The following is a 72,089-nucleotide window of genomic DNA, read 5'->3' on the forward strand; positions in this document are numbered from 1 at the left end:
TGTACTTGTAAATTTTTTTTCAATAGTGCTACAATACCGTCTTACTTATATGACGGTACTATAGCAAGCTTCTATAAGTTTAAATTATATTTTATTCTCTCCCTCTCTCTCTCTCTCTCTCTCTTTCATTTCTCACTGTTTGCCTTCTCTTCTCTCTCTTATTTTTGTTCTGCAATTGCTCTCTCCTCTCCTTAAACCCAAAACCCCCTTTTTCTCAAACCCAAAACTCCATGTGGTGGTGGTAGCGGCAGAGGTAGGTGTGGGCATAGGTGTTTCAACGTGGGTCCTCCAATACGACATTGTTTATCTTGTGGCAGCAGTGTAGGTTATGTGGCAATGGTGGGGTTGATATGAGTTTTTGGTGTGGGTTTATCAATTGATTTGGGTTTGTAATGGTTTGTGGTGTGGGTTGATCTGGGTTGTGGGGTGATCTGTGATGTGGCACGGTGGTGGCAGTGGGTAGTGGGATTTTGATATGTGTAGGAGTGGGTTTTAGGTCAGTGGGTGGCAGTGGCATGGTGGGTTTGGGTCGGAGGAATGAATAGCGTATGGCCTCATGGCAGCATGGCAGGTTTGAACTTTGAAGCAATTCCTTGCACAAAGACTTATTTTTGGTGGTGGTGGTATGAGGTTTGGTTTTTGGGTTTTGTTTAGGTTTGAGTTTTAGATTTGTTGTGATTTGTTGGGTTGATTTAGGTATTTTGGTATGGATTTGTTGTGATTTTGCTGGGGTGGCAAGTGTTGCAATAGTGGTGTTGTTAATGGTGGTGATGGCAGGTTGTGTTGTTGATTCTAGTGGTGGCAGGCTGTGTTGTTGATGATTAGCAGATGGTGGGGTGGTTGGGTTTGGATGGTGGTTGTGTTGGGCTTTGGGTTTGTTCATGGTGGTGAGAGAGGGAGGGGGAGGAAGATAGATAGAAATTAGAGAGAGAGGAGAGATATTGTTTTGGGTTATATATTTTATTGTGTAGATCTATTATTTTAGAGAGATGCTATGTCTACAACATTTTTATAACAAATCACAGATGATTAGTTGTTATTGGTTCAAATTTGAAACTAATATTAAGATTATTTTTTTGCCATAATAATAACAACCAGTAACAACCTATCACTTAGGATTTGTTATAAAAATATTGTAGACATATTATTTTTCATTATTTTAATGTGTTGTATAGATATATAAAAGTTAGAATATTGAATGTGTTGTAAAATAGTATTGTATAATAAATAAAGTTATTTTTAAAATAATAAAATAAAATAATTTGAAAATACAAGATGCGAATGCTCTAAAATTTTTAAGACACTAATTAACATTGGGGCGTAAAACCCCCCAAGCTGCTATTTTACACCCCCACCTACCAAAAACATGCTCCATCCGAGGTGAAAACTTAGAATTTTTTACAAACCCACTACAAGTAGGAGAAACTTCTGTGTGTTCCCGTTGCATGCCTCTTCACCCTCACAGAGGGTGAAGAAGCATGGAAACACACAATACCATCTCCTACAGTGTAGGTTCTTATTTATAGAACCCACTGCAGCAGGTTGTAAGAATTTTTTTATTCTAATAAATTATCTCTCTCCCCTCTCCTCCTTCATTTCTCATCATCTTCTCCCTCTACTCTCTCACGTTTCATTGTCTCTCATTCATCTCACTCCCCTCTGTTGAGCTTTGTTCCTTCTATCTATTTTGCTTGTCTCCCTCCCAGATCGGCATGGAGGTGCTTTCATGGTAGAGGTCGTGGGTCTTGGGTCGTGGTGGAGGACGTCGGGGGTCTTGGGTTATGGGTCTTCGGTCATGGAGGTGCCTTCATGGTGGAGGTTGTGGGTCTTGGGTCTTCGGTCTTGGAAATCGTTTCGTAGACCGGTGGGTTTGGGTCATGGTGGTTGTGGTGGTGATGGGTGAATGACGGTGGGGGTGATTGAGGGTGGTGGTTGATTGGCAATGGTGGGTGATTAATGGTGGTGTGGGTGTGATGCAGCTGTGGATATGGTGGATTCCGGAGTGTTTTGTGGTGTGGGTTGTTGCTAGGTTGTGGGGGTGGTCTGGTGGTGGGTCTGCCTCTCTCTGGCTCTCTCAACTCTCACCGTCTCTCATTCTCTCTTTTGCTTTGATTTCTGGGGTTTTTTTTTTTTTTTTTTTTGAGATAAAAGATAGAGACTTTATGATAAAAGAAATACAAATATATAACAACCCGTGTAGTTTCTGCTAGTGTGTAGTACTGTAGTTGTTGTTTTAATTCTAAGTTTTGTTGTTCTGTCTTGTAGTTGTAGTTGTAGTATTAGTTTCGTGTTTTGTTCAATCCTGTGTGTCTGCTTTGTTTGTTTTAAAACTCTATTTATGTGTTTTGTGTTTCTTTTCAATAAATATCCCAGTTTTTATGCAAAAAAATTATAACTCTGCAAAAACCAAACTTAGGGGAAGCAAGAAACTGGATTGCAGACCAGCAATTCTGTAGGGAAAAAAAACTGGTTTGCAGAAAAGCAATTTTGCACCAAAAAAAAAAAAAAAAAAAAAAGGTTTGCCTTGCAAACTAGCAATTCTGCAAAGAAAAAAAAACACAAAATTCGTGGCCATACAATACAAGAAGGAACAAAAAAACATGAGCAAAGCATTTAGTTGCTTGATTGAGCAGCAACCAATCTTTGATGATAGACTTGAGGTGAGTTTAGGTGAAGGTGTTGTGTGGGTTTGCTGGAGAGAGACAAAAAGATAGAGAGGAAAGAGGGATGGAGGTGAAGAGAGAGAAACTGAATTTTTTATATTATTTAATGATATAATTTATATTATTTTAATAAATTGGATCTAAATATAGAAATTGAAATGTTGAGTAAGTTGTAAAATATGATAGTAAACGCGTGTGTAAAGAGGTTTTTCTATTTTTTGGATAAAGATTAATAATTTGCATTTATTATAATTTGAGATTTTTACTTTTTCTAATCCAAAAAAACTAAGGGTGTAATGAAATTAAAAAAAAAAATTGGAAAAAAAAGGTAGATAGAAGAAACAAATACATTGTGATGAAGTTAAAAAAAAAATATATATATATATATATATATATATGTGGAGTGCGTTTTGTAGATTAGAGGTGTTTTAAAACTAACAAAAAAGTAATCCTATTTTGTAGGAAGTTAGTGAGTAGAAGTAGGAATTTAAATCAATGTAGAAGTAGTAGTTTATTAGAAGGAGGAAGACATTTTAACGTAGAAGTAGGAATTTATTATTTTTGTCAATTTACTATTTTAACCTTATTTTTAAGTTTTAGGTAGGGGTATTTTTGACAGTAAAAAAAGCAATAACTAACTTTTTTTTTTTTCTAATTTACTATTTTAATCTAATTTTTAAGTTGTTGGTTAATTAATTTAGGGGTATTTTTGACAGGAAAAAAAGCAATAACTAATTTTCTGAATCCTCCTAATATATACAGATAAAGTAAATTTTAAGGGGCTAAAATAGAAAATTTTGACATCTTCAGATGCTAGTGCTCATAATAATGAGATGAAAAATGTTACTTAGATTCACACTATTCAAATTGAGATTTAGAAACAAAAATTCATCAAACATTGTTCTCTTTTATATTAAAATTCAGAAAATGTCAGGAACGGTTGAGATTGTTAACGAATGAAAGTCAGGTACTCGCCATTATTCTCTGTATTTTTTCGTGAAAGTCACGCGAATGAAATTATGAGATTGAATTGAACGGTTGAACACTTGAACCCCATTTTCATTTGAATTGACGAGGTTTTTGATCTGGGTGAGTTACGCTCATTGTATGGCATAATTTTTAGACAAAATAAAAGCACGAGATTCTTTCATGATATGTAAAATGCGAAATGGATAAAGCTATGCAATCTCAATGAATATAATAATTTACAATTAAAAAATTATAATAAGTGTTTATTTGGGAACAACTTATTTAGCTAAAAATGAGAGTTTTTTGTTAAAAGTACGATAGATAAAGTTAAAAAGTAACTGAAATAAGACAATAAGATTCATGAATAGTATCAAAAAGTGTAATGGAACTCATGAATAATAGCAAAAATAAATTAAATAGTAAAAAAAAACTATTTTTTAAGCCAATATCAAATTCACAGTAAGTTACAACAATTCTCATGAAATTTTAACTTGAATATCTTGATTTAAAAAAAAAAAAAAAAAAAAAAAACTGATGTGATGTGTATTTCTGAAACATGAAAGCTCCACAAAAATTTGTCGACTACAATGAGAGCATTGTATTTGAGGTTTGCTTATCTTAGTTACAAAGTTAGTTTATTTTCACCATTAATAGATGCACAATTATATAAAACCTCACACCTTTTTTTTTTTAAAATACAGTTATTACTTTGCCTTTAAGGATGCTAAATTATGTTTATTTTTTTTTTAAATTTATATAAAATAATGGTAGAAAGTTTGAGAACAGAATTTTGATGTAATAATTTGTAATTGTAGAAAAAATTAATGAATTCGTGCACATATAATTATCGGTCGGATCACTTTAACAAGTTGTGGCAAAAAATTATGTTAGAAGAGAAAAGTAATAATAATGGAGTCCCCGCTTGCTTGCAATGGTAAGGGCGACTTTCGGCGAGTGGCAATGGGGAGCAATGAGTGGAATTGAACAATGTTTGGTGGGTTCGGCTTACGCTTATGGAAATGGTGGGATTCATGGACATCAGGAAATGGAAATGGAAATTTCATATTTGGTAGTAAAATTCACGGCTGGAAAAGGAAATATACTGGGCCCGCTATTATTGATGGCTTAGATTCTACTGGATCACATAGGTTTGATCCCTTCACCTTGGCATATTTGCTTTTTTGATAAGGTACAATTCAGGGAACAAAGATAGAAACAGCCGCAAAATACAATAAAAAGACGAGTTAAACGATGCGAATAATTCTCTAGTAAGGACTAAGGATATACGTACAACTATACAAGGACAAACTACGATAAGAAAAAAGTCTATAAAAGTTGATAATTATGTAATTACACTTTTTTTTCGTTATTATAATTTAGGTCATTTATTTATTTATTTAGTAGATTATGTATATGGGATATGAAAAATTACATAACAAAAATGATATATTTAGTAAGAAAAATATTATTTAATAATCGGTGAAAATGCATTTTTCGTTCTTATGTTTTGCCCTAATTCTCATTTTGGTCTTTACATTTTATTTTTACCATATTTAGTTCTTATTTAAAAAAACACCATCCATTTTAGTCATTTTTGTCAGTGCTCTAACGGCAAAACCTAAGTCGCAGACGGAATTATTAAAATAATAATAATAAATTTTATTTTGGCATTAAAAAATGCCACATCAGCATCTAAATTAAAAAAAAAATTATTATTAATTTTAACTAAAAAAAAAACCAACTAATTAGCCGTACAACACCGAATTCTCTAGCAAATCAAACCCATAAACCAAGTAAACAAACCAATCTCCAACAAAAAAAAAAAACCCAAAAAATTTAGCTCAAATACAAATTCATAAATTCCAAAGCCCCCATTTTCTCAAACCCAACAAAATCATCAAAGACCCGTAACATGCCACACCTAAAATCTCCATTCCTTTTCTTGATCTTCTTCCCTAAGAAAACTTAAAAGACTTCATCAGATCATCTTGAGTTGTTTTGCAACTTTGTGTCATTTTCTCTGTCTTTTTATCTCTCATTCTTAACCCCAAATTTGAAATTGCAATCCCAAAACACACTAAATCGATAGATCCACATAAAATGAAATAAAAAGCACAAACCTTTTCAGCTTTTCTTCTTCTTCCTCATCTGCATTTACCTTCTTCTTCCTCCTTTCTTTTTTTCTGTTTTGCTCCTTTCTTCTTCTATCACCAGTCACTAGTACCCAAAAGCAAGGTTTTTTTTTTTTTTTTTTTTTTTTTCAATGAGTTGTCTATCACTATGGCATTGACAGGAGTTAGGCACTACCCTTTCCCCGTGTGAAAAGTTGGACATGTGGCTATCTCTCCACCTTTCATTGGGTTTGTAATTTTTTTTTAAAATTATTTGATTTGATTACTTTATTTATTGAAATGCAATTTGGTCTTTTCTGGAGAATTCAGTGCTGAATGGTTGTTTGTTGTGTTTTTATTTTTATTTTTTTATTTTATTTTATTTTAATTATGGGTTTGTGTTCTTGTTCAAGACACACTTAGATCTCAATTCATGTGATTTTTAGTTTTTAATTTTTTCATTTAGTTAAAATTAATAATTTTTTTTTTAAATTTAGATGCTGACGTGACATTTTTTAATGTCAAAATAAAATTTATTACTATTATTTTAATAGTTTCGTCTGCCTCTTAGGATTTTGCCGTTAGGGTACTGACGGAAATGACTAAAATGGATGATGTTTTTCTAAATAGGGACTAAATGTGGTAAATAAAAATGTAGGGACCAAAATGGGAATCAAGGCAAAACATAGGGACGAAAAGTGCATTTCCAACTTAATAATTTTTGTGAAATTTGAAATTTATTCAAATGATAAGATATTTTATCAGTTGAGATATCTAGAACTGACTATATCATGAGCTAGGCCTAAGAAGTAAAATGTTTGCATAATATTAGAGCATTCGCATTTAGGATGCTAAAAAATTTACTAGTATTTAGCTTCCTAAAAAATTACTTTATCTACTTTAACATCCTACTTAAGAATAAATTGTACATCACATCGTCTATTTTAGCATATAACACATTAAAATAATATACAAAACTTATTAAAATAATATAAACATCATAATAAAATACCACTTCAATACAGCTATCCACACCACCAACTCGTCTATAGCAATCACCACAACCATGCCACAATCAAACCCAACAATAACTACCACAAAAAAATTATCAACAACAAATAAATCAGCCACCACCACCACAATCAAACCCATAAATAATTACAAATTGCACAACAACGACCACCAAAATCCGTTAAACCAACAACTACCACCAAAACCAATTGTCGCAACCTAACTGCCACCATTGCAAACCCAACAACCCAGAATCAGATCAAAACAACCATCATGAGTGAGAGAAGCATGAGAGAGGAGAGAGAGACATTGGGTGAGACATAGAGCGAAGAGAGAGAAAGAGAGAATAGTAATTGAATAAAAAATTAGTTTGATATTTGGCACCGAGCTACAATAACTACTACTAGCAGCAGTTTACTCTAGCTGGGTGTCAAATTTTTTTAGATATAATGGGATGTGTGACCATGTGAGGTTTTTTGGTGTTTGATCTATTAAAATAGTATTTTGACTGTTTTAACACACCCAATGGTAATGCTTTTAGTTGAGGAACTTGGTCTAGACAAAACAAATAAAGATCCAAACATTGATCCCTCGCTTCACAGATATAAATCAACTACTTGAGAGTCTTGAAAAGTTGATCCAAGATTGGTCATCGAGTCAAACTCACATATATCCTAAAAAGAAAAGCTCGTTTGGACTATTGACTCATTAGGTCTTACATCACCATTAATTACACCCCACTGACTCGGGGCCATAAGTAGTGTTTTAACATAGAGTAATATTATGTTCATAATATTTTTATAACAAATTATAGACGGCATGTTATTATTGGTTATAATTTGGATACATCATTTATATCACTTTATTACTTATCAATAGCAACTTACTGCCTAAAATTTATTGTAAAATTATTATAAAAATGTTGTCCATGTAGCATATGTTACTCTTAACATATCCCCATCAAAAGAAGTTCAAGGGAGCATTGTTTGGGCAGTGATCCCCATCGGCCATCAGCAAGCCATTGAACCCTTTAAGACATCATTAAAAAAGAGTCGAATTTCTTGTATGGAACAAGAGAAAGAGAGAGGACAAAGATGGGAATGCAAATACTCCCGCTGAGTTGACCATTGAAATTTATTTGGATTGTTTCTTTTATCCAAGGCATTGATTGCAGCAGGAGTAAAGGCGTGAAGGATGATCGAAGCATTCCCAAATTCCATCCTTGAGTTTAGAAGATTTTCGGCCATCTAGAATTCACCTCTTATTACAATTAATAGACCTCACCTTGTTTATTTTATATTTTTGGGTTATGTTCATCTGTCATGCCTTAATATTTAGACCTTGGTTACTTATTTGGGCTTGCCCAAGATCCCATAAAATAATTATTACACACTGCACTTCATCACTTAAGAAATTAAAAAAAAAAAAAAAAATTAAGTCATTTATTTTATAGGCAGCTAAACATAAGGTGATGGTATTAGTCATAGGGATTAAAGCAGTTTGTGAATTTATTTTTTAGAAGAATTTGTGAGTAATTTAAATCTTATGGCAATAACGCATGAAGGATAAAGCAGTGAAACAAATTTGAAATTACTAAACGAAGAAAAAATAAAGGGTTCAAATGTGCACTTATTTTTGGGCTGAATAATAATCCCTATTCACATGAATTACTACTTGTGTGATGTTTGGATTTACTTTGGAATACCAGAGCATACTCATCATAAACTACTATTACTTTGGCTGTGTACCACGAAATCATTCTCTTGGTCCTTATGTGGGTTCTTTTTTTTTTGTAGAACAACACACAGGCCCAAGTTAAAGAACGAGGATCTTGGGCATGATGCTTTATGCTTTAAGGGACTGGGCTTGGTTCACCGCAGCTAAATTGGGCTGATTTCGAATCAAGTGGTGCACAAAGCGCGGATCCTACAACATATGCATGCTAACATACAACAAGTATATACGTATTGAACAGAAAGGAACAATAAAGAATGATATATGAGCAAGAAAAGTAAAATAAATAAAAAAACGTTAAGGATCCTTAGGATAATATGGAATGTCTCATTATTTTCTTAAGTTTTGTGATACATCATGCTCACTAAGACGTGTTACAAGGTTCAAATAAGTTCAAAAATCACATACTTAGATTGCTGTTTAGGCCACTAAGACTTGCGAAGTTTGAATCCCTTTGGATACGAGTGTGTTCTCTAGTGGTTGTTTGAGGATCTCGGACACTGTTTTCCCTCTTTTTTCTCCCATTTTGAATTTTGGCAGAGTTTTCTCAAGTATTTTTACTTTAATTGATTGTGGCTGAATGTCTTTCACTATTGGCTGCTTACCCTTTTATAATGCCATCCTAGGGTTTCTGGGGTACCATTGATTCCCCCCTCCCCTGGGTATCAGAACCAATGTTGTGTCAGCAACATTGGTGGTTGGCCCCTTCCTCATTTTTTATTATTTTCTTCTTTTGAGGTTCCTTCTTCAAAAGCCTCTAGCTGACTTTCTCGTTCTGGGGTGTTCTAGAAGGCTGACTTTTGTTTTTTCCTTCTCAAAAGCTTCTAGATTCCACTTTTTCAGACCCATCTTTTGGCTACTTTCCCTTGAGATACCAGGTTGAAAGATCCCTAGCCACATTCCTTCATGGTTCTTCTTCTTGGGTTCCTTGAGATACCAGAACCTTACTCATGAGTTGTTGGTTTCTAAGCCTTCTGATTTGTTTTTTGCATAATTGGGTGGCTGATAGGGACATATTTATTCTGGTTCCTTTTGTTTCTTGGCATGCCCCCTTGAATTGTTTTAATCCCAACCTGGCTTTACTACATGTTCTGAGGATCCCAGTCTTTTAGGAATCCCCAGGTATCCTATCCCAGTTCTTTTCTTGGGCTCCCCAGTGATTTTTCTAACCTTTGAGAGCTGGATTAGGCTTTTTCGTTCCTTTGTTTCATAATTTCCGAAACTTGCCCATTCATGAATTTCGGTCCCTCCTTATAGACCCTTAATAGGTTTGGACCTCTTTTCCTTTTTTCTTTATCGGAAGCCCAAATGTTTTGCTTTCCTAGACTTCAATCCTTTGCATTGTTTTGGGCCTTGGTTCAACATTGTGATTTTTTGGACCTCAACAGTCTTTTTTTGTGTTCTACAATACAACAAAATTTAAAACCCAATAGGACTTGTAATTTCTTCTATTTGTTTCACATGCGAATCATGATACTTGGGTAATTGCCAAAATTAGTATATCAACACCAGAATTTTGTTTTTGTCCCATAGTTTTCCATTGTAGTAATTAAATTCCTTTAATAATGAATTAGAATATCAAAAATAAAAAGTTTTATATTCGTTTGTTTTACAATTTCTTCACAAATGTTAAGATTACTATAGAGTCTAGTTGTTATTGATGTACTAAATAATAACTTACCACTTCAATATAAAATAATATTATAAATAATGTTTTATTTGCATAATTACTTTTATTTTTATTTACCTTAGTTGAGTCTATGACACCAAATTTTTGAGAGTTGGATGGTCGACCTAAAAAATTAGTGAGTTTTTCACATAGAACAGGAGTATAGGGTCTCGTCTGAGAGCGGATAAGGTACTATTATGGTTATGCCCAGGTAGGGAAGTCACATTGGCCATCGCCCTATGCTCAATTTTTTTTTTTTTTTTTTTTGAGACCTGGGTGTCAATTCAATTCATTTGAGCACTCCATAACATTGAAAAGAGAGATTGTGAAAATAATATCTTTAAAATTTTCTGTGCCTATATACTTACATTTTTGGTAGAATTCTTCTAAAAAAAACATTTTCGGTAGAATACTAGAATCAATAAGTACCTTAATAATGTTGTGCAAATCTGAATGCCCTAGCTCATTATACCATAGGTAATTCATAAAATCTCAATCCCTTCATCCCTTGTATTACATTTTTAATATATTAAATTGTTATAAAAAAATATTAATAGTTTTTTTTAACCTTTTAATAAATAAAAAAAATTGCCGTTTGTGTCAAAAAAGGAGGAGAAATTGATACCAATTGTTGGGGAATGGAGTCCAAACAAAACAAGCATTGCTAAACTAAACTAAAAGCCCTAAAACCAAAGGTACCATTTGTCATCAATCGCCATCTTCATTTGCTTCTTCAACCTTAAAATATAAGAGAAATATAACCAAAATCTCGCTTTAATCCTGGGTCCCACAACACTAAACCCTCACTCTTCAGTCTTCATCTTCTTCACCTCCCAATCTCAATCTGAAAGCCCTAAAACCCCTTCACTCTCAGCTCCTCCCATGGCTGCTGCTCTTCAACTCAGACCAAAACACAGAACAACCCTTCACAACAACCCTTCTCTCATCCACCTATTCTCCTCCTCCAACTCCTCCAACTCCTCCACTCCTCCTCCTCCAGACCCCACCACTTCTGACCAATCTCAATCCTCCTTTACCTCCTATTTCTCTGATGTCAAAGCCAGCCTCAAACACCAACAACAACAACAACAAAGACCCACTTCCCCATTTTCACCAAGGAACCTCACAAACCCATCATCAAAACCTTCAAACCCATCTTTCTCTAAGCCTTCAAAAGTCGCTTCCCTCGAAGAAATTCGCAAAAACCTCTCCGAATTTCGTTCCCGATCCGCTGTTCCACCTCCCACCATTCAGCCCAACAACTCTAACTCTGCACCCTCCCCTTCATCTCAGCACATTTCATTTCAAGAGCTTTACAAAAGAAATGTGACTGCCAAGGCAGCAGAGGAAAATGCTGCCAATAACACCACTGACTCCGCCCTCGGAAAGCTCGGTGCTGGTGCTGGTGCAGGCGGCAAGCTCTCTTTCGATGCGATTCGTGAGAGCTTGCGGCAGCTCCGATTGACAAATGATTCACCCCAGAATGAGAGGAGGAGTGGGGATCCCATGTCCTTATCGGCATTTAAGAATAGTTTGAAATTGAAGCCCGCGCCAGATTCTGCCCCGGTGTTTGGTGGGACTGATTCGCTGCCAGTTTCGGTGTTTGGGAAGGAGAGGGAGAGGAAAGAAGGGGAGAGGGAGACAATGGCGATGAAGACAGAGTTTGTGAAGATGTATAGCTATGGGGAGTTGGGGGAGAAGCTGAGGAAGCTCAGGCCTTCTGTGCAGGGGGGGAAGAAGGAAGGGGATTCGTTGGGCTTTTCGCTCTCCGAGTTGAATGAGAGGCTGATGAAGCTGAGGGAGATGGAGGAGAAGGAGACCGAGTCGAGGATTGGCGGGGTTTCGTTTAAGGACTTGAGGGAGAGCTTGGTTTGGCTAAGGTTGACAGAAACTGAGAAGGCAAAGAAAAATTCGAGTAAGTTTAGTGGATTTCGATTGAATTTTGGTGAATTGCTAGTTTTCTTAAAGTATGTTTTGCTAATTTGGATGGTAGTTGATAGGAGAATGTACTTTCTGTTTTGGTTGCTAACTGGACATTTCGAATACTTGGTTTGCAATAGTTGGCATTTGGATTTGAGTATAAAAAATAATGACAAATTATTGATGAAATATTATAGTTCTCTGATTCCTTCTTTAGAAAATTAGAGAGAGAATAAGAAAGTGATACTTTGGATTACTTGATCTTGTGTTAATATATCACCCCCTTCCTGAACCCCTGAAAAGATGAAGACTCTATGAACCAAAAGCTGATTTTGATAGTGAAATGTGGGTGGGGCATGGGGGCTTGATGTTGTCAAGCAAGTGGTGTTTGTGCAGTTTATATAAATTGTGCTTGTTTTGATGTTGTAATTGGATTGTTGATGATAAAAAGATATAGCCTCTGTTTTTGATTGCTGAGATTAGCAGGTGAAAAGGCGTTTAGTCACTGATCTTTGTCCTACTTGTTAAACTTTACAATGTTCTCAATACTTTTTTAGTATACTATAAAATATTATTTGAGTGTTCTCAGTTCAGTTATCATCTAGAAGCCACAACAACAACAAAGCTTTAGTCCCAAATTTTTTTGGGTTGGCTATGGATCCTCAACAATATTAGGTAGAGTTGGCCACATGAATTCTTTTCCTCCATTCTATTCTATCCAAAGTCATAACCTCTACATTACTTTCTAAATTGACATGTCCTTTTTTAACTTCTTACTAATATTGTTTTTGGTCTCCCTCTACCTTTTTTGTTCCCTCAACTTGAATCATTTCACTCTTTGTTACTAGTGCATTAATTGCTCTCTTTTGCACATGAATCATTTAATCTACAGGCCACTTATCAAAAAAGAAAAAGTTATCATCTAGAAGTCAGACCACCTCAGATTATCAAATTGGAAGATTTTAAGTGATAGATTATAGATTAGTCTCCACTTTTGGTAGTATGACAACAATTTAGAATCCTTTGCCTGGTTGTTGAACAAATTGAGCTCTGGTTGCTGTGTGGTTTAGTTCTTCCTTTCTTATTTATGATATATTAAACACTTCTCATACTAGGTATGGCAAAGGTTCTTTTGAACTCTTATAATTTAGCCAAGGCATCTAATAAAAAATGGGCTCAAGCTAGATCTTTGGGTTTCTCACCTGGTTTTTTCCAAAGCAAAATGTTGCTAGTCAACTAAAAATGGGCTCAAGCTCATGCTTATTAGATAACTTTTTTCTTTTCCTTTTTTAACATATATATATTTTTTACTTTCATATAATACTTGTTTGAATGTGTCTAATGTTGTGGAATATTGCTTTTCAAAATTGTTTTGGTGGATTAAATTTTGCCAGCTTTAACTTGTTTACATTTGATACAAAATCTATATTCATAATATTTATTGATTCTGATCTATTTTTTCAGTCCAGAGACTTGATATCTTGGGTCAGTTAGGCAGAACTCCAAACTTTATGCTGCAACCTCCAAAGGAGCATCTAGTTGAAAAGGCAAATATTCTTCTCTTAGCTTTTATATTCTTAAATCTCTATTTTTGGTTGAATAAGGTGACTAGATCAATCATTATTTTTCATTTAAAAAAGTGAAAACTCTCACATGCATAAATTATTGGAGCACTAGATGATAATGTTGATGATAGGACCTCCTAAAATGAGATATCCCAAATCCATTCCCTAAAGTTGTTCTCTAAATTCCTATTAATGTTTTAATGTGGAATTCCTTAAGAAGTAATTGTATTTGTGGTTGTAATTTCACTTGTGGTTTACAGTCTTGAGATAAAGAGAGAATTTGCAAAACCTATATGCTTTTGCTTGAAGACACTGTGTTCAGTGGTTGAATAGTAATGTATTTTGTAAAACATTTTGAGGATTACTTTTTCTTTAGATGGAAAAGAATGAAGCTTTTTTTTTTTTTTTTAATAAATAATTTTATTTTATAAATTTTTTATAGGTGAGAATATATTTATTATAAAGAGACTACGGGTCTGTTTGGGATCTGTTTATTTTGTTGAAACTGAAAATTTTTTGCTGAAAGTACTATAAATAAAAGTAAAAATTAGCTGAAATAGTACAGTGAGATAGTACCAAAAAGTGTAGTAGTAGCAAAAATAAGCTGAATAGTAAAATAAGCTGGCTTTTTAAGTTGGAGCCAAACGCACACTACATATGTTGGAAGGGTTCATTATTAAGTCAATTTTTGCTTCATAATTCAGATGGTATGATCTTGCATAAATGCAAACTCTTCATATGTTTGTGACTCTGTTGTTGCATTCTTAAAATTAAGAAATTACAGTCTCTGGTATTACTGATAACTGAAATAAACTAGTGTCAGAGTGATGTCTATTGTATCTTAAAAAAAAAAAAAGGGACGTCTGTTATCTACAATAGGTCCTTGCTAGACTTCCTTGTACTCTGAATATTTCTTTTCCTAAAAGAGTTGGAATCAAATTCATTATGTATTGATTCCTTTATTGGTGTAAACTGTGAATCCTACATGAAGTAACTCAACCTTATAGTATTGTTTTTTAATTATGCATGCTTAAGGTCTTTATAGGGTGATTTTTTTTTTTTTTTGGGTATTTGATCCTTCAGAAAGTGCATGTTCTTAAACAGAGTCCAGTATGAACTTATTAATTCCTGCATTATTTCAGATGAAGTTACTTTCCTTTAAAAATCTGAAGGGGTTTGATGCTCTAATATTTTTGAAATATGTTTAATGCAGTATTTCCATCCGGATAATATGTCTTCTGCAGAAAAAATGAAAATTGAGCTTGCAAAAGTTAGAGATGAATTTAAAATGTCAGATTCAGATTGTGGATCCGCACGTGTTCAAGGTAAAGGGGTTTACATTTTAGTTTCATTACACTTTTTCATCTTGAGAGATTGCATGTTTCTGATTTCTGTTTTTTGGTGCATGTGTATAATCTTTTTCTTTGGATGCATGTGTTGTTTATTTCACAAAATTGTATGTTAAAATATACTGCTTTCATCTAATTCTTTTGATTGACATGTTTCTGGCCTTATCTTTAGTTCCCTTTGTGTACATATATATGTACATAGGTTGTATGCATAAGATATCCTAAAAAATTACAACATGAATGAATTACAAACAAAATTATAGAGAATAAATAAAATCTACAAAAGAGCACTATGATTTTTTTTTTTTGTGGGGGGGGGGGGGGGGGGGGGGGTGTGGGGGCAGTGGGAAAGGGGTGTAGCTCTATAGTTAATTTTTTGGAACATATGAATATCTGCTTGTAATTCTTTGAGGAAGCTCAGAATTCCAACCTTTCCATTCCTTTTAATAATATATCTTTTGAAAGATAAAGATCTACAAAAGAATGAGTAGCACTAAGACCTGAAGAATGAGACGACTCATTTAATGATCTAGTGAAGTACGTCTTCAATTGAACCACCTAATTTTCTTCAACATCAAAGATGGTATGCTTCCTCAGTCCTCACCCTCCATAAAGTCCACAGCATGGAGGGGTTATGTTCCAAATGAAAGAAGCATTTCTCTCCAAGATCCACTAGACTTCGATACTGAGAAAATTTAAGTTCACAAAACATATGCAATATAACAATACAACAGTAAATGGTCCATGGATTCGCCACCACACCTGCACATGCAACACCAATTTACTATTGTGAGTCCTCTATTTACGAGATCATCACATTTCAATATATTTCCTTAAACTGCTGTTGAAATGAAGAAGGTGACTCTTTTTGATGCGCATCAAACACTCTTCCATAGGCAACTTACATCTCTTAGGCCTCTCAATGTCTCATAATAGGAGTGAACATCAAACCTTCCATGCCCATTCAACCTCCACCTCATTGGACCAGGGCCCTCTTGCCTAGATATATAAGACTACATGATGTCAGATGAGTCTATTGACTCGAGTTCCTAGTCAGTAAAATCCCTATTAAACCTGACATTACCAAGAGTGACTCTAGTTTCTAGTCATTTAAATCTCCATTAAATGTGACATTTCCAAGAGCGTATATTTCTTCCATTCTATTAAATCTTTGTGAAACATAATATTAAAAAGATAACCTATGAAAAAAAGAAGGTTTTGTTATGAAATGAGTAGCAGTTGAGTTGGCTAGCCAAGTAACTATTATCTTAATTAGCTTTGAATTTTTCCATGAGGTTGCAAACATCTAACCGGATCTGATTGGTGTGGTTTATTAGAAGTTGGTGTTCAAGCCATGGGATACCAAGGGTAATTGGTTATGTTATCTAGACTATTGTTTGATCCAAAAGGATAGAGTGAAGGGAAAGGAAAGGGAGAGGAGGGGGGGAGAGGGGATAGAAGGGGAAGGAAGCCTATATTCCCTTGGGATGCTTGATTGGTTAAAGAGAGAGAAGGGGGGAATGGAATCATAAAAGTGCTGCATATCTAAAAGAACTTGAAAGTAACATGTTTTCTTTCTCTCATATCTTCCTTCCCACTTCCTTCTATCCTTAAGTTTAATATATCATTGAAGTGCTTTGAATTGAGAGAATGCTGTCATAGAAATAGAGCGTGAAAGAAAGTTTCAGAATATTGTCTTCCACACATCATAAACAAATGAATATTAAGCTATGATTGAACAGCTATAAGGTAAGCCATGCTGTATAGTATAAAATTAGGTGTCATTAATAATGAGAATGGGGGCCCATTAGATGTTAAATTTGAGGAGACTAGTGACCGTTTATGCTTTTGGCCAATTTGATAGAGATCAGCAAAAGCAACTTTTGATGACTTCTTGGGTTTACCTTTCTCCTATCCAGTTGACATGGAAAAATAAAGAAGTGTTAAAATTATAGTACATATGAGCAATCGAGCATATGGTTAGACTAGGATGGAAAAAAATGTATTGTTTTCTGAGTTCTGTTGGGTACTGAAAAAGAAATTATAATTTATCAAATCTCTGTTGTGGCTAGGTGGAAGTGGAATATAAAAGTAGGTAGTTAGTAGTTCCCTTCGTTGTGGGGTTTTTGATTTTTTTTTGATAAATGCATACAAGGTTGTCTTATACTCTGAATTTTATGTAAAAATTTCAGCATTTTTTTCTCCTGCTCTTCAATTTTTATGAATCATCTACATAATGTTATAAAGTTCTTTTTAAGTCATTTGAACCCCTGAAATATGAGTTTATTCTCTCTCTCTCTCTCTCTCTCTCTTAACAATCTTTTCATTGTATGTTTTTTTGCCCTTCTTTGGGAGCAACACAACTTTCATGGAAATGAAAATTTCCCCCTTGTTCTTTTTACTTGGGAGAAGTGAGAATGTTAGTGATCCTTGAAAGTTCTTCCAAACATAATATGCTTGCAATCGGTGTTTTCTCTCTCTCTCTCTCTGTATTTATTTTTTTTGAGCTATGATTATGGATTTCCTTTATCTGTTTTCTTTGCAGTGGCGCAACTCACAACTAAGATCAAGCATCTATCTTCAGTTTTACACAAGAAGGTGACAATTGAACCAAGTATCTCTTTGTTTCAGTCTATATTAGATTAGTTTCATTGTATTATCTATCCAAAAAAAAAGTATTTTCATTGTATTACTTCTTAGTTTATTTATTTATTATTATTATAATAATTATTATTTTTAACACTTTTTTGGATCCAATCTTGCATTAGATTCTTTTACTTGGTATTTAGGGTAATATCAATCCTCATATGGTTGAACAAGAAATTGATTATTGCTCTTTACAAAGAGATAGTTATCGACCTGCACTAGTTTCTAATAAATTAGGGCTGTTGAGGTGATTAACGTGGTATAGATTGTTCTAGCTATTACTTTTAGTGTATTTTTGGAATGGGGGAAGATGAATGTGAGGAAAGTAGGTTTAAGTTTCAAGGGCTTTACATTGTTGATATGAAATATGACATCAGTCACACTTGGGGGTGTCTGGCAAGTGACGTACGGCCTCGATGATGGTGGTTGGTGCAGTTGAGAAGTTTTTCAAATCCATCCAAACCGCATCGAGTGTCTATACATTATGTATATGGGATGGGCTCAAATTACACCTATTGTAATTTTTGTCAACGTTATACTACTTCATAACTTTCTGTTAGATGTGTGTTGAAGTCCACTATTGGATTACATCATCTCCCCATATCCTTTATGCTTGCAAACTAGTAAGATGATAAGAGATCAATAACTATCTCATCTATAAAATGCTAAAATCTCAAGTTCTTTTGACTTTAAAAATTATACTTAAAGCATGAGTTTATGGATGACTAATATGAAAATTGGTGTGTGTATTTGAGGTCTAATGGTGGTGTGAAATACTCAAATTAATAAATGTCAGTGAGCTTATTTTGTGTTAGTATTATTGAAGAAATCACCAAACAATTTATTGAGTAGTGAGCTCTCATATTTTAATTCCTTTGTAAATTTTGTATTGCCTTGGTGAAAAATTCATAAATATTAGAGGTTTTTATAAGTCAAAATAAATATAAAAAATATGTGATACTTAATATTTGTCACACCTTGGAGATGCTCCCACTCTGAGAAAAGTTTATTCTTAGTGACCAACGAGCTACCACTCAACTGTTACTTCCTTCTTTTATTATAATGGTTGACTCCCACTGGGTGCATGAGTAACTTACCAATAAAAGAAAAGAAAAGTTAAAACCTCAGTGGTCTCATGTGTCAGCTTCATGTCTATATCACATTACTTTTTTATTTGTGTGGAGCATGGTGATGCAAATTGAATGTTAAGACTGCTTATAGAATTAGTTTTGTTGATTTGATCAACATCAAATGGATGTATAATGGTCAATGCAACTGCATGGTTGAATTTAATTAAGGAAGTTAAGGTACAACACTGAAGGAGTTATAACCTAAGATTTATTCTAGGGTATTAAAGGTTTGATATTTAAATAATTGTTTTGTTTCCTATAATTAATTTTTATGGTTTGCATTGTGCTTTAATGCATGAGCAATAGTGTTCAAATTTTCTTCATTCACAGCACATTGGACACTAGTGAAAGTTACTATAAATTCAAATGAAACTTTGGACAACTAAAATGTCACTTTTTGCTATACTTCTTTGGTGAGCTGACTCCACTAATTGCAATGTTGCATCAAGCCAGCAATTTATGTGGCAAGCCGACAAGCTAGCATTTGCAATGTTGTATGAAGAATATGATATTATGGAACAAGAAGTTATGTGTACCAGTCTTGGACTGGCAACAATCTGGCTATTGCTAAATTGTGTCTTGTTAAAGCTGTGCATCCTATAAATCTGTTTGACATTTTTAATTAGTTACAAGTTGCTGTCGCCTTCAGAATAAATGTCAATATATTATAGCTGCTTGGGGTGCCAAAAATTTATAGCAAGAGTACTAACAAGTCTACCTTTTAATTGGTTGCATGGTCTCTTAGCCCAAAAAAAAAAAATGATTGCATAGTCAGTACAGTAGGTGCTGTTACTTCCCTTTTTTTTTCCTACTTAGATTATTTATTTATTTATTATAATGCTGTAGGATAAGCATTCTATAAAGGGTCTTCAAGCAATGGTGCAGAGGAGGAAGAGAATATTGAAATATCTCCGAAGAACTGATTGGGATTCCTACTGCTTGGTTCTCTCTAAACTTGGTCTCCGTGACAACCCTAACTACAAGCACTAGAATAGTCCACAATGTGATCCCTGTGTTTTCTTTGTAAGATATTATTTGGTCTCTGGGATAACCTTTATCAGATGAAAACTAGGCTAGTCAATATAGTGACCAGCTCTCAATTTCTTTTTTTGTTCTTTCTGTTCTCTGTTTTTGTTTTTGGTGTAAGATCACAATTTTAGTTGGTCTACCTGAGTTTTGGTCCATTCCATATGGGAGTCAAAGGATGTTACAGTTCGGTTTTGATCCATTTCCTAATTTTTGGCTCGCTTCTTCCCTTTTTCTTACAAGCTTGTTCTTAATGTATGTCATTTTGAAGACATTGTTGTTGAATTTTCAAGTTGATGTAACAGCAAAGAAAATCATACATTTCTGTACTTCTATAGTTCTATTTATTTTTATTATTCTAGCTTCCAATAGACTCTCTCTCTCATATATATATATAATGCCTGCTGTGGTATCTTCACCTCACCCGGGAGAGAGGATACCACTTAATCCAATCATTAGTTAAGTAGTGATACATACAAAAATCTAATTATTAGAAAAGGTTTGGCACCAAACATGTTTGGCGCCTTGGTTGGGTTAAGTGAGTCATGTGTAAAGGACAAATGTCATTTTCCCATTGGTGGTTGGAGCCCAAGGTTGTTAATATGTTTGGAACCAAATTTTGTCCATTAATTTTTATGAATAAAAAAATTAATGGAATAATGTTAGGGGGTTTCTTGATTAAGTTTTCTTACTACTACCACTAAAGCGAGTTGGTTTCATGACAATAATGGTTGAGACACAACGAAATTTATAATTTTATGGAAATATTCATCACTATTTCCCTAAAATTACAAATTTCAACGACACTAGATTAACGTCTAGAGAAAATTTTGGCGATGGACAAAAAACTGGAATAAGTTGCACATAGTTTTGTTTCAATTTTTCTTCTGGTCTTGTCATTGAAGAACATTGGGTTCTACGTCCAATATTGTTTTTAATTGGGTTGAGACTCATGGAAATTTATATTTTTATGGAAACAATTACCTATATTTCTTTAAAAATAAAAATTTTAATGAGTTAACCTCATCTAGAAACATTATTGGTGATGGAACATAGTGCACTTAAGTGGCACAAGTAAGAAAGATTGAAATAACTTCACAAAGTTTTGTTTTAAGTTTTTCTTCTAGCCGTCATTGTATCACATTGGGTTTTGTGATCAATTTTATTTTTAATTGGGTTGAGACTTATTATGAAAATTTTATATTTTTATGAAAGTAATTAGTTCTATTTCCCAAAAAAATACAAATTTCGATGAGTGTAGGTTAACCTCATCTAGAAACACTATTGGTGATGGAACACAATGCGCTTGAGTAGCACCATGAAGAAAAACTAAAATAACTTCACAGAGTTTCAATTTTTCTTCCAGCTATCACTAAAAACATACTGGGTTTCATGACCATTATTGTTTCTAATTGGGTTGAGATTCATAGAAATTTATATTTTTATGAAAATAATTAGCTCTGTTTCCCTAAACATACAAATTTCGACGAATTTAGATTAACTTCATCTAGAAACACTATTGGTGATAGAACTTAATGTGCTTGAGTGGCCCTAGGAAGAAAAATTGAAATAACCTCACATGGTTTTGTTTTAGTACTTCTCCCCACTATCACTAAAGCACGTTGGGTTCCATGACCAATATTGTTTTTAACTGAGTTAAGGCTCATGGAAATTTATATTTTTATGGAAATAATTAGCTTTATTTCCCTAAAATTATAAATTTCAACGAGCCTAGATTAACGTCGTCTAGAAACACTATTGGTGAGGGAACACAATGCACTTGAGTGGTACCATGAAGAAAAACTAAAATAATTTCATAGAGTTTTGTTTAGTTTTTCTTCCGGTTGTCACTAAAGCTCATTGGGTTTCGTGACCAATATTGTTTCTAACTAGGACGAGACTCATGGAAATTTATATTTTTATGGAAATAATTATCTATATTTCCCTAAACATAAAAATTTCTTCAAATTTCAACGAGTCTAGATTAACCTCATCTAGAAACACTATTGGTGATGGAACACAATGAGCTTAAGTGGCACAAGGAAGAAAGACTCAAATAACCTCAGATAGTTTTGGTTCATTTTTCTTCATGATGTGATTGAAGCACATTGAGTTTGACCAATATTGTTCCTAACTGGGTTGAGACTCATGGAAATTTATATTTTTATGGAAGTAATTAGTTCTATTTTCCAAAATATACAAATTTTGACTAGTGTAGATTAACCTCATCTAGAAGCACTATTGGTGATGGAACATAATGCGCTTGAGTGTCATCAGAAAAAAAAGAACCAAAAATAATCTCACATTTCTCCCTGTTGTCACTGAAGCACATTCCCCCACTAATGTTGTTTCTAACTGGGGCTTGGGTTGAGCCTCATGCAAATTTATATATTTATGGAATTAATTAGCTATATTTCCCTAAAGATACAAATTTCGATGAGTCTACATTAATTTAATCTAGAAACACTATTGGTGATGAAACACAATGCACTTGAGTGGCAACAATAAGAAAAACTAAAATAATCTTACATAATTTTGTTTCAATTCTTCTCCTTGTTGTTTTGAAGCACATTGGGTTTCATAATCAATATTGTTTCTAATTAGGCTAAGAGTTGTGGAAATTTATATTTTTATGAAAATAATTAGCCCTATCTCTCTTAAAAAAAAAAAAAATTCAATGAGTCTAGATTATATCTCGAAACACTTTGGGTGATTGAATATAATACGCTTAAGTGGCACAAGGAAGAAAAGATAAGTTCATGGGCCAAATTCAAGCCCGTCATTCATTGCTTATCCATGACCCTGACACGGTTTAAAATCTAGTCCATAGCATATTAGCAACCGTTTGACTGAGTCTGATCTGGGACCTAGTCCGTCTATTCATTTTGACTCACTTTTGGACTCAATTTTGCCTTTTGAGCCTAAAATCTTCTTCAATCATAATATGAGCTAAGTTGTGGTTCGAACCTTATTTAGAGCTGTGTGCGCCAAAAATGAAGTTGGCAGGCTGGTCCTCACTTGGGCTCACAATCTATTTGTGATATGGGCTTTGGATTTCCTACTTTGGGTAGTTTCTAGCACAAAGACCCAACACAGTAACCCCCCTTAAGAATTCCTCTTCTCTCACTACAACCTCTTTTCTGTTGCTCCCTCTACTCCTCGTTTCTTCTCTCAACCATTCAACCTCTTTTCATCCTCAGCTTCTCATATTTATAGCCTAATAATTAGTGGAGAGACTATGATTACTTCCAACGTTAGTGCAGTAGGAGGTCCAATGTCGTTAATTATGAGTGGGTGTTTAGGTGGGAGTGGGGTGTGGTCAAAGTGGCTTTGGAAATGGTTCCCGCTTCAATAGATATGCTTGGCAGAGATATTCAGCAAGGTATTGCCCGACATACAAGAGATGGTGTCCCCGAGTGCTATGTGGTTTGCCGAGCAATGCCCAGGCGACGGAAGAGGGTGCGTGCTAATTGAAATTATCCACTCCTTACGCTTTCGAGCAATGTGAGGCATGGGATAGTGACTTTTGTGGGCTTGGGTTGGGGCTTTAGGAAGAAAGAGGTTGATGCCATGGGCCATACTGTTGAGTCAGGATCCAAGGTCCAGCTGGGCCTAGGTATCACAGTGCCGTACAAGAGCAAAATTTATTTAATGGCATTTTGAATCCATATTTTCAAGATAAAAATGGTCCAAAGAGATTTGAAAGAGTTGCTGTTTGGATTGTTCATGACCCAATTTTCAAAACCCATATCTCAAAACTCATAACTCAAACTTAAAACCTATAACTCATTACTTAGTTCTCATTATAACTCAAATACTCTTCAATTTCTGTTTGGACACAAAACGGAGTTACATTTCTCACTCTTTAGCTCCACCTTTCAGCAAAATAGTGGAGCCCATCCACTGACATTGCACAGAACAACATTGCTCCCTTCACTTTCATCCTCTCCCATCTGAAAACCCAGAAAAGGACCAAAAACCATAAGCCAAAAACTCTTCCTGTCACTTCAGCACACTCTAACTAGAACTAGCTTGATTTTTACATTTTTGTTATAAATAACAATTACTTTTTCTTATCAGTGGTCCACTTTACAACAATTAGCTAACATGTTACATTGTCACTATCATTTTAGTTGGGTCCGTTCAGGGATGGAACTAGGATTCAAACTTAGGGGGGCCGAAGTTCTTTGTTCAAAAATTTTAAAAAATTGGAATATCAATACTAGAGGTTGACAAAGTTGCATATTAGCATTAATTTATTAATTATTATTTGTATTTTTTCTTTTAAAAAAAAAATTTAATAATAGGATTTTATAATTAAGAGTTTTGCAAGTCAATTGACACGTTTTAATATTTTAAAGGTGTTACTAATGTGTAGATGAAGCGATCAATATGTGGCATAGGAGTTGTCTCTATGGCTATGAGGGTGGAGTAATTTGAGAGGGGCATAGAGCTCTCAAGTGAGAGGGAGAATTGGGTAAATGCTATTAGGTTTTTGTGATTTTTTTTGCTAGAATTTGTAATTGATTTGTTGCTATTGTTTTTGCTTAGACTGGATTTATGATTTGTCAAAAGATTTTCTTATTATCTAGATATATGCATTTTTTTTTAATAGTTTTTTCTTGTTATCTATTTGTTGGATTTCTTGGGTCAGTTTATAAATTTTTTGGGGAAGGGGGGCCAAGTATATAAATTTAAGAGCTAGAATTAAAATTCTTTTTGTTAATATATATACTAGTATTTTTTTTTCAAAGGTTGGGGGGGGGGGGGGAGGCATGGCTGGGTCTGTTGCACTGCACTCTTTCTTTTTTTTTTGGTGGTAAAGGTAAAGATGAGTCATGGGATCTTACAGTTCTACTTTACCAAAGAATTTTTTATTTTGTTATTTTGTTATTTTTTATTATAGAAAAACCCGTTTGAACAGATTAGCCCTAATTAGCCTTGAATAGAAAAACTTTGCAGTTTTAAAAATTTATCTTAGTACAGAAGAAGCACAAGTGGAGTGATAGCTTGCCGGTGATAAAGCAGGCCTCGCCAGTGAAGAGGTTGGGTCTCAGGGACAGAGATTTCGATCACAGCAAGTTCCTCTTCGGCTGACCAAGAGTAGTTCAAGTCTTTGAAATGAAAAGAACAAGTGTGAGAGTAGGGGTGGCAAAATTGGACACGACCCGCGAACTCGACACGACACCATACGAAATTAGTAGGTTATGGGTTGATGCTTAATGAGTTTATGTCATATTTGGGTTGACACGACGGACTTTTTTAATAAACGAGTTGGGTTAGGGTTCAACTTATGGAACCCGTTTGACCCGTTTAATTAAATGAATTTTTACCAATATACCTTTCAAACCCTAGGTATATAAACTTATTAGTTGTTGTAGTTTATTTTCTTTGACATATTGTGATTAATTATTTATGATATTGAGATATGCTTTAGTTTTGAATGATTGTTTGTGATGCAGTTACTCATTAGTTCTGAATTTTATATTTAAAATATTTATTTGCTTGTTTTTTCGTAAATGTTTTTCTCCATTTTGATAAAATCAGATAAACTAGTTGATATGACTGACTAGTTTAATAAGTGGGTTGTATTAGGGTTGAAGAATCTTGCCCCATTTAATAAATATGTTGGGTTAGTATTGACCCATATAGTCGGATACGTATGAGTTGACACAACATGAACCTGACACACGAACACGAATTGCCGCTCCTATGTGAGAGTAGGAAAAGAGAAGGATGTGGGGTAGAGTAAGGTGGAAATAATGAGGAGAAACTCTGAAATGAAATGAAAAAAAGAAACGTGCCAACCGTACAAATTCTGACTTGACAAAGACTAGTGGGGTCCTAGAAACTTTATTTTTTCTACAAGTTTGCCACTGAACTTAGTTTTTAATCACTTGAAAACCTCTGAAATGTGTTGTCATAACTCTAACTCAGTTTTTTGGAGTTTTGAGTGATGAAAACATCACTAAAAAATTTTCATTCTTCGGTGGGTCTTACATATTTTGAGTTATAGGTGATGAAAATTGAGTTATATAACTTAGTTTTCACCAAATCCAAACTGAGTTATATATAGCTGTCAAGTTTCTTGAAAGCACGTTTTAATATAAGCCACAATGTTCAGAAATTTTCAAGTTATCGCAATTTGAGTGGACATTTGCATCACATTTACAAAGATTGTTTTACCCTTGATTCCATTAAGGTATGAAACTAAATCTAATTCCCAAGAAAATAAATTGTCATGTAAATCTACAAATCACTAACTGAAGGGGAACCAAAAAAATGAAAAGAAAAAAAGAAGCATGATTTGACAGAATAAAATAGGAGTATTAACCCTACTCACTAAGTAAAAACAGCCACATAATTTTGTGATTTCTAACCCTCATTTAAAAAAAAAATGATTCAATGATTTCCCAAGTCCTGCAGAAGCCTTCTGGATTTTGGAGCAGCACATGTGGAATGGCAAAGATATCAGCTACTTTGTCCAATTTACATTGTTTTCTTGATCGCTCTTTGACCATGATATATGAAGGAATCTATTATTCCCGCAACTGTGAAAATACCTAAACAAAGAGATACAAGCCGTAAGTGATTCTAATAAAGTAACAAGCGCATAACAAGAAAGGAAGACAACAAGAATAATCTCACAACCAACATACATAAATCTCTACTTCTAGTTCTAGTGGAGTGAACCGATCATAAGTTTTCAATTTGGTATACAGTGAGTGTTTGGAAATTTCTAAAAGTGACTACCCAAAATCTAAAATATCTTGGAAAGAGAAATATAAGGAAAGAAAAGTTAAAATCACCTAAAAACAATCATTTAATCAGAGAATGATATCAGATTCAGAACACAAGCTTTAGCTTAATGGGAGCTGAAAGCTTTACGTACATACATATGCATGAATGTGGGTAAAATAGCCAGAGAGAGCACTACCTCCAATTATTGCACAAATATGGGTCATAAAGTGTAAAAATGTTTCATGCTCCTCTTTCAAAGTCACCTGAAACATGCAAAAATATAAATTATAAAAGAGGAAAAGTTAATAGATTCTCTAAGCGCATTGGTTTAGGATATAATTTTTATTTATTTTTTGCTAAAAGTGGTTTAGGATATAATTTTAGAAAAATTTTATCCACCACATAAGTTCAAAGAGCTACTGATTTCTTGTCACCTTTGTGGCAGTACTGAGTCCCATTCCATGAAAGATGCCTAGGGGTCTACTTCATACAGACTATTTTCAAATACATACAATCCACATAACTTTCACTGCATCTACAGTTATTTGTCTTTTTTGCTCATTATCCCTGTTTGGTTCTCTCATATGAGAGTGGTTGCAGCTATAATCCTATGTATTTAGAATTTTTTTATTGTAAGGAAACAAAAATAAATGTGTGAAAATCAAAAAGAAAAAAACAAAACAAAGTAGAATTTTCATTACTAAAACCTAAAGTAGCCCAATAGTCATGATTGGGTCCAAATCACATTTTCAAATAGCCTGATAGCTATGGACAAAAATACCAACCTTAATTGGAGAAATGTCATAAAAGAAGAAAACTCCAGGAACAGGTGGAGAGTGAGACTCAGCATCCCTAAAATGCTCTGTCACAGAATACTGCACAATGCCGTTAATGGTGCATCTTACAGCATGATCTATTTATAACATAAAAGAATAAGTTTTTGTCATCTTCAATTTGTTTAACAATACCTGATTTGACTGGACAGTACGACCTCTAGTGTCGGTGTATTTAGTAGGGACCACCTGCCAAATTCATAATGAATATGTATAAAAATCCTTGCTTCTAATTGTGAAAACACTGCAGTCATACGCAGGCAAACATTTACACAAAGACTTAAGTGCATTCATGTGTACACATACACAAACAAGACACAGGTTAGTCTCCAATAATTCATTTCAAAACTATCATAGCAGAAATTCAAAATATAGACCAAAATTCTTCAACCAGCACTCAAAACTGCATTTATACACGATTCTCATTCAGACCATCAACAAGGTGAAGTAGGAATTCCATTGCTTTTCATAAGACAAGCCCAGAGCACCATAAAATATTTATAAGATAACTTTAATGGTCTGTAAAGAACACCATTCTTCAAATGGGTCTACAAACTGAAGATATCATAAAAATTTAGATATAATGCGTTTCTCATAAAAATTTCCACATTTGCCTTTTCAATGTGTTGTAATAGCTAAAGATTTATGACTGCTATAAAATTTTCAGATTTTGATTGTATGCTTTTGTGTTTAAACTAGATATTCAATTGATATCAGTGCTTAATTCATAAAATGAACACAAAATAAAAGATCTATAAACAGGACAAGATCATTCAGCATTTGTTTGTGAAACCTCAAACACAAAGTAATGAGAACATGATACCAACCTTGATGAAATACTGGTACAAACCATTTGGTGTTTCAGGCACCCATTGTACACTGAAAAGATGTTGAGAAGGAAAAATTATAACATACTAAATCAAATAAATTAAGTTAGAATTTGTTTATTTAATGGTTATTCAGTAGATAATGAACATACTGAACAATCTAGCAATTTCATTTGATGGCCAAAACATTTTCCATTGTGAAGAGGAAGAAAGAAAGCTGAAATGAGCACATAACTAAGAAAAACATAACAGATACAACACGCAATTTCCAATTTGGAATATGCTGCATCAACCAGAATTTTTGAATTCCAAATTTTATTTGAAGCAGCAGTATTCTATGATATGTTAATTACACCAAAAAATAGTTTATGCACTTTTGGTGGAAAACATTCATGTAAACAATGTTTCCATCTTTATTCAATTTCAAACGGTATGACACTAATGCAATATAGAATACTAGAAAGCATTTCAAAACATGTAAATATATAGACAGGAGAAGAAAGAAACAAATACCCGTCAAGGGGATTGACTAAGCCAGGGAAGTAGTTACCAAAAGCTAACTTGTTGATTCTGTGACTTATCTGTATCATCATGGTGATGACATCAAATTAAAGTTAAAAATCAAAGAAAAATGACAAATTATGCTAAAATTCGATAGTGATGTATTTTTTTTTTAAGTTAAACTATTATTGGTACCAAGAATCAAGATAATCATACATTATAAATATCCTTTTCCAAGGCCAGCAAATTATGCACATGAACATTTGACTGGTGAAAGCTTTTCCCAAGGGCAAAATGAAAATTTCCAGCCACTTTATTAACTTCAAGTGATCCATGAATATTACATCCTTCACCTTCTTCATCTTTTATCTTTTGGATAAAACCTTCCCGTTTGCACTGAAAGCCAAGAGGACAAATAAGAAAGTCAAAAACAATATAAAGCTACAGAAAACAAAGTCCCAAGCTTGGGAATCGAAATATGCATAGGGCTGTATGTAAATTTCGTATGTAGACATCCATGTCCATGTGTGCATATATTCAATTCATTGCTTTCAATGAGGAGCTAAAGTTTCAACCTACAACATGCACAAGAAAATGTTGCACAAATTCGTGCCTCTGAAAACTGTCAAATAAGGAGAGGCATCAGAGCCCAGTTGTCGAAAGAGTTTCCACATGGTCTTCCATACTTCCTTGCATGATGTATCTCAGCAGTAAGGAATTAAATTAACAGTGCATCTCTAACGAAAGGAGCAGTTGCCTGTACTAGTCACACTGTCATTCCACAAACTTGGCTATGTAACTCAACATAATCCTCATTAATTAAAACATAACCGTCTTATCATCACAAGCAGATTGCATTGCACTCTTTTTTTTTTTTTTTTTTTTTTTTTTTTTTTTTTTTCCATTATTAACAACCAATAACAAAAAAAGAAAAAAAAAATGCCTTAGTTCAAAAACTTGGGGTCAGCTACCCGGCTATTGATCCTTGATAGATTAATCAAGGTCAGCCACATGTATTTTTCTCCATATCCTATCTAGAATCATACTTTTTGTTACTTTCTAAATTAACTTGCCATTTTTTACTATTTACATTGGTGTTATTTTAGGTCATCATTTACCTCTTTCTACTGTCTCGACTCGAATTTCTTCCTTACATTAATTTATCTTCTTTGCTCATGAACAAGCTATCTGTTGCTACTCTTCCTCATCTCTTCATCAATAGAAACCACTCTTATTTTTAAATGAATTTCTTCATTTTTATCTTATCTTTCATTATTGCACTTATCAATCTTAATATTCTCACATTTTGTTTCAACATGTTGCATCTTGATAACCGAACATTCAGTACCATATGGCATAATCGGTCTTATAACAATCTCGTAAAATTTTGCATTTAACTTAATAGATATTCTAGGATCACATCATACTTCCGGATGCATTTCTCCACTTAATCCACCATACTCTTATTCTATGATTCAAATCTATTTGATCTCTCCCACTTTAAGAATTATTAATCCAAGATATCAAAAGTACTCACTCTTTGGTATCTCTTAACCATCAACTCTTACAACCTCTCAATATCTATTTCTCCTTAGACTAAACTTACACTCCATGTACCACGTCTTAGACCTACTTAACCTAAGACCCTTAAATTCTAAAACATCCCTCCAAATTTCCAACTTGGCGTCAACTCCCACATCTAGTTTCATTCAATAAGACTATATCAATTGCGAAGATACACCAAGAAACTTCATTTTCAATCAGTCTAATAAGTTCAATCATAACTAGTGCAAAGAGATATGTACTTAAAGTTGATTCTTGATGCAAATCTATTGTGATAGAAAATGAACTTGTGAAGCCTACAATTGTTCTTGCACTAGTTATTGCAGTGTCATAAATATCTTTAATACCTATTCTTTTCCATTTCTAATTCAAATATTTAGCACCACCAACCTATGTTCAGTGGTTATGCTCCTCTCTTAGTATCATCTTGCTAGTATCATCTTGCAATTTCATAGCACTTTCTATCAACATTTCCGAGTAATAATGAAATGCATCTAACATTTGTCCCATGTTTGAAGGTAATTAAGTGTGTCTCCTTTAAAAAAAAATGTTCATCAATGATAGATTCTTTCATACTAGATTTCATGCCATTCCAATGTCTAAAATAACGACTCCTTGTACATTCCTTACTCCATACCCCTAGCTAGGGTCCTGTATTCAACTCACCAGCCCAATGAACCAAACCTAATGCCTCAAGTTGGTTCTTCGTAAATTGATGGGTTGTATTTGGTTCTAAATATTTTTTGAATCTTAGGTTGGGCCAGGTCCAGGTAAGCAAGAGTTTCAACCCAATCCTAATCCATGCTATTAATAGTTTTATTTATTTTTCATTTAAAGTATTTTAAATTTGAGTTAGATTTATTTTGGATTTTCAGACTTAGTTCAACTTTGTTAGTTTGATTTATTTTGATATTTTGAGACTTATTTATGAAACTGAAATATTAGGCTCAATTGTTTAATTTGTTTTTATTTTTGATAGGTTATTTACATTTTATTGAAAAGAGAGTACTTCATGCAAAGAAGGCATGAAGAAAACCTATATATTCCAGAAAATACTAAATGATTATGTACAAAGAGATAGAGACTCAATAAACATTGGAATGGAATCTCTATTCATGAGTCCACAAGAGAGAGACCAATCAAACAAAATACCAACAAATTGAAAACACAATTTTTTATTGGACCTAACAAAATGGTGCCAGCCTAACTCAACTTGATCCTATGGGTTGTGTGTTAGGCTTTGTGGAGCCTAGTTGTATTTGATTCGAGTTATGATCCGATTTGAAATAATATTGTTATGGTTTTTAATGAAGATTTTTGAGACTTAGTCTACGGAACATAGGCTTGGGTTGATAGGTCCAAGTTGTTGGCCCGTTTTGTAGCGCATTGTGAATTCTGTGCGCAGGATAGAAAAACTATTATTTTAGAGATTAAGGTTTTATGTTGTTTTTAAAGAAAAAATTGTATTGCCGCATCTTGTATTTTTCCCTGAGAATAGTGAAATCCCTGCAGCTTCATAGATGTAGGCAAATTGCCGAACCGCGTAAATATTGTCTTATGTGATTGTTTTCTTTGGCACATATTTTTCTCTATTTTTTGCATCTCACAGATCTGGGAATTTCGTGAATATTCCCCTTCATTGTTGGGTCGGAAATTTCTCAACTCAAGGAGATCATGTTAGGTTGAAAAATAACCTAAACCGAACTTAACGATCATGTTAGGTTGAAAAATACCCTGAATTGAACTTATCCCAAGCTGAACCGTGTACATTCTGACCCTAGCTTGTCTTTTAATAAGTAAATTGAAAAAAAATAAAATAACAATAGAAGTATACAATTTTTATTGAAAACCGTCAAGGAAACTAAAAAGGAAAGGAAGATATGATGCCAATCGCATTAGACCACTCATACAAATTTATGAAGAAATATGGATTTCACTCAAGAGTAGATAACTCAATGCAATTGAAGGAATGATTATTTCTCTCTATCCAACCCATCAACAAATGCATCTAGTTGCCCTGTGTCCTTGGGAAACATGCAATGAAGTAGCAATTGATAAATTAACTCTCCCACTAAGATTGGCACATAAGAGCCTGTTTGGTTTGCTCCTAACTCAAAACTCAGTTCTCATCACTCAAACACAATTCCCATATCTCATTTCTCATCACTCAAATAGAGTATCAGAGAAAACAGAGCACTAACTTAAGGCAACCTTTCCAAGATCTTTACTCCCCCCCCCCAACAAAAAAAAAGGTACAAAAGGAAATCTCATGCCAATAAAGCCACTTAAATGGGGTGCCTCAGTTCATTCAGTCATGGAAATTCACTTAGATGGGTTGGGATAGAGTTGGAATGTTTTTGTAGAGGTTTCTATAATTGGGAATTGGAGTCACTTTTTTTAGATCATTACTACTCAAATATCCCCAGGAGGGAGCAAGCTGATAAGATGAGATGGAGATTGAGAGGGAGTGGGTGAATCGATGTTCATTTTTCTTATGAGGCATGCAGGGTATTTTGGCCAAGACAAAACAATTGAGGAAGTAGAACGTCAATTCTATTGGCCTGGTCTTAAGAGGGGCATTGCCAAGATAGTTGGTCAGTGTCGTACATGTCAACTAACCAAACATCGTAAGCAAAACACTGGCTTGTATACACCTCTACCTGTGCCAGATCACCCGTGGCAGGATGTGAGTATGGACTTTGTGTTAGAATTGCCCCGCACCTTTAGGAAGCATGATCTAGGGGTTGTTGATCGCTTCTCTAAGATGGCTCATTTCCTACCATGTTCTAAGACCTCTGATGCATCTAAGATTGCAAAGCTCTACTTTGATGAGATTGTCAAACTTTATGGTCTTCCTGAAACCATAGTGTTTGATAGGGATGTTCACTTCATGAGTTATTTTTGGAAGACTTTGTGGCATTTAGTAGGCACCAAATTGAAATTTTCCACTGCATTTCATCCTCAAACTGATGGTCAAACTAAGATGGTTAATCATAGTCTAGGCAACCTCCTTCGGTGTCTAGTGGGTGAAGCCAATCGGAATTGGGATTCAATTCTTCCTACAGCCCAACTTGCATACAATAGCTTTGTCAATAGGTCCATAGGCGCTAGTCCTTTTGAGGTTGTGCATGTGTATACACCTAGGAAGCCCTTAGGTCTTTTGCACATGTCCCCACATGTTAGAATTTTTGAATCTGTTGAGGCATTTGCATGACATATTCATGATTTGCATAATGAGATTTGCAAAAAAATTCAGGTAAGTAATTCTCAATATAAAATTCATGCTGACACTCGTCAATATCATGCAGAGTTTCAGGTAGGAGATTATGTCATAATTCGGATTTGACCTAAACAGTTTCCCTCTGGGACCGTTAAGAAATTGTAGGCTTGTAGTGCCGGACCATTCAAGGTATTGAAACGAATGGGCCCAAATGCATATGTCATTGACCTTCCTCATAATTATGGTATTAGCTCCTCCTTTAATATAGAGGATCTAGTTGCTTATAAAAGCCCCACAATTATTCCTGATACCCCTTTTGATGAGCCTTTTCTTGATCCTATTGATGCCCTTATCCCTACCCCTTTACCCTTAAATTTGCCCTATGCACATAAAGAACTTATTGATGCTATTTTAGATGAACAGATTGTTTCTACTAGGGATGGAGGAGTTCATCGTTTCCTAGTTCGTTGGTGAGGGTGACCAGATTTTGATTGCACATGGATTACTTGAGATGAGCTACATCGACTAGATCCTAACTTGCTTGAGTACTATTAGAGCTCTTCAGATTTCAACTCGACGGGGTCGAGTTCTTCTCACCCGGGGGGAGTTGATGCGGACACAAGGTATAAGCCTCCAATTATACGCATGTATGGGAGGAATAGCAAAAAGAAGATAGCCTAACCTGTGGCCTTATAGATGGAGCTTGCTAGTAATTGGGCTTGAAGATTAAGCAAGCCCGAGCATTTAATAATTAGAGTTTTTATTTTTTTTAATTTTTTTTAATGCATCTTATTGTTTGTTCTAAGCACTTTTTCTGATTATTGTAAGACAGCTTTTGGGAATTATAAAAAACGTGTCGACTCTAGTTTTGCTTGGTGTTGACTCCAAGCAATCCTTAGGTGCTGACTCTTAGGGTTTATCCTTTGTTCTATTGTTGTTTAATTGTCCCATTGAAATAGTGTGGTTGTCCTACGTCACTATTTGAGGTAGAAAGGCTAATTCTTTCCCTTGGAAGAGTATTTCGCACGTTTAAGGTCCTGAAGAGGGTTTTGTTCTTTGTTTAGACAGCAACCTAAAGAAAAATTTTAACTTGTGATAATATTATCAAACAAGGCTTCTCTTTGGTTGGTTGGAATATGTGCCAGTGTAATAGGAAGACAGTGGACCATGTGCTACTCTATTGTGAATTTGCGTATGCTTTATGGAGTGTAGTATTTAGAGCCTTTGGGATCTAATGGGTATTAACCATGGAGGGTAGATTTCAAGAAGTCTTTTTTTTATGATAGGTAATAAGACTTTTATTGAAAAAATTGAACATCATGTTCACGATAGTGAACACTCTAAACAAGAAACAGATACAATATAATCAAGAGCTAAATGAACTAGAGACTAAAAAATTAGATAAAGAAATACAATTCGTACACCCCCAAATACAAGGAGTCATTTCACTTTTGTACATAATCCTTTTGTAATTCTTTTAGGTTATGTTGTGTTCATCATTGTGAACATGAAGTAATCTTTTCTTTGAATAAGACATCTTTACTTATGAAAAAAAATTAATCATATTGATTTCTCTGGTCAAAAAAGTTCTCCAACCCACAAATATTTACCTCAAGATTCAGAAGCAAAACAAATAACTAATCTAATTCAGTAATAGAATATCTAGTTCAATGTGCTCAACTCGTATACCAAACAGCATTTTGTCATCTCCTTATAAGAACAAGATGGGCGACGAGTTTGTGGGTTCAAAACCCATTTGGTATCTATATACCTTACCAACAAAAAAATGCTCAACTAATACTAGATGTTCAATGTTGATTACCTTAGTTTTTACATTGTAATCCAAGAAAATTAATGCGTGTATGAACTGATGACATTCTCTAAAAAATAGTATTATAAACTGACTAACCTGGTCTATCAGATCCATATTCGTTAGTGCCCAACCTTTTTTCCTATATGCATCACGAACTTCTTCACATGAATTACAGCAGTGATCATCTGACTGCGAGAAAGAGAGAGAGTGTGAGATTTAGAAAACTACAAAACAATTACAGAAAGAACATAACTTTTGTAGAATGTTATATATATATATTTTTATATATTTATTTATATTTATAGAGTAAGTTTTGGTTCTCTGATACAAATCAGCCAAGGAGCAGAGCTACCAGGGAAAAAAGAGAGGCAGCCCAGGATATTAAATATATTATAAACACTGCAATTCAATTTCTGCATATCTTTTCTCTGTCCCCTTTGCACAATTTCAGTGTTCACATACAACAAAGCTAAAATCAACAGCAGACCAGTCCTAAGAAATTTTAGAACCCCAGTGCAATAAGTTTCCCTAACTGCAAGATCAATATCAAATAGTGTAATATTTCCTTTGAAATAAAACCCTAATCTTATCTCTTTTGGTGCAGGTGATCTATTAATGAGTGAATTTTAAATGCAAATATGGCTTTGAGACTCAACATGCGCAGTTTATAGGAAAACTTTTATCATCACATATGACCCTTCAAAACATTATACTGTATGCACCAGGACCAAAAGATCCAGATCCAAGGGCCAACCACCTCACAGTTGTCTCTACACCTTTTGGCCATTTGATTTTTGACAATTAGCTCCAGTACTTTTGTAAATTTTACAATATGCAGAGGGACCAAGTTGAACAAGAAAGTACAACATATTGCCAATTTGCCACAGATAAGGGACAAGCGCCATCCTCATCAACAAGGGACATTTATTAAAAATAAAAAGGCACCTGGACTCACATCATACGTAATCTTAAAACTTAAAATACATTTAAACTGAATTTGATTTCAGATAAAAACTCACTCCTGATTTTGAAATCTAACAAATATTTTATTGGGTGAGTCACCAAAGAGCTCATTTATTTCAAATGTACTTATTTATTTATATTATTTTTATAAGTAATAAGAAATTTTATTGAAAGAGGAGAATCCCTAAGTACAAATGGTGCATACAAAAGGTTCACTATCCAACATACTTCCATTTTAGCATGCCAAGTTTTCTAGAATAGCAGATGGAAACGAAGGGACATCAAGCTGACCTAACTCCTTCAAAATCATGTCATAGATAGGAATGCTGCAAGCTAGCCCTACTTCATCAGAAAGAAAATTCAAGTCCATAACATGTCTAACTGAGTATGTTCAAGCCTATATATAAAAAAGTTTGAGCACATGGAGAGATTAGAAGAATATAAATTGTTAGATAAAGCATTTAAAACAAAATTCTTAGGGAGATGAAAGGAAAAACTATGATGGGGGTCAAGGAAAATAAGTTAACGAAATGCATCTAATACAAATAATTTATATTATAGATTTAAAAGCCAACAAATGAATTTTCCATGAGCAGCAGATGCAGGACAAAGGAGAGATTTATTTGTCCTTTATAGAAAAAAGGGGGAGGGGGGTGGGGGTTGGTAAATTCTTGTAGATTGAAACATCTATTAAAAGAAAAAAAACTGATTTTGATCAATTTGAAAAGGAGGAATGGCAGGAAGGGAGGGAAATCAGCCTGATGAAGCTGAAAAGGGTATTCCCAACTAAAATATTTGCCATTTCATACCCATGACAACATCTCTAATCGAAAGGCAGTTTCTAGTAAATTGGTTTGACGGTCCACATTGGTACCTAATATATAGTACTTTTGCATGTTCTAAAATTATTAAAAGATAATCTAGCAACATTAGGGATACCAGATAATCAAATGTACCGTTTCTGCACCAAAACAAGAGCCACAATATTCTTCATTGTGTTCAAGCCTGCCACCATGTTTCTGTAAGGGCTTCTCAATCTGCATTAGGGAAAGGGTGAAGATAAGAATAAAGAGATGGAAAGCAAACACAAGCAGAGAAGGCTAAGGATTTTATCTTTTTCCAATGGACTATTGTGTTGAGAGAAAATCGTCAAAGCAAAGAAAAATTTCATCCTTAGCTTAAATCATGAAAATAAATAAACAGAGCATCAGAAAAAAGGATAACAAAATTCGAACTGTATTCCTACTTAATATGATAACAACTGCCAATCCAAAGCCAATCTGTTATGGTTCCCCAATTTGTAGCAAAATAAGCAGGCACCATGTCATCCATAGACAAGCCTAACAGAACAATAGGTTTGAAACTAATCCTTCAAACCATTTCCTGACTAAACAACATATACCACGGTTCTTACTACAATAGGCCCGCCTCTTACTTAAATCTATAATCCACTATGGAAGTAACTCATTCAGCAAGTATCAAAGCACTTTCTTGTGCAGCCAATTCAATCGCGGATTCATTCTTATTTGGATGCTTGAGTTGTGTGTATATACATTGGTATCCATCTGATACAAGATATGTTTAAAAAGAAATGCTTACTGAAGAAGTGTGCCACAGAATTGTTTTCTTACTAACCTTTGGTGCACCAATCCCATCCTGCTTAACTTCTATTACATTACTATGAGCATCGATTCTTTTCTTGAAAATATCATGTCTCTGCAAGTAAAACAATGCATCATACACCCTAAATTAGCAAGAGCAAACAAATATCAAATTCAGGAGCACTTGTCAGATTCAATAAGAAAGAAATGGTGTAAGTATTCAAATTTTCAAATGCTAGGCATGTCTCCATTATTATACAACTAGTATTATTAAGGCTAAAAATTAATCAATAAGAAGACACTGCTTGCAGTACATACTATATCAAGGTGTTGCTCTCCACTTATGTCCATGGCATCAAGACTGAGTAATGAACATGGAACAGCTGGAAAGGTGACATCAAACTGCACTTTCAAACAGAAATAGGGCATAAATAAATCAAGCATGAATAATAACTGTTCAAACTGAAATAAGGCAAGAATCCAGGCTGGTATTCGCACTTGAATACCAGCATTAAACAAGCACAATTAATCTCACTCAAAATTAAAAATTGAAAATGATGATCAATGATATTTCACACTTGAAGAACTATTACAAATGAAAAGTCTCAAAGCTTTGATGCAAGTAAATATTTGAGCATTGGAACACATAAAAATGTGATTCACAAAATTAACAACCACTAGAACCTGCAAAGATTCAAATGCTTCACTGGAATAGCATGTGTCATATTAGAATTTACAGATTATGATTAGAAAATGAAGAGGTAATTAACATTTTTAATGCAAGAAAAAAGGAAGATTACATTGATATGAAGGGTTTCTCCTCTTGAAGTATCAACCACAAGCTTTGATTCGGAAACAGTGTGGAGGTATAATCCTGCAAGCACACTTACTGATTGATTAAAAATGCAACTTTAAAAATCAAAGAAAAGCCATATGCAGAAGATATGGAGTATTTGTCAGTAGAACATTACCATTCAAAATAAATTGGTACAGCACTATGTCAGTTTCAAAACAAATCCTATAATTGGTACAATCCTACCAGCTCAAAAACTGGTGAAATTTGGTTTTGATAACTATGATTATTTATAATTTCCAAAGTACACATCTAAACCATAATTGTCACTAATCATCCTATTCCTATGTAAGTTCAAGTAGGCAAAGTATTTTGTAACAAAAGTTTCTCTCAAAAAGAAGGCATTTACAACTGCTTTGTGCATAATAATATAAACTGTAACAAGACACCCCATTCTAACGTACAAACTCAGATGTTGTCTAGTACGGTATTAACAGCATAATCATGACCATGATAAGAGCCAGAATTCAATCATTAGTCTAAAAATCCAAAATTAGAGAACAATCACTAGAAGCCCAAGTCATTTTTTGAATTCACATGTATGAAAATAGTTGCAGTAAGAAAAAAAAAAGAAATGAAAACTTGTGAGAATTAGTGGAACAAAGTGAAAAGGATTGATAGCTAGTATACAAAAAATATAGTAATAAAATTTTGCATTGACATATGGCAGTACATAAAAAGTGTGAGTCTCCAAACAGAATTGAGCTTCCAAGAGCCAAGACCCCAAAACAACATTGACTTTTTTTCACTTTCTAAAACCCATAACTTGAAAACAAGAGATTGTTTCACCCCCTATATATATATATATATATATATATATAATATCAAAATTCACACAGCTTCAAATAAATAAATCTTGAGGGAGAGAGAGAAGCATACTGAGCTCGGAGAAGAAGAGTAAGAAGATGACAATGAAGGAGACGAGAGTTATAAGGCCACCGGAGAAAGTACGGCTGTAAAAATCTTCATTGATTTTGGGATACGCATCCAGTTTCCGAAGCTTATGAAGAACATTGTCCATGCCGACACAACAACACGACCAAAGCCTCTCTCTCTCTGTCTCTGTCTGTGTCTCTGTTTTTTCAGAAAACAAAAAAAGTGAGTTTCCAGGGTTAGTGTTTCTCGGAGGTTGAGCGGTGCTTCCAATTTTATTACAAAATACAAGAGTGACGCAACACGCATTTCTGATTGGCTGTTTTTCCGTGACATGTCATTGTTTATTATTATTATATTATTGAATGAATGAATAATGCTACTATACTTTTCTAAGTAAATCCTAGGTGTCCCAGCTGTTATTCCTTTTAATCTTGACCGTACTATTTATATTATCTTTTACCTATTAATAACAATTTACCATTTAAGATTTATTGTAAAAATATAATATAAAGTAACATCTATGAGTATAATAACTCTAGGTGACAAACTTTTAATGATTACTAATTAGTAACTTTTTCTTATTGCTTAAAACTCCACTATACTAATATAAGAGTTAAATCCTTTTATAGTGTACTTTGAGTTAAATAATGTGTTTGAGCTTGTAATTAAGTGTGTGTTTAACTATTCCTTTGTTTCTTTTTTTAAAAAAAAAACACTAATCATATTATGATTAGTATGAGTGCACTGCTATTAATGTGAATGGATTTGTATTAAGTGCCTAAAGTTAGTTGGACTTGGACAACCCAAAAATGACATTTATTATTCATGGGTCAATTTGGTCCAACTTGGCGCCTAATAATAAGTCAGTTGACTGGATTGGTCTGTTTTTATTCTTTACCGTCACTAGAAGTCTAAAAGTATAAAGGAGGATGACTTGAAGATCTTTAATCGGGTCCAGAATGGATAAGACTTTTAGATGGGTTTTTATAAAGCCCAATGAAAGCTTGTCGTCACTCAAATTGCATTAGAACCCACGTAGTATTTTCATTTTGGAAAATAATTTGATTTTATTATCTAGATTAGATGATTAATTATGATCAGAACTTTTCACAAGTGAAATTATCAAAAGAAATATTATGTCCGTAACATTTTTACAACAAATTTTAAATGACAAGTTGTTACTAGTTATTACTGGTGGATAAAAAAATAATTTTAATAGTGGATTCAAATTAGAATTAATCCGCTAGAAAAAGAGATACATCGCGGGGCTTTTCTTGGCAAGTTTGGATGGGAAGAAATATTGGGTGGATTTTAAGTATGAGCAATTGCCTATATTGTGCCATTACTGTGGACTGCTTGGGCATGAACTACGGTTTTGTGCTTAGTATTTTAGCAAAACAAAATCTGGGACTGAGGTTGAATGCGGTTATGGAGATTGGCTGAAGGCTTTGGGGGGTAGAATGAGATCACCACAGAGGAGGGAAGTTACAAAGGATGCTGAGCATGAGGGAAAGAAAGGTGACAGTAAGGGCCAGTCTGATTCACAAAATACGACGGAGGTGGGAGCCAGCGATGATGGGGAAGGGAGTAAACACTCCAAAACGATTATGGAGGGAGAGGGGGGTGTTACCGGAACTGTGGGAGAAGATTAGGCTGACAGCGGGAACACAGCCAAGAATCAAGGGAGTGGAGGCATGGATAAGGGAGGTGGAGATTTTGGTTCCTTGATGTTGGGAGGGTAGAAACCATGCCTACACTATAGGTCTGAGGTGGCGCCAATAATTCATGCAGAGCATGTGCAAATCAGTAATGTTGGGGTTGGGTCGAATAAAATTAGAAAGCCCTCTACATGGACCAGACTAGTTCGGATGGAGTTTGGGCTTGTGGGAGTATTAAAAGAGGGAGCTAAATCCATTTTGGGAAAAAGAAATAACCTGACTATGGGAGTTAATGGGGAGGCAGAGGCAGACAAGAATATTGGGAAAAAAGGGAAGGTTTGTGAGGACTTAATCATGACTGAAGCGGTGGGGGTGTTGCAACACCCTTGCCGAGAGCAATGAGGCTGTTAAGTTGGAACTGCCAAGGGCTTGGGAACCTTTGGATAGTTCAAAACCTTCACAAATTAGTGAGGGAACAAGCTCCTGATGTTTGCTTCTTAATGGAAACAAGGTTGGATCGAAGTGGATTTGAGAAGCATTGTGGTGATGTACCTTTTAAAAATAAATTAATAGTGAAAAAGCCTAATTCGGGTGGAGGGTTGGCTTTGCTTTGGAAGGAGGAGGTGACTTTAGATGTTATTAATTTTAGTGATAACCATATTATGGCTAAGGTTGTGGAGAAGGATGGTTTTGTGTGGTATCTCACAGGGTTTTATGGATGGCTAGAGGCAAATGAAAAACGGAAGCTGTGGGCACTTTTATCTCATTTAAAGTCTTTTGTTGAGGGTCCATGGTGTTGTATTGGGGATTTCAATGTCATACTTCATGAATCAGAAAAACAAAGTGTCAGTGCACCTTATCATAATCAGATGGAGGATTTTCGAGTTGCTTTGGAGAATTGTGAATTGATAGATTTGGGTTTTATTGGGCATAAATTTACTTGGACAAACCAACGGCCAGGATCAGCCCACACAAAACAATGTTTAGATAGAGCTGTTGCTGACAAAGATTGGATTGAAAAGTTCCCTGCTAGTTCGGCGTCTCACTTGTTCAGCCATGCTTCTGATCGTATTCCTATTATGTTAAGAACTATGAATGATAAGCGGCTTAGGGGAAGGGGGGCTGGTGGTTTTAAGTTTGAGGAGAGTTGGTTGTTATGGGATGATTGTGAGGAAGTTGTGCATGAGGCGTGGACAAATGGTGGGCAGGGCAGTCCAAGTTTGAGGAGTGTTATGGACTGAATCCAAGGTTGTGGGGTTGATTTGAATGCGTGGGGTTCTTTAAAGACTAAACCTGAAACGAAGGAAATTAAAAGAATACAAAAGAAACTGGAAGTGTTGAATGCAGAAGAGATGATCGAAGATAGCAGAAGTGAATTTCTTGATGTGAGTAAACAGTTGAATGATTTAATGCTTAAGCAAGAGATTTTTTGGCGTTAGAGGTCTCAAGTGTCATGGTTAAAGTATGGGGACAGAAATACTACATTTTTTCATTCCAAGGCGTCCCAACGAAGGCGAAGGAACTTTATTGAGGGAATCAAGAATGCTAATGGGGTATGGGTGGAGGAAGTGGATGAAGTGGCGGAGGTGGCATCAGAATATATCATGAATATTTTTAAAGCAAGTACTTATGACAGAATGGAGGAATGCCTTAATATAGTTAACAGAAAAATAACTGATGATATGTTGGAGGTGCTGTCCAGGCCGTATAGCAGTGAAGAAGTGAAAGCAGCGTTGTTCCATATGGGACCAACAAAGGCTCCTGGACCCGATGGTATGAATGCACTTTTTTATAAAAATTTTTGGCATATTATTGGTAATGAGGTGGCTGATGCTGTGTTAGATTTTTTTCCATACTGGTCATATGGTGCCAGATATTAATTATACTCATATTGTTTTGATTCCTAAAGTAAAGAAACCGGAAAAAATGGCAGATTTTAGACCTATTAGTCTATGTAATGTGATATATAAAATTATCTCAAAAGTTTTGGCGAATAGGCTGAAGTTGATATTGCCACAGATAATTTCTCCTACTCAAAGTGCTTTTGTACTTGGACGCCTTATTACTGATAAGGTGTTAGTAGCCTATAAGACTTTGCATGCCATGCATATTAGAAAAAGGGGAAAAAGGGGGCTTTAGCTCTTAAATTAGATGTCAATAAGGCCTATGATAGGGTGGAATGAGGATTTCTTAAAGGCATGATAATTAATCTGGGGTTTTTAGAGGTTTGGGTGGATAGGGTTATGAGTTGTGTCTCTACACCCTCCTTTTTAGTCTGAATTAATGGTAAAGCGTATGGGAATATTGTGCCTACTAGGGGTATACGACAAGGTGATCCTTTGTCCCCTTACTTGTTTTTGATATGTGTTGAAGGATTTACGTTGCTCCTTGCTAAGGCCAAATTTGAAGGGAGGTTGCATGGAGTGGCTGTATGTAGAAGTGCCCCATCTATAACTAATCTGCTCTTTGCTGATGATTCTTTGATTTTTTTGTCATGCTAATAAAAATGAAGTGCAGGTTGTTTCTGATACTTTATAGCTATATGCTGAAACTTTGGGCCAATGCATAAATCTGGAGAAGTCTTCTGCCTATTTCATTAGTGTTGATACCCATTTTCGTGACACATTTCGTACAAGCCCGATTCAACCAAGCTCGACTTCCCTATGGACTCAATTCATGTATTATATTTTATTTATTCTTTTAAGCATGGCCCAAGCCCATATGACAATATGGGGTAAATTGAGGAAGTGTGGTTTGGAGAGTATGGGTCGGTTCCTTTCGGATCTTTTGCATGAACCTAGCCCATGCATGCTACCAAGTGGGCAAGGGACACTGGTAGCACCTCAAGCTCATGGAATAGGTTTTGTATCCAAAATTTCCACCCCAAAATAGTTTTAATGCTCTGGGTGACTGTGGCCTAAAGTTTCTACTCTAAGCCACTTTTACCTTTAAAACATATTTGGCTCCCATTGGCCAACTCCATTTGCTAGACCTCACTTAGGTGAGCCTCCCAATGGCCTGAAATTTCTGACCAAAGGCAACCGATTAGAGCAAACCACCTCTATTTCCAAAATTATGTAAAAAGCTTACCAAACTCTTCCCTAAACAAAAGCAACCCAAGCCAAAACACCAAATTGGTATCATAGGGGATAAAAGCTTCTTCCACTACTTAAAAACCAGTCAAGAGCAACACCCCAAACTCTATATAAAACTTTTTCTTCAGCTCATAAGAAGAGGGAGCCATGTTCTAGCTAGAGACCTGAAACTTCAGAGCAAAAGTCCATTCAGCCAGTCAACAATCTCACAATTCCGAAACTTGGAGGTGGAAATATGGGTATAGGGGAACCTTCCCTCTTTTCCTCATGACCTCCCTCAATTTCCTCTTCTGTGTGATTGCGGGTCGAAGTTTCAGACCTGTTAAACCACGTTTTCCCTATAGAGTTGAAACTTGAGAGCAAAAACCCACTGAGCCAAGAGACATTCTCACAATTCTGAACCTTTGGGGTGGGAATATGGGTACAGGGGAACCTTCCCTCTCTTCCTCACGACTTTCCTCAATTTCTTCTTCTGTGTGACTGTGGGTTGAAGTTTCAGATCTGTTATGTTTCTATGCTTTTTCTGCATTTTTGTTGTTAGCATTTTGATTCTCTCTTGTCAAAGCACCATTAGCCTTTGTTTTTTATACGTTGTGAATTTTGGGCTTGATTCTCCATAAACAAACACTTCTAAAGAACCCAAGGGGAGATTTGGGCCGTTTTCGCATTTTCGGCCCTTGTCGTAAAAACGTCCCTGACAACTAGTAATGTGTCTGTGGAACAAAAAGCATGGATAATTGACAAATTAAAGGTAAAGGAAGTGGAGAAGTTTGATGCTTACCTGGGGCTGCCTACTTTGATAGGAAGAAGGAAATATGATACTTTTGCTTTCATTAAGGAACGGGTTTGGAAAAAGATGCAAGGTTGGAGGGGGAAGTTGCTCTCTCGGGCTAGCAAGGAGGTTCTCATAAAAGCAGTGGCTCAATCCATTCCTATGTATTCAATGGGGGGTTTTTTAGCTACTTAGGAAATTATGTGATAAGTTGGACGCTATGTGTGCTAGATTTTGGTGCGGACAAATTGGGGAGGAGGGAAAAATACACTGGAAAAATTGGAGTTTTTTAACATTGTCAAAGAAAGAGGATGGAGTGGGTTTCAGAGATCTACGATCATTTAATTTAACTATGCTAGCAAAACAGGGTTGGCGGTTATTGCAGGATAAAAACTCTCTTTTGTATAGTTGTTTCAAAGCAAAATATTTTTCAAGTTGTGATTTCCTTGAGGCGAAGGATTGTCAAAATAGTTCTTATGTTTGGAAGAGTTTGATAGCGGCTCAACCAATTTTGAAGAAAGGATGCTATTGGAGAGTGGGTAATGGGGCTTCTATTCGGGTTTTAAAGGATTGCTGGTTGCCTAATCAACCAACAAAAAAAAAATTCTTTTTCAACCGGAGGAGGAGATTTGGGAGTGGAGGGTCAAATTTAATTGATTGGTCAAATCACCAGTGGGACAAAGAACGTATCACTGCCATGTTCCATCCATTTAATTGCGAAGCTATTCTCCAAGTTCCTTTGAGCAGGCAGGTGGTGCAAGATGTGATGGTGTGGTCTTGTTCAAAGAAGGGAAATTATACAGTGAAGTCAGGGTATTACGTGGCAAAGCAGCTACGGATGGAAGAGAGCAACCTTGGGGAGACATCGATGCAAAGAACGAATGGGGCACTTTGGTCACATATCTGGCAGGCTAATGTTCCTAACAAGGTTAAAATTTTTTCATGGCGTGCATGTTTGAATATTCTGCCTACATAGGGAAATTTGGCACGTAAAAGGGTAGTGGAGGAGGCATGATGCTGTGTATGTCAGAATGAGGTTGAATCGGTCTTACATGTGCTATGGGGCTGTGGGGTGGCATAGGATGTTTAGGCTGGGAGTTTACATCAACTTCAAAAATCAGGTACTGAGCAGGTTGATTTTTTGTAGTTGGTTATAGGTTTAATGTCGAAGCTTTCAGGGGAGGAATGGGATCTGTTTTGGGTCACTTTGTTGGCAGATATGGACTCAGCACAATACAGCCATGCATGAGGGTGTATTCCAGCATCCTTTAAGGTCATCTCAGCGAGCATTGGAGTATTTGAGAGAGTATACAGAAGCACAAGACTAGTTGAGTGAATCAGTTCCAATTCTGTCTCCACCGCAACAGATATGGCAGCCTCCGCAGGGAAATTTGTTCAAACTGAATTTTGATGGTGCTTGCTTTGATGAGGGAGCTGCTTCGGGCTATGGGGCTGTGATTAGAAATGAAAAGGGTGAAGTAATGGCTACTCTTGCTGCGAAGGGCAGTGTTGTAAGGGATAGTGAAGAGATGGAAGTGTTGGCATGTCGTAAAGCCCTCGAGTTTGCTATAGATGCTGGTTTCATGGAGATTATTTTGGAAGGTGATAGTGTGGTGGTGATGCAGACAGTTTCCCAGGCTCAACCAAATCTTTCATGGCTTGGATTAATTTATGAGAATATTTGGTGTTTGACTGCAGGCTTTAGATCCATCTCGATTAATTGTGTTAGGCGCACTGCTAATAGTGTTGCTCATGCTTTGGCTAGATTAATTGATGATGATATTATTTGGTTGGAGGAGGATCCCCCACTAGTGGTGGATGCTTTGTATTTGGATGCTAATGCTCTAAATTAATGAAAATTGGTTGGTTCCGGCTTCAAAAAAAGAAAAAAGAAAAAAAGAATTAATAACAATTTACTATCTAAAATTTGTTGTGAAAATGTTATGGAATATAACACTTCTCAAATATCAATCAATTTGTGTCAACACCCAACCTCCAATTTTATTTCAGCAAGGACACCCTACATAAAAGAGTTAAACAAAGAAAAAGAAAAGAAAAAGAAACCAATACCAATTCTAACACCGCCAAACCACAATTGATATTTCTTTAAGAAAAAAAAAAAAAAAAAAAAATAACAACCACTTTTCTGTTTAGTTTCTGGAATCTGGAATCTAAAATTACTTTGGTAATTACGTGGGTTCCATAATTGACCATTGGCATGTAAATTCACATCACATGCAGACGCAGTCATAATGCAATTAAGGGTAAATTGGTGTTTTCCAAGTGCAGAACAGTGCTTGGAACATTATTTTACAAAAGATTAATTTTGATTGGTAAAGACGTAGTCTATAATGCAGACATGGGTTGTTGGTACCCATTTTTTAACATTATGGGCCAGCCAACAAAACCCCAAGCCCAGTTGTAAAAGCCTAAAAGAGCAGGGAACGGGAGCAAAGAATCGGCCTAGTGATCAAAAAGGAGGAGGACTCGCTGCGGAATACGCAAAGATAAGAAAATTAACAGAGGCCTGGTCAAGAAAAAAACGAAGGAAACAATTCTCACCGCGTAGCCCATAAGAAAAGAGGAAAAGCAGACCCACGAGAGACTCAAAACACATTGAAAAAGAGGAAGCCCACTAAGAAAAGCTCCTGCAGGATTGTCCATGAATTTCAAATAAGCCCAAAGAGTCACAGGCGTTGTGTATAAGAACAGTAAAGTCCTCAAACATTCAACATTCCTATGGAAAAGGAAAAGGAAAAGGGAAAAAAGAAAAGAAAAAAGAGGGAGAGCTGCAAGACATGAGGGAGTACAAGAGTATTAAATGCAATACCTGAATTTTGGATGGGTTAGGGTTAGGTCTAGTGTTCAGTAGTATTGGACCTGTTGAGATGATGATATGTGTCCACTTTTGGACACGTGTCATTATTTGATCGGGTCTAGTGCACGGGATGTACTGGACCTAAACCAAGTCCATTTTGGATATTGAGCTGTGTGAAAGGAGGAATGGGTTTTGCTCTGCTGTATCCCAAACCTAGCGGGAGAGGAGGACTTACTAAGTTTGGGAGCTATGGCTTGGTGGAGGGGAGGGAGTCTTTGGTTCTAGTTATTTTGCTGTGATCCTATTGGGAAAAAGCCTTGCTGGGAAGTGCTTTAACCAAGAGTATAGAAAATATAGTGGACCATAAGGTACATGCTTAGAAAATTTTAAGGTTGAACCTTAGTTGAATAGGATAACCGTTCTCCATCAATCAACCCTTTGGAATCCTCATCAGAAAATGATGGCTACTGAAATTTGAAAGTTTGCATAATAGATAGCATATTTACCGAGTGGGGAAAGCAATTGAAGTCTCTTTTGTCAAAGAATGTGCCAAAAGAAAAGAAGATAGTTAGCGGGAAAAGGGGTGGCTGTAAATTAATATACCATAAAAGCTTAAACAAAGCTAAGGTAGAACTCACCCAAGAATTTGTGTATAGATAGGGGTAGAACTCACCCACGGGGGGACAACGCAACAACAGCAAGAGTGACCAACATTGGTTGAGAGAAATCATAGTATAATAAATAATTAAAATCCCTTAGCAGAATAGTTTTGCATGCACCGCCAATGGTTGGGTGGATTTTGGAGAGGATAGAAAAAGAGGAGTGAAAAATATGAGAGAAAATGAGTGGAAAGGGTGTTTGGTTAGGAAGGGGAAGGGGAGAGAAAAATGGTGGGACCAGCTGTTTTCTCCTTATGCCTACCAAAACTCAATCTTCCCAAAACGGGGAGACAATGAAAAGGGGAAAAGTGTGTGTTGGATGAAATTGCTCTTTCCCACCCATCTGACAAATTTTTGTCTATTTATTCTTTTTGTTTTTCTGTTTCTATTTTATTTTATTATTATTTTTGGATAAATTTTTTCCATTTCTTCTTATTTATACTGTTGGTTTTGGTATTGGGTTTTTTTTTGGGTGCTCATCTCACATTTTTGTCTTTTTTGTTGTTGTTATTTTTATTTGTTTCTTCCTCTCTTTTTTTCTCATTATTTTTGTATCCTTTTGTCATTTTCCTTTTTAATTAAAAAAAAAAAAAAAGTGAAGTGCTTGTACAAAATTTTTTGATAAAAAAATGTGTTATTTTTTTGTTTTATTTAATAAGGACGTAATTGTAAATTTATATCAACTTCATTTTCTATCCTCTCATTTTTCTTCTCAACCAAACAAAAAAGTTGTCAATCTCTCAACTTTTCTACTCCTCCAACCAAACACAAACGAGGGAAAACTAAATCTTTTCTATCTTTCAATTTTTCCATCCTTCCATAATTTTCTATTCTTGAACTTTTCCATCTTCTCAACCAAATGAACCTTAAAGAAAACATATGTATATATATATATATATATATGTTTTTTTTTGTTCTCACAATACTCACTCTTAGTGATTATTTATCTGACTGCTATAAGAGTATTTAAATACCAGTAAAGATAAAACAACTGTTAGATGAGTGGTACTTGAAATTCTCAACCACTAAGTTTAAATTACTCCACTATTGATCTTGACAACTCATATCAAGATCTTTTGGTTTAAATTTAACTTCAATTTAAACTTATATTTAAAATTAGAGCAAATTACAACTTACCCACCTATGGTTTGGCCCGAACTTAAGTTACTTATATGTGGTTTGAAATTTGACACTTTACCCACATGAGCCTTGCTCTATTTAGCTTCCATAACTCACCTTGTAGACACCATAATTTGAACCCCTTACGACTTAGGCCCCCGTTTTCCAATGATGTTAGAATTCCAAAGCCCAAGATTGATTTAGGACCCAATTAGATGAAAATTGACTTGAGAAAAGTGCTTATGGAAAATATAACTTATTTTTGGATTGAATAAACTATTTTTGGAAAATAAAGACCACAAAACCCTAGGGCATGTATATGCATACATGTGTATGCGCACGCATGCTCAAGCTCTACGTATGCATGCATGAAGCATGCGTATGCAAATACATGCATTTGTGCACATGCTAGGGATCCAGAAACTATGTAAGATAAGTTTTCTGCATTTAAACTAGGTTTAGAACGGATCTCATATCGTTTAGCAGCAAACCCAAATCCCTATTTTTCAACTGTATATAGCCATAAAAGGTACTTTTTCAAAGAGGACGAATTCCAGTGGTAAAACACATAAGATTCACTAGAAAATAGTGAATTAAAGAGGGAATTTTTCACAAACACCCTAAAGTCAAATTTTGTTTGAATGGGACCTTTTTTGGTCTTGATTTTTGAGTTCTAAGTTTACTAACTCATCTTTGATTCGATTGTGAATAGATTGACTGAGGCGAATGGTCAAAATCAAGCTCTAGAAAATTCTAGTGTTGAGGTAAAGTTTCTAACTTTGGTTCTTCGCTTTTCTTTACTTTTCTTATGATCTTATGTTTATATATGTGTTTTGTTTGCTTTAATATGTTTGTTTAGTTTAGGTTTGTTTTGTGTTTTTATTTTGAGCATGTTAGCTTGTTAAATCCTTTGTTTTTGTGTTTCTGTTTTGTAGTTTCTGGGCTAGGGTTCTTAGGGTATGTATACATGCACATGCTACTTGCATGCGTACACATACTCGTAGTATGTGTACGTATATAGATGAGTTGCGTACACATGCCCTATGAATGCGCACGCATACTATTGCCCAAAAACTCTAATTCACCTTCTGTTGGTTTTTCCTTTGTTTTATCTACATGTTTAGCCTCTGTTTAATCTAGTTTTCATACTTGTATACATATGTTTACCTTGTTTTGTTTTGCTTTACTTTGTTTTATCTCTTTTATGCTTATTAGGGTTTTAATTTGTTTAAATACCATGAACATGCATTTGAATATGATCATGCATTGATGCATAGGTGTTGTGATGCAGTCAGGTAAGTGAGGTAAGCCATGCATTATCACATGAACATGCATTTAGTTGGTGAATATGATATGGGTGATGAACATGTTGTGCTTGATTGAATCCCATGCTTTGATGTTTAGATGCTATAACATGCTTATCCTGATCTACCTTGTGATGTTTCTACCCTTTGAGATATGTGCTTATATGCCATGATAGAAAAATGCTAGGTTTGGGGATGATTATGCCATGTTAATTGCTTTAGATGCATGTTAGTGTGTGTGTGAGTTAGAATAACGTGTTAAATGTGCCTTTAATGAGATTAAGACTTGAAACACAATGAATGGAAGCTGACCCATGTGTCGGGTGGGGTTGGGTGCCTAACACCTTCCCATCCCCATACCTAAACTTCGAACAAATGCTCTGGTAAAGATCAGTCCTTTCACAAAGGGCATTATATTTATGGTTACTAAACTTCAACTAGGTGGCAACTCCATTTACACCTTCTGACATGGTCCACCTTAGGCCAAGGCGTACTTCCCATGGACTTGGGGAAACCTTAAATGCATCGTCGCGGGTGCTTGCACCCATAATGGTGACCCCGTTGGGGATAGAGATTTTGATTCCAATGTGTTCCATTTCTTAATCTTGATAAAGGCTAGTTTAATATTGTTTGTACACACTTTCACTTGGTTCTTTTGTCCTCTTTCCATGGTTAGTGATGAGTGGGAAAGTGGAGGCTCCGTTCGGGCCAAAATTTTCCGAAATTCATCCCACTAACTCACAATTCATGCCATTGCCTATAATGGACTTTGAGTACATTAAGAGTTTGCCATCAATCCATTACAGTCCATTTAGGCCTAAGGTTGGAATTATGACCCATCTAGTTGTGAGTGACCTATTGATTTATACCTTTAACTTTAAGGAGCTTACTCACACTTCGAGAGATCTTAGATCCTATCTAAAGAGGGTACCCTTTATATCTCTTGTTTGTTCAACCATATATGTTGTGTTCACCTTATTCTAAGGGACAAATAAAAGATGTAAAATTTGAAAGGATGGGTCCAAAAGTTATGGTATACCCTAAAGCAATGGGATGAAAAGAAAAAGAGTTCTCATATATAAGAGGCTTATCCCAAAATAAAAAGTTATGTTTTAACTTGAAAGGTTCATAGGATCATAGCTTATTTGCTATCATAAGCCCAAAATCAAAGGCCTCTTGAGAAAGAAAGTATGGGGCCTAAGGTAACAAATATGCTATGGACCTAGCATCCAAGATCCTACAAAGTCAGTATGAATCTCCCTAATCTTGGCCCTCCTTGTTGCATGCAAAGGCTCAAAATGATGAGAGATTCATGGGTTTTGAGTGGAAGGCCACAATATATTCTAGCTAGAAGGTTACTTCAAAAAGAATGATGATAATGAATATGAGAAAGGAAGAGCCCAAAGGTGATGAATACATTGTTGGCCCATGTCTGAGTCAACAGGTTGAAAATCTCTAAGCACATTCTAATGAAAGTCCATGAGCGTAAGATGAGAGCTTTATTATAAATGAACCAAGCCCATATGAAACAAGGGGCAAGGTTCATGAGAGGAAAATGAGTGATTTTGTAATTGGGCCTTCATTAAAATGGACTTAAAGACTTTTTAAGAACATCTAAATAAAAGAAGCTTTTGTTAGGGGACATTCCTTCATACTTTTGATGGCTTCTTCCAGATTTCCTACGTGGCACGATGTCTGATCACATGACTCAAGAGGAGGTTAACCATGTGATGATTGAAGGAATGGTTTGTTTGCTTTTCCTGGTACTGAAGCATATTCTTGGGCCATGGACCTTCACAAGGGCTCATGTCAATGACTTTTCTGAAATAAGAAACGCGGGATCTTAGGAAGATCATGATTGGCTAGATTGGGCCTCGACGGTTGGAACAACCTAAGTCGTCCTTGCTCGCATTTTGATTGAACAAGACACTGCCCCAACTCTCGACGCTGAATGGTACTTTGTCTTGGCCCAAGACGAGGACGAAGATGAAGATGATGACAAGTTTAGCCACATATTACTACACTGATATTGAGCTTGATTGGTCATGTGGAGAGGAAAATTGTACCTTTTTCGACCAAGAAGAAGACCTTGATGAGTTATTCAAGGCATTGTGCGTATGGAAGCCATGGGAAAAAAAGGATTGGTCTGTGGAGCTAAAGACTCTGTTTGAGGGAGAAGGTGAAGAAGATGTCAAAGGCACCTAAAGGTAGGAAAGACAAAATTCATCATGCCTACCAATGGGCAACTTAGCAATTGGACTTGGGTTGGGTTTTCTAATAGCATGGGAAAGATGTCTTGTAATGCAAGTTCCAATGTTCTTTTCAATATTTTTAATAAGATGAATTTTGATTTGGCTTATTTTGATGTGTCTCATAATATTGAAATTTTGCACTTAAATAATTCTAATGATTTTCAAAATGAAATTAATAACAATTGGAAAGGAAAATTGAACCTATAGAACCAACTTTTGAAACTCTTAATTTGGGCAATGATGAGAATCCACGCTTAATTAAAATTGGCTCAACTCTGAATGAACAAGAAAGAAAAGATCTCAAAGAACTCATCACTGAATTCCAAGAAGTGCTTGGATGGTCTTATGAAGATATGCTTGGTATTGATCTTGATATAACACAGCATCACATTGATACCATTCTCACATGGTGCCCATCAAGCAAAAATTGAAACGCATGAGAACTGAATGACTTCTTAAGATCAAAGAGGAAGTCACCAAGCAGTTGAAATTAGGGTTCATCAAACCCGTACACTAAGCCAAATGGATAGCCAATGTTGTGCCTATACCTAAGAAGGATGGGAAAGTAAGGATGTGTGTGGACTTTAGAGACCTAAACAAAGCCTACCCTAAGGATGACTTCCCTTTACCTCACATAGATGTCTCGGTAGATAACACTGCTGGTAGTGCCTTGATGTCTCTCATGGACGGTTTCTTAGGATATAACCAAATCAAAATGGCTCTATAGACATGACCAAGACTACTTTTACCACTGAATGGGGGATCTATTGTTACACGGTGATGCCATTTGAGCTCAAGAACGCAGGAGCAACCTATCAAAGGATGGCCTTAGACTTGTTGCATGACATGATGCACAACGAGATGGAGGTATATGTTGATGACATGGTTATGAAGTCCAAGAATAGAGAAAGTCACATCACTAATTTGAGGAAGTTCTTCGAGAGGATTAAGGAGTATAGACTGAGGTTGAACCCACAGAAGTGTACTTTTGCGGTAACTGTGTGAAAATTACTAGGCTTCCTAGTAAGTGATAGGAGGATAGAAGTTGACCCATCGAAGATCAAAGCCATATTGGACATGCCACCACCTAAAAGTGAAAAGGAGATAAGGGGATTCTTAGGCGGATTGCAAAACATTAGTTGATTCATCGCCAAACTCACCTCCACTTGTGAACCCATCTTCAAACTTTTGAGGAAGAATGAACCCCATACATGGAATGACGAATGTCAGAAAGCTTTTGAGCTTATCAAAGAGTATCTTCTCCACTCGCCTATCTTGGTACCTCCAGAACCTGGGAATACTTTGCTCCTCTATCTCTCAATCATAGAGGATGCAGTAGGGAGCATGTTAGCACAAGAAGATGGTGATAAGAATGAAAGAGTTGTATGTTACTTGAGCAAGAGGTTCCACAACTATGAGACTAGATACACACCTATAAAGAAGTCATGATTTGCTCTTGTGTGGGCCGTATAGAAATTGAGACAAGTCATCCTACCATTTCAAGTATGGGTAGTTGTTAGGATGGACTCGTTGAAATACTTATTCAAGAAGCCTGCATTGAATGGAAGGTTATCAAGATGGTTTATCCTATTGGCAATATTTGATTTGAAATATGTGGCTAGAAAGACCATCAAGGGAAGTGCCGTGCCAGACTTTTGTGTTGAGAATCCTATAGAAGGAGAAAGTGGTAGAGAAGATTTCCCAGTTGAGGACATTTTAGATATTGAACTAGGGGCACGGAAAATGTATTTCGATGGAGCTGTGAACCAATATGGAAATGGGATAAGGGTACTCTTAATCACCCCTGATGAATCTCATGTACCTTTGGCCGTCAAGTTGAACTTTGAAGCAACCAACAATGTGGCAGAATATGAGGCTTGTATTATTGGAATGGGAGCCCTATGAGAGCTAGGGGTAAAGGAAGCTGAAGTCTTTGGAGATTCGACTTTGGTCATAGCACATGCACAAAAGTTATAGAAGGTGAAAAAGGAACACTTAAAGCCTTACCAACAATACTTAGAGGGGTTGGCAAAAACCTTTAACAGAATCAAATACACTATCATCCCTAGAGCTCAAAACTAGTTACAAATGCCTTGGCCACCTTGAAATACCTGATGGAGTATGGACATGACCCTTAGAAATCGAGCAAAGTTATCAGTCGGTACACAAAGAAAAAGGAGATTTGTCAACCTTGGCCATAGAAGAGGACGGAGTCCCTTGGTATTACGACATCATGAAGTTTCTAGAATTAGGAATTTATCCTAATGGAGCCAGTAAGGAGTGTCGTTCAGTCTGGATGATTGATGTGCATGAAATATATACAATAAAGTACCCTCATATTTGCATATTTAACCTAATTTTTATGTTAATTTGTGACTGACTATAATCTATCTATGTTTTGTAGGTTATAAAGGCTTTACATGCTAGTGGACTTTATTTGAGACAAAATAATAGATTCTAATTCAGGTGGGCTGAACCCAAATTAGACTTGAAGATCTTCAAGATGTGAATAAAGCCTAATCAGAAGTGGAAGACAAAGAAAAGAAAGAAGTTATTGACGTGACCATGCTAGAACAATTTATAATAAAGTTGAATGCTTAGGCTGGGTCAATTGACTCAAGCCAACTTAAATCCAGCCCTATACGAATTAAAAGAAGAATAAAGCAAAGAATGGTGTAAGGCATAAAGAAAGAATATAAGAAGCCCACCAAGTATTTAATTTGGATTTGTTGAGATGGCTAGTAATGCAATGGGCCTTCACCGAAACACCAAAAAGTGAGCTATAGTCTGTAGAGGCTACTTCGGCTTCTCTCTTTTAAGTGCTTTAGTCGGCGTTCATCTGGGATATAAAAATAAGAGCAAATCAGAAAAATAAGAGGATGGCGAGGGCTGGAGCAAAAAAGAGGAAACAGGAGCAAGAGGCAGTGCCACATGTGGCTTCCTGCTTTTCTCTAGCACGGTGACTTATCTCTTTCACTCTAGCTTTATTTTATTTGTCAAGTTTAATGCTTAGTATTTTGTTTTTGTGTCTTTTGACAATTACTATGATTAGCTAAATTTTCAATTAAGGTTGAGGATGAAACCTTGTTAAGGATTATCAGTGTTGTGATTCGATTTTTCCTACAACAGTTGTTCTTAAATGATTTAAATTGTCCTTGCTTCACATTCATTGACTAAGATAGGATTCTAGATATGAATGCTTGGTTTTATAATTGTTTGATTTTAAATTGGATATCTTTTGTGATTTGTTTGGCTATGGATACAATTGATGATTTGATTCTATACCTAAGAAGAGAAGAAGAGCATGCTTTAGATTTTTAAACACAAGTTTTAATGATAATATTTTCCATGATAGCAAGATTAATTTCTAGATTATCATATAGTGATTGGGAAAAATTAATGATCATAAATATATGCTGATATGACTAACAAGGCAGATTCCAAAACTGGAATTCCTTTCTCTAGATTGTTTACGTCTTTTTATTGCTTTATATAATATATTTGCTTAGATCAATTTCTTATTTAGTTTATTTAATTTCAAAACAACCAATTTTTATCAAACTAGATTACAATTAATTTGGTTAAGGTTTAATTAATTTTCTTAAGTTCATACAAGTCCCTGTGGATTTGACCTTGTTCTTGTCAAACTATACTTCGGTATGGTTCGTATACTTGTGAATACTTTAAAATTTCACAACAATGATGGCAATACAATACATTCTCTGTGGAGGCCAACTTTATAGGAGGTCCTATGATGAGATACACCTTCATTGTTTAAAGAAAGAAGAAGTCGAGAGAGTCATGAAAGAAATCCATCGAGGAATTTGTGGTCCTTACATGAATGGGAGGATGTTGGCAAAGAAGATCTTGATGATGGGGTATGTTAGGATCATATTTTCTATGTAATTGGCTAATCCTTTGACAAAATGCACTTTACTTGTATTTGGGTAGATCTAAGTTGGGAGACAAAATGGCAAAATACCTCTTTCGCCGAAACTTACCAGCAAAATGCCCCCTGTCTGAAACTATTTAGGGATATGCCCCTATTTTGAAACTTAATTTTTAGAAAATCGAATTTCAATTAAAAACTTGATTTGCCGAAAATCGAGTTGTTTGAAAAATCCTGCATGGAACTCAAGTTCCATGCAGGATTTTTTTTTTTTTTTGGAAGTTTGATTGACTATAACTCGATTTTTTCCAAATAGAGTTCTTCATTGAAACTCGATTTTTAGAAAATCGAGTTTAAAATAGGGGCATATCCCTAAATAGTTTCAGATATGGGGCATTTTGCTGGAAAGTTTCAGCGAAAGGGGTATATCCCCATTTTGGCCATAAGTTGGGTTTAATATATCAAAAAGTATGTTGTTCAAACATATCAAGTAGTATCATTAAAGACATGAAGGTTGATCCAAGAAACAAGTAAAGAAAGGCTGTTTCATTAAGTCTTGACAGAAGCTTGATAGATGCTGCTATCGAAGTTTAATGGAGAAGCTTGACACAAGTTCGATCTATCGAGATCTATGATTTCAGAATTTTCAGATCTGTAATTCGGCCTATGATGACTTGGATGATTAGGGTTTCTTTTTTCACAACCTTAGTCATATATAAGACTTATTTTAAAAGTCATCAAGTACGAAAATAGAGACCTAGAACTTATATACTCTATGTGAAACTACTACATTTGTATGCCTTAGGGTTTTGTAACCAAGTACTTCCTGATCTTCATTATTGATAAAGTGAAGAATTTTGCAGCTAACGACAATCATTTAAGTTGCTGGAGTTAATCACGTACTAGGATCTGTGCAAAGGATCTAGTCACAGATTGGAGATTTGTGCAACAAAGGAAAGAAGACTACTACAAGAGCAAGTCCAATTGGGTATTGGATTAAAGGTTCAACTATAGGTTGGTATATTGGGATAGGCCAGGGTAGTGGTAAGATTCCTCATACCTGTAACCATTTGATTATTGACTAGTGGATTCTTGGGAGTGGTGACCTTAAATTCACCCGGTGGGGTTTTTACCTTGTGAAAGGTTTTCTCCATTTGTCAACAAATCACTGTGTTAATTTATTTTCCGTTGCGTATTAGTTATTTGGTGATTTGTTGGTGCCTCCATGATTTGCATGTAATTTGACCTAATTAATCAACTTGGGTAATTAAATTAATTAACCGGGGTCAATCTATCTTAACCCAATAGGGTACTATTGGAATACGATGGAAACTGATTGCATGGACTTTGTGAAGAGTTGCCATGATTGCCAAACCCATTCTAACTTGAACTATGTGCCACATAGTGAGCTATGCAGTATGATCTCTCTATGGTCCTTATTAGTATAGGGCATAGATGTGATTGGAAGAATAGTTCCTAAAGCCTCAAATGGGCATGAGTACATCCTAATTGCAATTGATTACTTCACCAAGTGTGTAGACACAGCTTCTTATTCCATATTGAAGGCCAAACATGTGGCTCGATTCATAGAGAACAACATCATTTGCCAGTTCAAAGTACTGTAAGAGATTATTTCTGACAATGGTTCCTACTTTGAGGGGGAGGTTCGAAGGATCATGGAGTTGTACAATATTGAGCATCACAAGTCTTCACCATATCGACCACAGACTAATAGGGCCAAAGAAGCAACCAACAAGAATATCAAAATCATCTTAGCCAAGACGGTAGTGACATACAAGGATTGGGCCAAGAAGCTTCCTTTCGCTTTATGAGGTTATAGAACTTCTATCTACGCATCAACTGGGGCAACCCTTTACTCTTTGGTTTATGAGAGTGAAGTAGTGCATCCAATTGAGGTTGAGATATAGTCTTCAAGCGTGCTGGTGGAGAGCAAAGTCTTGGAAAATGATTGGATGAGAGAAAGATATGAATAGTTAGCCTTGATTGATGAAAAGAGGATGAATGCCCAATACCATGCACAGGGTTACCAAAAGAGGATTGCTAGAGCATTTAACAAGAAGGTGAAACCTAGAGACCTTAAGGAGGGAGATCTAGTCTTAAAAGTGCTTAGTGATGAAACTTCTGATCCAAGAGGAAAGATGAAGCCAAGATGGTCTAGGCCTTTTGTTATCAAAAAGATCATGTTAGGAGATGTTACAAGAATTATAGATTTAGATGGAGAAGAGATGCTTTAGCCAATCAACTTGGATAGGCTCTGGAAATATAACATTTGAGAAAGAAAAAAGAAAAAGAAAAGGAAAAGCCTGCTAGGTTGAAAACCTGAAGGGGCGGCTTAGGCAAAATTTAGGGCAATGAAACACTGCTAGGTTGAAAACCCAAAAGAACAATCTAGGCAAAAAGTAGGGGAAAAGACCATGGGCATGGCAAAAATTCCCACAAGGATGTCATAGGCAAAAATTACATGGTGTAGAAAAGAGAAAAGAAAAAGAAAAAGAAAACAAAAATAAGGACAATAAGCAAAGATAATAAAATGATAGATTTTTATTGCTTAAATTAAGAGATGATAAATTGTTTTAATAGGAGATTTGGAACATTCCAATCCTTTATTAACTTAAATGAAATGACATAGAATCATAAAGTGCAGAAAAGTAAAATTTGGGGCATGTCAAGGTAGTCACTCAATCCTTTTCCTTTTGTTGGACTTCTTATGATCATTTTCTTCCGTATGGACCGCTCTTATATCAGTGGACAACCAATCCTTGAATCCCAAAGTTGGATGAAGAAACTGAGGAAAATGAATGTCCATATTCATTGCCCTTTGCGGCCAAGTCTCATGAATTCTGCCCAAGATTCTCTCAGTGAATGCTAAGGTATGAAAAGAACCATTACCACAAAGAACCCCTTGACGCTCACTGAATTGCCGCGCAATGCGACATGTAGGATAGTAAGAGCAGCAGCGAAGCCAAACCAAAGGTACACAGTTTTCGTTAAAACCACAACTAGATATGGCCTTGATGTGCCACCATTCTACCACCCATTGGACATCTAAAGAAGTAAGATGCTTCAAGAGCTCAATAAGCTTGGTGGGATCCATCTCTTTATCTTTGAGCTTGTGATCATGGTAGTGCTTTGGTTTATAATGACTAGGAGAAACAATGGGAGGATAAAGCAATTTAAGCTTCTTGTATAGCCATATCTGAGGGAGAGAAAAAGAAAGCATGAGTGTTGAGTGAACAAAATAAGAGATAGAAAGAAAAGGAAAAAGAGAGAGAAATATTCAAAGACAATATAAAAAGCCTCGATGGGTTGAAAACCAAAAGGTGATCCATGCAATAATTAGAGGAATCCCTTTAGGTTGAGAACCTAGGCAAAAATTAGGGACCATACTTGAAGAAGAAGGGGACTCCCAGTAAAGAATGTTGCTTCCTCACGAACAACATCCAAACCATTGAAGGGTTCAGCTAAGATGATGGCTATTGGACTCTTGCTCTTTAGATTCTTAACCACATGAAGAATTCCAAAATCCACACGAGGTGTTTCATGCACCAAGAAGAATCTTACAAGAATACAAAGGCAAAAGGTGTTAGGATGCTGAGAACACTTTGCCCTAGTCGAAGGGACATCCATCTTAGAGAAATACTTGAAAACCATGAAGGCATTCAATTTGTTGGATTTACACCATCTCTTGGCCATAGGTAGAGGAACCCCTAAGAGTTGATGAGCTAGGTTAGAAAGATCTTCCTCGAGAGTAGGAAGAATGATAGCATCGAAGTTGTGCTCACCCATGATTGCACCAAATTTTTCAAGAGTGGGTCATAATATCACACCATTGAATTGAAAAACATTCTGGGTAGGGATCCAAAATTCAGTGGTAGTACGCAGAAGAGGCTCATTCACTTTGATTTGATGGAAGAAAAAAATACAAGAAAGACCAAGAGGATGGGAGCATCTTTGAAGTTGAGATTAAGCTTGTTAATCCACATCGAGACCTCCAAATGAGTGAGTTTTGCCATTGGGGATCTTACAGAATTTTTCTTGGGATTAAACCACATTTTAAGGTTTGGAAGCCTCCTACAACTATTTTATAGTGAAAGAAGTTGGCTAGGGTTTTTCTGTCTGCGCATGGCTAGGGTTTTTCTGTCTGCGCATGGTCCTAATTGCATACGCATGGTTAACGCCTACGTACGTGCGCGCTATGCGTGCCCAGGTTCATTAGGGTTTCAAATTCCCTTTCCTATTTGGAGTGTGATTTCCTTACCAAGGCTTTTCTTATGACCTCTATGGCCTAAAGGATTACCTAAGGTAGGTTTAAGCTTAGATTTTCACGCATCAAAGAGAAAAAGAAAAGGAAAAGCAATATGGATAAATATCCAAATTTCCCATGAGTTGTAAAATAAGTACATGTCCTAAAATAAAAGCAATGTTCTGTATGTGTATGTCAGTGTTTGTGTGTTTGAAATGCAGCGTCATCATCGGTAGTGTCTTTTCCTCGGCCGATAGCTTGGAGTTGTCTTAGGATCATCACCACCACCACCACCACCATCATCATCATCACCCTAGTGTGTATACCCCTCAGGCCCTTAGATTTGCCTAGAATACTCAATCACCTCCAACTTGAGGTTCCCAGCAAGCCAGATAAGCTCCTCGTGCTCTGCCATGGTAGGCTAGATTTGAAAGAAGATAGTGTTAAGACAAACTCAAGGGATGCAAAAAAGAAGAAGAAGAGAAAGAGAAGAGAGAGACAGAAGGGAAGAAAGAAAGGGAAGGAGGATAAGGATAAAGAGAACTCACTGCTTGTATACTCGGAGGGAAGGGATAACCTATGACATTCGGGTTACGTCCCACAGGACGCTCCCAAGCAAAGCCATTAGGACTATAGGTGTAGACTGACCAAGGCAAGTGGGGAGGGTCAACGGGGCCACCCGCGATAGGACCAGTTGTATCCTGACATAATTATCACATTTGAGCATCATCACAAGCAACATGTGCAAGATAAAGAGAAAAGAAAGATGAAAGAGAGAGGATACATACTTCGATAGGAAAGGAGGGCATGAGGCGAGTCTTGTTGAACTCCTTATAGTCAAGGTCGCCCATGAGCTGTTTGGAATAAGGGATGCCATTCCTCCACAACTGATACTCGGCATCAGTCATCAAGAGTGGGGCAAGCATGAATAGAGGAGGATCCATCAGAATTTGAGGCGTGTCTGCACTTGCTAGTTGACAAGAAGCTGTCTTAGCCAAGTAAAGAACCCTTATACCAAAACCTTCCAAGGGTTGGGTGGCCACAAAAGAGATAATGGCAGTTGCCTCCAAACTAGGGTTAGCAATGGGAGGAACACCCACCCTAGGTCCCCAAGTGATTTGTAAAAAGCACTCATGGTTAGAGAGAAAACATGTTAAACATGCAATGAAAACTAGCAAAGAAGAATTTTACTTACATCTTTAGAGGATAGGTTGTTGAGATGAGTTCGGATTGAGGGGAAGTTCTATAGGTCCACATTTGCACCACAAGCGATGAGGCCATAGTTCAAGGCCAATTGTTGTAAATAAAAGAGCACAATATAGTTTCCAAGATGATAGTTTGCAAGATGATATTTGGCAAGATAAAGCACACAGATACAATTTGTGAGATGAAAGTTTGCAAGAAAGTAAGGAACAGTTGCAAAAGCATAAAATGCAGTTTGTAAGCCTAGATGACATATGAAAAAAATACAGTTTGCAAGAGTATGAAGTACAATTTGTGAAACTACATGAGGAAAAGGAAAGGGTCTAGCCTCAAAGAGCTTCTAAGGCCTCGCCAGCCGATGTAGAGTCCCTCGGCTCAAGTTATTCAGGATCGAATAGAGGTAGGCAAGGCAAGCCTGGCCTTAGTTCACCTCCCAAGCGTGCTCAAAGTTATGAAAGAGAGTTAGCCATCTCAAGGATACTGTTTGCCCTTTATTGGCGAGGAGATACAGCCTCAGCAGATATAACAAGAATGCCTTAGCCATTTGGGCACAGTCATTCGGCATTGACTGAGAATAAGGCCTATAGTCCACCTCCAGATTGAAATAGCGAATGCTCTCGCTTAAGTACCTGTGCCCCAGTAGGTCTATGCCCAGCTGAATACTTAATTCACCCTCCAGATTGATAAGGGGTCCATTGAATCTCAAACCTATCTTCCGATGAAAGTCATTTGGAGTCACCATCATCTCCTTCTCAGTAATATTAAAGGTGTGGGTGGTATCCCACCACCTCTCAGCTAGTGTCTACACCAGAATGCCATTGGTAGAACCCTCCGAAAGCAAACGAACGACAGGTTCAAAGTTGGCCATGTGTACCAAGGCCTTTGTATCCTTGGTCAGGGTCCTATTCCATGAAGAGATATGGCTAGTATTGCCCCTACCTGTAAAAGGTGATAATACCTACAAAAGAAGATGAAAAGGAGCATAAGAATCATGATTAGGTAAGGAAAAAAAGTGAAAAAAAAAATCAAACTGGACAAAAGATGAGGTTTTTGAGTACTAACATGTGTATGCAGGTCCCGTGTGTGCGTACGTAGGGTCCTGCATGCGTGCGCATGTTGGGGCATACATCTGTAATGAATTGATGAACACAGATGTGTACACATGAAGACCACTTGCGCATGCATGCATGATGCATGCGCACGCATGAACATAGGCAGAATGGTTCCCTTGACAATAACTCATCCTAAACATGTTCCTACCCCTCCTAAGACAACAGGATTTCATCTAGACCCATCCCCTAAAAAAACCCAAGCATTTACAAGTCCAAAAATGAATCAAAATAGAAGATCAAAAGCAAAAATTGAAAATGAGAAAAGTTTGAAAAACTTACCAATCTGGTACGTGCACCATCTAAAAGGTGGTTTTGTGGCCTAAAAGTCAGTGGAGGAGACTCTATTAGCCTTATGGCTCCATCCCAGTGGGTGAGGTTGAAGACTTCATCGGAAATCATGTAAGAGGTTTTCTTGGTTTTGGTCTTGAGTGCCATTGGAGAAGATGAGAGAGTTTGGGAGAAGATGAGAGTTTTAGATTGTGAGAAATGAAGAAAGGGCAGAGGTTTTTGTAGAGAGAAAATGGAAGTTGAAGAGTTAGAGAGAATGTGAAGAGATGGGGAAGATGAAGAAGAATAAGAAGAAAAAGAAACAGTTGGTAACCATTAGAGACAAATGAAGAGGCGGGAAGGCATTTGATGACTAAACTATGTGTAGTTTAGGCCTCTCACTAAACTACGTGTAGTTTAGCAAATAAAAAAAAAAAATTTACAAAATCCCCAGTAGACTCTCGGCAAATGGGAAATGCAAGAAGAAAAAATTCAAAAACATCCCTAGTGGACCATGGATTATCAAGAATGTTACAAAAAAAAACACTAAAATGACAGAAATACCCTCAGCAAGTTGAAAGACACAAGGATTCTAAAAGAATCCCCAGTGAATTAGAAGTCACCAAGGAAACTCCCTCGTGGGTTAAAACTATCCACCAACTCTCAGTGGGTCACAGATAGAAAAAATTTCCCCAAGTGAATTCGAGGACCTCCCCGTGGGTCCAAAGCACCAAGATAACTCCCTCGTGAGTTACAAGGAAAAGAATTTTCCCCAGTAAGTCGAGAATTACCAATGAAACTTCTTCCTGAGTTGGAATTGACACAAACTCCCCAGTGAGTCATAAAGGAAGGGTCTTCCCCAGTGGATCCTACATCATTAGAGACTTCCTTATAAGTCAAAAGCTACCCATAAAAACTCCCTCGTGAGTCAGAATTACCAAGAAAACCCATGCATGTAAGGAGACCCCTGGGTGAGCTTTTCACTTCAAGATCATCACCATACTTGTGCACATATCCTTTGAGAATTGAATATGTAGGCACAGATCCCCAAGACAAGGAGAGAAAAGAAGAATACAAAACTTGAGTACATATCCTTCTTGGACTTGAACATGTACACTAGAATCGAGGCATAAGCCACCTAGAATTGAATAGATTGAGATAGAGATAGAAGTCACATAGAGTCAAGAGTCTCACCAAATCATAGGAGATTGAGATAGAGACAAAAACTACCCATAGGTGATAGCCACTCAGAGAAGTTCAAAGCAAGAGCCCCAGATGGACACCACAGATATGTATCCTTTTAGCTCGTAAGAGCACCTTTTTTTTTGGTTAATGGTTGAGGTTGTTGGGCATTTTTTTTTCTTTTTTAGTGACTCTAGGATAGTGAGTCACTCACCTTTTGATTGTAATTGGCAAACCGGGTTCTTGGATAGTGAAGCTGTGGTTGCTTGTTTCTCGAGCAACACTTGTGGGACTTCGAACATTGAATCCCACGCAACTCTATGGAGTTGCACCTCACCCCATGTATGTGTGTTGTTTGCTATGTGCATGGGTTGGGCTTGAGCTGTATGTCGAAACAAATGTTTTGTCTCTTATTCTTTTGATTCCATTAGTGGAGCTCATGAATCAAAAGAGGGTATCTATAGACACTGTATTTTGTACCCCTTACGACTCGGGCCCCTGTTCCCCAATGATGTTAGAATCCTAAAGCCCAAGGTTGGTTTATGGCCCAATGAGATGGAAATTGACTTGAGGAGAATATTTATGGAAAATATAACTTATTTTTGGATTGAAGAAACTCGTTTTGGAAAAGAAAGATCACAGAAACACTAGGGCATGTGTACGCATTCATGCATATGTGTACACATACATGCATATGTGCACGCATGCTTAAGCTCTGTGTACGCATGCTTCATGTATGCGTACGTATACACGTGCATGCTAGGATTCCAGAAACTATGTATTCCAGAAACTTTATAAGGCAAGTTTTTTGCATTTAAATTAGGTTTGGAACGGATCCCACATCGTCTGGGAGTCACCCTAAACCCCTATTTTTTAATTATATAAAGCAATAAAAGGTACTTTTTAAAGGAGGACAGATTCCAGTGGTAAAACACATTAGATTCACAAGAAAATAGTGAATCAAAGAGGGAGTTTTCCACAAAGCATCCTCAAGTCAAATTTTGTTTGATTGGGATCTTTTCTGATCCTGGTCTTTGAGTTCTAAGTTTACTGACTCATCTTTGATTTGGTTGTCAATAGATTGAATGAGAGGAACAGTCAAAATCAAGCTCTAGAGAATTCTAGTGTTGAGGTAAAGTTTCTAACTTTGGCTCTTCGCTTTTCTTTTGAACTTGTGTTTATATATGTTTTTTTTTTACTTTAATATGTTTGTTTAGTTTAGGTTTTCTTTTTTATTTTTTTTTTATTTTTTTTTTTATTCTGAGCATGTTAGGTTGTTAAATTCTTTGTTTTTGTGTTTTTGTTCTGTAGTTTATGGGCTAGGGTTCTTAGGGCGTGTATGCGTGTGCATGCTACTTGCATGCGTACGTATACTCGTAGTATGCGTATGCATATAGATGGGTTGTGTACGCATGCCCTATGTATGTGCATGCATACTCTTGCCCAGAAACCTTAATTCACCTTTTGTTAGTTTTTCCTTTATTTTATCTACATGTTTAGCCTCTGTTTAACCTAGTTTTCATATCTGTATACACCTGTTTACCTTGTTTTTTTTTTTTTTTTCACTTTTTTTTTTGTTTTATCTCTTTTATGCTTATTAGGGTTTTAATTTGTTTAAATACCATGAACATGCATTTGAATATGATCATGCATTAATGCATAGGTGCTGTGATGCAGTAAGGTAAGTGAGGTAAGCCATGCATTATCACATGAACATGCATTTGGTTTGTGAATATGATATGGGTGATTAACATGTTGTGCTTGATTGAATCCCATGTTTTGATGTTTAGATGCTATAACATGCTTATCCTGGTCTGCCTTGTGATGTTTCTGCACTTTGAGATATATGCTTATATGACATGATAGATGAATGCTAGTTTTGGGGATGATTATGCCATGTTGATTGCTTTAGATGCATGCTAGTGTGTGTGTGAGTTAGAATAATGTGTTAAATGTGCCTTTAATGAGATTAAGACTAGGAACACAATTAGTGAAAGCCAGCCTACGAGTTGGGTGGGGTTGGGTGCCTAACACCTACCCATCCCCATTCCTAAACTCCAGACACGTGCTCTACTAAAGATCAGTCCTTTCATGAAGGGCATTATATTTATGGTTTCTAGACCTAAATTAGGTGTAACTCCATTTACACCCTTCGCCATGGTCCATCCTAGGCCAAGGCGTACTTCCCAGAGACTTTGGGAAACCCTAAATGCACCGTTGTGGGCGCTTGTACCCACACACCTCTCTACTTTTTGTTTAAAAAACACATTTTAATACAAAAACATGACACAAAATAGATCAAACAGTTAGGATTTGAAGAAAAATTTTCACACTATATCAAGTTGCCATAAATTATATGCAAATTTGCAACAAAAAATGTTATAAAAAAAAATTGTATGATCTTTTGTGTTTTGTGTTGTCTTTAGTGGAGTGTAAGTTTTCTCTCTCTCTCTCTCTCTCAAAAACCCAGCCAAGATTCATGCTATATTTTCAATTCTTTTTTTTTTTTTGGTCTTTTAGGCTAATACTAGAAGTTTGCTTTATTTTGATGGGTTTTTTTCAAAAAAAGCTTTCACATTTAGAACTTTGTTTGAGAGAACTCTTGATATTAATTTGTATTTGTTTGAATATTTTTTATGCAATGTTCATCCATATTTTGCAAAATTTTAAACCCTACCCTTTTGATCTATTTATGTCATATTTTTGAATTAAAATATGTTTTTCTAATAGCAAATGTAGAAGTGGGTTATGGAAGATTTACGAAATAGAGCTCGGGTGGATAAAGTGTCAAATTTCGAGCCACAGGTAGATAACTTAAATTTGGACCAAACCACAGATGGGTAAGTTGTAATTTTCTCTTAAAATTACTTATCAGTTAACCTATGTGGACGATTCATGGGCCATGGGTTATGGGTTGGGTCAAACCTAACCCAACCCAACTACTAACTGTAGACACTCAATTTTGCACCCATAATTTAACCTTGGGAGAAGATCAAAATAGTTCTAAGTACCCAAAAATCATGATTGCATTTCATGCATCAACTCATTCATCACATATCATAAAAATGATCTTGAGATTCTTACAATCTCAACAATAGGTTCAGTTTCCAAATCAGATTGTCAAATTGAAAGATATCACAAGATCAAGTTTTAACAATCTGCATGCATTCATTTGGGTGGAACTGATCACACGTGACTAATTGAAATTAATTTTGATTGTTCGACAATTAAAATTAATTAGATGAGTTTCTGTGATTGGTGGTTTATTTTGTTAAAATAAGTTTGGTTGCTTGGGAATAAAAGAAATAATATGATAATGTTAAAATTGAACTGATAATTAAGTTTTTAGGGTAATTATCTTCGAGATAATTATTTTATAGATTTAATTATCAAGTTATGATGAATTTTTTTTAGGAATATAAGTCCAAGACACGTCTAAGTACAATTCCCAACTCAGAGAAATGCCCAAAAAGAGTCCAAAACGTGTAAGAAGACAAAATTGGGCAAAACTGCTGAGAGTGCCAATCGGTGTGCCAATCGGCAGTTGGAAAGTGTTGATCGGCACTTCAATAGTGCCAATTGGCACAAATCCCAGAATTGACCTAGATATGTTTTGTTTAGGTCAAAATTCATCAGATTTGACTATTTTAGGGATAAAGTCTAACCCAACTCGTGTCTGTTGACTTTTAAAGCAACCTTAGCTTATTTTTGAAGTAGTTACACCTCTATAAATAAAGTAGAAAACCCAAAATTCAGCACCCCTCTCCTCTTAATGTTAAAGAAACTCCGGAAGTCTGACTTTAAGATTTTCTTTTCTATTAAGTGATAATTCTTTAGAACTCAGAGAGATTCATTATGTCTGACTTCTAAAGCAATTCCCCCTGGAGAATTCATTCGTGCATTAATGTAGGTATTGTTGATACCGTATTTCGTCCTCTCTCGATTTGCATGCCGGACCCCAAAAAATCCAAAAATATTATTTTCTCTCCATGGGGCCGCGAGAACATCTAGAATATCGTGGCGCAACCCATTCGGACATCGGAGCATCTAAAATGTCTTTTTTAGTTAAAATGACCAAAATGCCCCTGGTCAACCTTAGGTTTGACTGAAGGTCAAAACTCTCAGAAAACAACATTTTTCATAATTTTACATCAAACCCGAGCTTCTCGTAGATTTTTAACAACTTCGACCAAGTTTGACCCGAAGTCGATCCCAAGTGGGCCTAAAAACCCTAATTTTGATCAAGCTGTTAGAACGGGCTGAAACCAATGCTATTGCAAAGTTTATCAAATTCTCATTCCAATGACTATTCATGGGTTGAAATCAGTGTTAGAATGGTTGAGATGTCCCGAAAATTAGGATAACGTACCGATTGATGCACCACTAACTTTTGAGAGCCATAACTTTTGACCCCACTGTTGGATTTTCAAGATCCATACCTTTTCAGAAATAGAAAGTCAAGACCTTTCCAGACATGTCAAGATCAAACCCATTCGAGGAAGTTTGAAGGTGGCGGCCCTTGAGTTTTGCTCTTTGCCTGGTTTTTTTACACATTTTTCCCCTCTCTCAAATACAAAAAACACCTAAAAAACACATCAAAGTTACTTGATTCTTCTCTTTTCACAAAAAACACAAGGTATTGTTCTTATACCCAATCTTCTTCTCTTTGGTTCTACATCTTGGATTTGGGGTTTAGGGGTGTGGGTATAGCTTTCTAGCTACTACCCACACCCTTAACCTTCTAAATCTTTTCCTAGCATTTATTTTGCTCTTTTGCCTTAATAACATGATATACTGCTCTCTCTCTGGCATGTTTCTTGCTTTATTTGTGTTTCTAGCTTAAATCTCTTTGATTTTTTTGCTTTTTGCCATGTTTCATGCTTAGAACTACCTCCTTACATGCTTATGTGTTTAGAACTACATGCTTTAGGTTTTATGCTATGTTTTCCTATGTCTTATGCCTCTTTTTGTTCTAGGTTGATGTTAGGGTTACATGTTCACATGTTTGTATGATGTTGTTGGCTATGCCTTGTTGGATCTATGTGTTTTTTGTTTTTTTTTTCCCATGATATATGGTTAGATCCTTGTCTTCACATGCTTATATGCTTGGATTCATGTTCTTCCATGTCTATGTGCTAAGTTCTACATGTCTACGTGTGTGTTTCTATGCCTATATGTCTAGATCTATGTTTTCACATGCGTATGTGCTTGGAACTACGTTCTCTACATGCTTTATGCTATCTTCCATGTGCTTGTGCACTCCCTGCTATGTTTGTGTGCCTAGACCTAGGCTATGTTTGTCATGCCATGTGCTATTGTAGCCCTTTTGTTGCTTTGTCTTTCTTTCTTGTGTTTTGGCCTATCGGTTCGGACTTGATCTAGACCCTATGGTCTTTGTCATTTTCCATACACCTTGGCCCACATCAAAGGGTTCGGATCATCCTTATTTGCATATCTATGCTTGCTTGCTTCTATGCTTTATGCTTGTGATAACCTCTCTTGTTCTAGGCTTTGCCACTTGATTCCCTTAGTGGGATTGTGGTTGTGTGGTTACACCCGAGCCCATGAGGTCTTGTTCAGATGTGACCATTTGGGAAGCATCTCCGGATGTCGGGTTGCTCCATGCGTACCCTCCCCTTTTCCACTTCGTGCGATGATATGCTTACCATGCTTGTTTGTGCCACCCGTTGGCTTTCTATGCATCTTTACACGCTTGCTTACATGTCCATGCATGAGTCTTGCTTGCTAGTGTGTCGTCCATACTTCAACACAATGAAGCTATGAACATCCAATCGAAACCTACATTTGTCCCTCGCGGACACCACCTTTTGTTTGCTTTCTCGCTTGTTTGCCTTCTCGCTTGTTTGCTTGCTTTCTTGTTTCTGTGCTTGCCATGCCTATCATGCTTAGTCGCTTTATGCCTTTTCATATGCTCTTTGCATCTTTTCCTTCCATTGTTTGTTTGCTGGTTTCTTTTCCTTGCCTTTGCATGTACACACATGGAGCGAAGACACTTGGAGTTAGGGCACAGTCTCCCAAGGGCAAGCAAAATGAGCGCGGATGCAAGCATGTGGATATAAGCCAAGCAGTAATGTTCAGTAGATTTAGGAGTTTAGCCTTTCCCTTTTGGTTTTGTACTCTTTAAAACCCCTTCCTTCTTCCTTAATTTCTCTCTTAGATGGGTTGTATTAGGTATATCATGCCATCTACTGTTCGTCCTTATCTCTAGAGTATGGCGACCCCTGTTTATTTTCCCGCACCTATATTTTGGGCCATGCTCTAGGGATGTAGGCATTTACTTTCCCGCTCTATGTGCTTGTATTGTGCATGATGTATGTTTATATATACCTGCTCACCCCTTCTAGTGTGATTGTCACAATCCGTGTCACCCAAGGCAAGTGGTGCCTAATTTTGCCACGAAAGTAAGGTGACATGTCTCTGGATTTTCACCGTGGAAATCTAGTACTGTGCTTGTATGCCTAAGGAAAGCATAGATTGGGACCACGCTCATTCAAAAGCCAAACCTCAAAGCCTTCACGCATGCAAAGCCCCGAAATCCAGTGCCAAAATAATGTTTCTATTGCCAATTTATGAAAACTAAGGTTTTATCAAAACAAAGGACTGTCCTTGGACAGGGGTTGTGGGGTGCCTAACACCTTCCCCACACGTAACCAAACTTCCGGATCTAAGAATCAAGATTTTTTGCCATCCACATTAGATTAGGGAAAATGCACTTGTTCTTAACCTAGGATTGGTAATAAAATCAATTATAAATAGGTGACCAATCACACCTTAGAAAAACCCAATGATTGGTGGTGACTCCACTTACCTTTGGTAATCCTTTAAAATTTGGCCAAATTCCTGTCATAATGCCAAAGGTAGACCTACCTTCCTCCATCGAGAGAGAGAGA

At 36.0% G+C, this 72,089-nt stretch overlaps 3 protein-coding genes across 3 annotated transcripts; 2 read left to right on the forward strand and 1 right to left on the reverse strand.

The window, feature by feature from the left end:
• The first annotated feature begins 10,841 nt into the window (after positions 1-10,841).
• Positions 10,842-20,122, forward strand: LOC126725823 (uncharacterized). The gene is made up of 5 exons (XM_050430795.1): positions 10,842-12,072; positions 13,542-13,624; positions 14,856-14,967; positions 17,537-17,589; positions 19,614-20,122. Exons 1-5 carry the CDS (start codon positions 11,040-11,042, stop codon positions 19,755-19,757), a joined length of 1,425 nt encoding a protein of 474 aa, XP_050286752.1. The 5' UTR covers positions 10,842-11,039; the 3' UTR covers positions 19,758-20,122.
• Positions 20,123-25,912: 5,790 nt separating this feature from the next.
• LOC126725825 (uncharacterized) lies at positions 25,913-39,840 on the reverse strand. Its single transcript, XM_050430796.1, has 13 exons — positions 39,588-39,840; positions 38,656-38,729; positions 38,174-38,257; positions 37,890-37,970; positions 37,211-37,291; positions 35,388-35,480; positions 28,912-29,091; positions 28,708-28,775; positions 28,195-28,246; positions 27,503-27,556; positions 27,320-27,409; positions 26,731-26,797; positions 25,913-26,356 (listed from the first exon to the last, which is right to left on the reverse strand). Exons 1-13 carry the CDS (start codon positions 39,727-39,729, stop codon positions 26,283-26,285), a joined length of 1,140 nt encoding a protein of 379 aa, XP_050286753.1. The 5' UTR covers positions 39,730-39,840; the 3' UTR covers positions 25,913-26,282.
• A 1,800-nt stretch (positions 39,841-41,640) lies between these two features.
• Positions 41,641-42,483, forward strand: LOC126728132 (uncharacterized). Its single transcript, XM_050434002.1, has one exon. The coding sequence runs from the start codon at positions 41,641-41,643 to the stop codon at positions 42,481-42,483; it is 843 nt and encodes a 280-aa protein (XP_050289959.1).
• Positions 42,484-72,089: the final 29,606 nt, after the last annotated feature.

Source organism: Quercus robur, chromosome 5 (genome assembly GCF_932294415.1).
Source record: "Quercus robur chromosome 5, dhQueRobu3.1, whole genome shotgun sequence".
In the NCBI taxonomy this organism is placed as follows: Eukaryota; Viridiplantae; Streptophyta; class Magnoliopsida; order Fagales; family Fagaceae; genus Quercus; species Quercus robur.

Bases quoted from the DNA above. Each gene is read 5' to 3' on its own strand.
- LOC126728132 (XM_050434002.1), top strand. From the start codon at position 41,641: ATGAGGCTGTTAAGTTGGAACTGCCAAGGGCTTGGGAACCTTTGGATA.
- LOC126725825 (XM_050430796.1), bottom strand. From the start codon at position 39,729: ATGGACAATGTTCTTCATAAGCTTCGGAAACTGGATGCGTATCCCAAA. The intron at 38,258-38,655 runs GTAATCTTCCTT...TTGAAAGTGCAG, and splicing joins GAGAAACCCTTCATATCAAT to TTTGATGTCACCTTTCCAGC. The intron at 35,481-37,210 runs GTACATTTGATT...TCTTTCTCGCAG, and splicing joins CTTGTTTTGGTGCAGAAACG to TCAGATGATCACTGCTGTAA.
- LOC126725823 (XM_050430795.1), top strand. From the start codon at position 11,040: ATGGCTGCTGCTCTTCAACTCAGACCAAAACACAGAACAACCCTTCAC. The intron at 12,073-13,541 runs GTAAGTTTAGTG...CTATTTTTTCAG, and splicing joins GAAGGCAAAGAAAAATTCGA to TCCAGAGACTTGATATCTTG. The intron at 14,968-17,536 runs GTAAAGGGGTTT...TTTTCTTTGCAG, and splicing joins TGGATCCGCACGTGTTCAAG to TGGCGCAACTCACAACTAAG.